Here is a 72,089-nt window from a genome sequence, read left to right as displayed (position 1 = left end):
TACAATTGAGTACTCAGGGTTTTATTTTGCCCTGTTGTAGGTGACAGGTGGAGGCTAGAGCTGATCTTTGTGTGTGGATTCCTTCTGGTGGGCTCAGAGAGAATTTTCTTTATGCTACGATCATAGTTTTCATTTATAACTCTCACTAAATGTTTTCTAAATAAAAGTTTTATAACCTGTTGTCATAGTTTCTATAACAATGCTTCATCATGTCATGAGTAGATATTTATTTCACTGTAACTCTATTCACATGTTTATATTTCGATGTTATAACAATAAATATTATACTCTGATGTTGTATTAAAAGTGATGTAAGAAATGGTTAAGAATGATGTAAGCTTTATTCTCTCTTTTATGATCCTGATGGAAAAATATGGATTTTTGGGTTCTCCCTTGGGGTGTAACCGACGGAACCGAGTAATTTAGAGTTCTCCCTTGAGTGCTTAGTGTCTAATGGAAGACGAGCACTCCTAGAGGCATTAGATTAGGCGGTTTTGCCACAGCACGTAATTTATTCTAAATGAAATGTGTTTGGATTTGTGTATAAAATAGATGGACAACCTAGTGAACATATATCATTGAGGCACCATGGAACGAGATCGCTATGGATATATTGAGTTTATTAACATGCAAAGCGTGTCTGTGTTATTCAATGAGAAGCCTTTATTTAGTGATTTGGTTGCAAGGGCTCAGGAGGAGCTACATTGCCATGATGATGATGGCATCGTAGTTGAGGGTGTACTTCATCTAGGTTTCCCTCCTAACATACTTAGAAAGATGATCCCAATTGGGTGTGCAGACCAGTGGAAGAACCATGTGAGATCGGCTATGAAGTGCCAGTTCCAAAGTATGGACGTGGTTGTGCGTCGGGTGTTAGTTGATCCCATCCCTCATGGGTTTTCCCGACCAATGGGTCAGCAGGCACACTTCGACCCTTTAGTCCCGGAACCTGATATAGATGTGGAGGTTGCACCTATGGTTCTCGATGCTCAATCTGCCCTAAATGAGCTAGTTGGAGATGCTTGTCGGACTCATGATGTTATGCCAGATCCTCCTCATGAGATCCCTTTGACATAGAATCATCCGAGTAAGTGTCTTATCCGCATGGTTATTGGGAGCTTACCCCCTTTCTTACATCCATTTTTTCATTCTTTGCTCATTTTTCTACTTATGTTGCAGGAGACATTCCTAACAATGTGGATGTTCCCCCTGCTGCTGCGCAAGTGCACTGTGGAGATGGATTCCATGGCTCTAATAGTGTTGAAATTATGAATGGCTCGAAGCCATATGAGATGGCAAGGGCTCTTGATTCTAATGATGATCGCCCTGTTGGAGAGCTGATAGAAAGTGATATTGAGATACTGAGGCATATCTTTCCTGGTCGCCGTGATCCAAGAGTTAACGAGTTCAGCGATCTTGCTCATTCCGATCAGGCATGTGCAGAAAGATATGATGATGAGCTCCTAGAAGCTCCTGAGACCGTCCCTAACATGGTAATTGAAAAGGGTAGGGTATTCAAGGACCTCCCTGCATTGAATAGGTGGTTGCATAAGGAACGCTGTAACAAGGAATGCTGCCCATAGAGGGTTTGCACAAGGAAGCAAAAGGTCACTGGAAAATGGAAGATCGCAAAAGTTGTCATGCCACACAATTGTGCTGACCATGTGCTGACACTGAAGCATCAGTAGTTGACATCTACCCTGATTGCCAAGCGGTTGATCGGAATATTACAGGGAGAACCCAACATGAAGGTTATGACGATTGTCAGGACCATTGAGGCATTGTATGGAGGTTATGTGATAACTTATGGTAAAACTTAGAGGGCTAAGCAGCGAGCGTGAAAGATGATATATGGGGACTGGGAGAATGGGTATGAGCAGCTGCCAGTACTTTTCAATGCAATCAAAGCGGTGAATCCAAGCATGCATTATGAGTACATCCCAAAATCAAATGCATGGAAGAATGGGAGGTAGATATTCTTTCGTGTTTTCTGGTGCTTCCCTCAGTGTGTCGAGGCCTTTAGGCACTGTCGTCCATATTGCACCTGCCCTAATCACAAGAACAAGAGGCCTCCGCCGTCACCCCCCGCCACCACCACCACCAACAATGGGATGCTACTGTGGAGAAGGTGCAACACAATTTGCTACGTGGCCACACTATTAGGACGACCCTATTTTATTCACATGGCACATCCATGTGTTTATTGTTTGGTTTAAATACCTAAGGCATGTTATGTTTAGTCGAAGAAACTATGTACCCTTATTTGGTACATATTCCCACATGCCATTTCGTGTGCTTGTTGTTCGCTTCACTTACCTAAGGCATGCTAGATTTAGTTCAGGACCTCTGTACCATAGTTCGGTACATGTTCTCACATGTCATTTCATGTGTTATGTGTGTTGAATTATATAATGCCCTACTTCGTTAGGTTTTGTTTGTAGCACGTGATCATATTTCACTACATCCACAATATTAAACTGAATATTATGACCACAAATAATAAAAACAGCTACATAATGAAAAGTCCAATACTACGAGACATTAAACAATATAATAATACTAGAAGTACGTGCCGACAAACTAAATAACGCAGTACATGACCTAAGCATGCCCATACTTAAAGTGCATTACATGACAACACAATGAAAAGTCCAACAGTAGACAACATTGTTCATGAATAAACCATAGAACTAGCAATTAATGGAGACTACTGAGTGTAACGATGCCACTTTTCCTTTCTCAAGGCATCGAGATTCTCCTCTATCGCTGCTTTCGTTTGGCGTGCACGCTTAAGCTTCTTCTCTCTCTCATCCCTGTATGCAGCAACATGCCTCCTTTCCTCCTCTTCCTTGTGCTTCTTTTCTACAGCCTCATCTCTGCGTTTCTTCTTCATCATCTCCTTGTGCTCAGCCTCCCACCGTAACAGTTTTTACATCCATTTCTTGTCTTCAGACTCGATCTCAGTGTCGATCCACTGCTCAAAATCACAGAGCTATGGAGGGTCTGTAACAAATGCAATTGTTATAAAACAAAAAAATCATGCAAGATGTCATATGACACAAAATAATTATTACACAACATCAATTCCTCACCATCTTGTTAATGCAGCGCTGACGAAGTGTAGGCTCAAACGCAAAATTGGAACACATCCAATACCTCTGCCTATGCGTGTCCTCTTCATCGGACTTGGCTACCTTGCAAAGATTGCCGCAAAAGCACATGAGCACTAGAACACCACTAGACAAAGGCAATGGGCTCAAGGCATTTTCGGTCATCTGGCCATAACTACAATTTAGCCATTTTCGTTCTAAGAACCGAAAGCAATTAACATTAAACCCAACACCTAGGGTTTCCCATTTAATCCACAACAATGAACCCATAACATAACAACGTGCGCTGAGGTTACCTTGGTTTGCTAGGTTTTCACGCCTTGGCATCCTACAGTTGTATAATATAAATATTAAAATTGCATGAAACCCTAAGTAATGATGATTCTTAAGTTGAAAAATCCGACTAATATATACCGAATCGTTGTAAAAAAAACTAGGAGGCAGCGAGGATACCTTGCTCTCGAAGATCTACGGATCAAATCAAAGTTTCCAAGGTCCAATATGCTGATTTGTGAGGTAAGGCAAAGTGGGGAGAGAAAAAACCCGAGAGAAGGAGAAAGAAGAGGAAGAAGGCTCGGGCAGGAAGGTTGGATGCCGGGTTAAAACACCACCTCGGCGCCATAGATCTTGGCGCCGATTACGGCACCAAGCTCGGCGCAAATAACCTCGGCGCCGTGCTGCCTGCCAGGTCAGCGTCCTCGTCGCCAACGTGTCCCCAACCTAGGCGCCAAACCCTTTGGCGCCGAGACTTGTAAGCTCGGCGCCACCAACGATGGCGCCGATCTAAGGGTTCAGATTTTAAAAGCATACCTCCAGGGACATATTTGTGAAAAACTTTCAAAAAAAGGACCAAAAAATAAAAAAGGGTGCATGCGGTGTGCTCGCATGCACGCTCTCGCCATCCCGCCGCCATTATCCACCCATATCCATCCCTTCCTTGTTCCATCTACCGCGCCCATGCGATTCACCGTCGTTCTACCACACATGTACTACTATTTACTGTAGCATTCTATTAATTACTGGATACATGCTTGTGTGTTGCACCGGATTTAAATTTTTTTGAATTTATAATCTCAGTAGTCAGACGTTGACGCGTGACCTCCGAAGATCTCGTGTTGGATGTAGACACGTGGCTCCAGTCTTCGTGCCGGAACGCGGTAGGACATGCAGGTATGATCGCTGAGTAGAGCATGATTCAATTCGTATCAACGCGGACACGTGACAGGCATCAAGATTTGGTATCACCAGATAGATGATGACTTTAGAATTTTTAAAATTACTATATTATTTATATTTATATTATTATTATTTATTTATTATTATTATTACTATTTATTATTATTATTTCAGTAGTCAGACGTGGACGCGTGAGCTCCGAAGACATCGCATCGGATGCGGACACGTGGTTCCAGTCTTTGAACCGGAAAGAGTAGAGCATGATTCGACGCGGACACGTGAGCAACATCAAGATTTGATATCCCCAGGTAGATAATGGCTTTAGAGTCTTTTAGGTGTAGAGCGGACACGTGAGCAGGCATCAAGATTTTGTATTAGTTGGTAGATGATCGACTTTAGAGTCTTTTAAGGCGCAGAAGAGTTAAAGGAGAGGTAATATTAGGCGGTACGGTGCAACCGTGAATTAGTTAATTAATTATCAAAATTGATTAGTTAATATTTAAGCACATGCATCAGATATTTTCGGGTTGTAATATATGCTACACGCACTAGTAGAGAACAGACCTTTGATCCTCGGCCAAAATGGGCTCTAGTCCCGGAATTTTTTGCCCCCGGGACTAGAAATACCTTTATTCCCGGTTGGTGGCTCCAACCGGGACTAAAGGCCCCTGCCCAACGGCTACTGCGCCAGACAGAGGTGGCAGGGACCTTTAGTCCCGGTTGGAGCCACCAACCGGGACTAAAGGTATACTTTTACTCCCGGTTGGTGGCTCCAACCGGGAGTAAAGGTCTACTCCCGGGCCGTGGCTGCGCCCGGGGTTGGAAAGTTACCTTTAGTCCCGGTTGGATCTATCAACTGGGACTAAAGGTTCTCCCTTTATAAATCGGCCGTCTCCTCCTTCCTCCCCGAGCCCGAGCTCAGCACATTTTGAAGCTCACTGCAGTAGTGTTCTTGCTTCCTCCCTCCCTCCATTGTTCCTCCATCCATTCTTCGATTCCTCCGTCGATTCTTCAGTTGTAAAGGTTACCAATCTCATACTCTCATTTTTTACCATTTTCTTATGCCATTTTATTCACTATATATATTTATGGTTCTTTATTGTGGTTTTTTTTTCATTTGTAAGCAATTTGAGCTCAAAATCACTTTAAGCTTGCATATTTACATGAAAGAAGGTTAAAGTATATATAAATATAAAGTTAGAAAATAGTTAGAAAATTATAGCAAATCCTTACTAGTTGAACTTGCGGACCGTGTTCAGGTTGGCGAGGATGTTCTCTGCCGAGCGGTAACGGACGTCAAGGAGGAGCTTTGATTCTACGAGGGAGAGCGATAACGGTCGTGGAAGACCGTGTTCCCTTCCTCGTAGAATCGGAGCTCTTCCTTGACCAAGTACGGTGCCGTCCGGTGGAGAAATCCTCGCCGAGCTGATCACGTAAGCAAGGTCAACTAGTACGGATGGTTATTTATTCACATGTCCCGATATCGTCGTAGTAGTCTGTCAATCACCGTACCTAAACGTAGTATATATAAATAAAAACTTAGAAAATAGTTAGAAAATTATAGAAAATCCGTACTAGTTGAACTTGCGGACCGTGTTCAGCTCGGCAAGCATGTTCTCTGTCGAGCGGTAACGGACATCAAGGAGGAGCTTTGATTCTACGAGGGAGAGCGACAACGGTCGTGGGAGACCGTGTTCCCTTCCTCATAGAATCGGAGCTCTTCCTTGACCAAGTACGGTGCTGTCCGGTGGAGAAATGCTCGCCGAGATGATCACGTAAGCAAGGTCAACTAGTACGGATGGTTATTTATTCACACGTCCCGATATCGTTGTAGTAGTCTATTATGTGTGTACATTCCCATTCTTCTGTTAATTTGCGGAAATATCATATGAATTACTTACCTGCCGCAGTAAAAGACGAGAACACAATGACCATTAAAAATATCATTGTTTAGAGATCTAGATAATTTTATAGTTTGTTAATTTTATTTGTTTATAAAAGAAGAAATTTATAGTGTATTAAAAAATGAGTATAGAGAGTAGATGGCAACTGTTTCCGGATCCTCGGCCTCTCATGGGTTTCCAAAGCGACTTAGGCCGGGCCTTCCTCTCATTCCATGCGGCAAGTGTCGTGATGAGATGAAGATTGTGATGGAGTACCGAGTGAAGAAGGAGGGTCCCAACAAGGATCGTATCTTCTACAAGTGTCTGGATCGCAATGTGAGTTATTTTATCGTATTTAATGATTATGGTTAGTTTATACCTATTTTCATGATGGTTGTGATTAAAGTTCTAGTTTTTTGTTTTAATTTCAGTGGGATGGCAGTGGACGATGTTCAGGCTTCTACTGGGAGGAAGAGTATGTTGAACTCGTGCAAAAATATCTTGCACAACAGGTAGATACGGCGGCTAATGAGGCAGTGATCCAGCCGAAGAAGCCCAAAGATGTTGCACAATCGGGGGATCTGTCTGTTTTAGTTGAGATTGGTCGCGAAATCCTTGTGCTCCTGAAATGTATTTTAGCTTTAGTTCTTTTAGTGGTAGTTGGGATTGTCTACATTGTAGCGATGCTTTCATAAATTTGTATCTTTTGTGGTGGCACGCATGTTGTATAAATAATTAATTATGATCTAGGTTTTAATATGATATTTATGTCATGTAATGCAGATGAGCCGTCATTGGATGTATAATGCTGATCGCCGCTCACAAGAGTTCATTGACGGCGTGCATTCTTTATTACGTGCGGCCGAGACAAACAAACGCGACGGTTTCATGTGCTGCCCATGTGCCATATGTAAGAATACGGTGGAATATCCTTGCTCAAGGACTCTTCATTCACACTTGTTCAAGTCGGGTTTCATGCCAAACTATATTTGTTGGACAAAGCACGGAGAAACCGGTGTTGTAATGGAAGAAGATGAAGAAGAACAATGGGACGACAATGATATTATTCCTGATGGTGCGTGCTTCAATGATACTGCAATGGGAGAAGCTGAAGAAGAGGTAGCCGCAGAAGATGAGCCGGCTGATGATCTTTGTCAGGTCATTCGTGATGCACAAAGAGAATGTGAAAGTGAAAAGGAGAAGATCAAGTTCGAGCGGATGCTAGAAGATCACAAGAAATTGTTGTACCCAACTTGTGATGTAGGGCAGAAAAAGTTGGGAACCACACTAGAATTGCTGCAATGGAAGGCAAAGAATGGTGTATCTGACAAGAGATTTGGAGAGTTACTAAAAATCCAAAAGAAGATGCTTCCGAAGTACAATGAATTGCCCGCCACTACCTACGAAGCAAAACAAGTTGTCTGTCCTATGGGGCTAGAAATAGAGAAGATACATGCATGTCCTAATGACTGCATCAGAGCCAGGAATCAACATTAGCCAATCTGTTTAGTTGAAAAGCAGCTGCGCTTCCACGGAGATACCAAATCAAGGGGACACAGGACTGCGCTTCCCTGTGGATGACGTCACTGAACCTTGTACAACGTGTGAGCTACACATTCCGAAGGAGAATTCCACAATCAAGGTGGCTATCGGTCTTGTTAATCCTATCGACCGAACCAAGACACCAAGGATTCATGGGAATATAATCCAAGAAGGATATGCCACCATCTCGGTAGATAAAGCTGAAAAAGGTTTTAGTGATTTGCCTCTTGACATTCCTGGAGGTGATGGCGAGAAGACTCTAGGAGAAGCGGAGAAGACATTCATTCTATGGCGCAAGCGCTACATCATCATTCCAGGGATGTCGGCTCCACCTCCTTCTGAACTACCTCACCATAGGTACGTGCGGATGAAAACACTACATCATTAATTTGTATTGGCTTAAATAATTAACAATCTGCTCATAATAATATGTCATTCCTTTTTTTGTAGCAGATCCTCCCCCAACCTAAATCCAATTGTTCAATCGCCAGATCATCATAGTGCTCTGTACGATGACATTGTGTTGGAAGACGAGGCTGCATCCACACCCTCTCCAAGGAGGTCTCCAACGCCGCAGCCGCCACCTCCAAGGAGGTCTCCAACGCCGCTGCCAACACCTCCAAGGAGGTCTCCAACGCCGCTGCCAACACCTCCAAGGAGGTCTCCAACGCCTCCCCCGCCCCCGCCTACCAAGAAGCCTAGCAAGAGGCCAGCCCCTCAAACGAAGAACCAGTCCCCGCCTGCAAAGAAAGCCACCGTGAAACCAAGGGCTATTCCCAAAATAATATCTGAAGAGAAGGAAGAAGGAACTGATGCATATAAAAAAGACATGTCTAGATTCTATGACAAACTTAAAATAAATCAAGAAGCAAGGAGAAACCTAGAGAAACCGTACTTCTTCGTAGCTCCGGATATTTTAAGAAAAAGGTGACTTCTTACCAGCATCAACAGCGGGAATCTCGTAAGCCGTCCAAATCAACGTTATCAGACTATGACCGCACTCTCACCAAGTCAATTGAGGCGGCACAGAAAAAGAAGCGGGCAGGGAAAGGAGTTGCCCAACTCGGACAACAAGCGCACCAATCAATCCCCCCGCTAGTTGTTGGTAATGAATATGGTTCGAATTTAGGATTAATGCATCAGGCAAACATACCTCCGGATGTCGATTTGGATCACCTTGGTGAATTTCTTGATGAGACTGGTCTCGACCTTTACCAGATGTTTGGTGATGGAAACATTGAGAGTGCGGCGGAGGTTGATATTTGAAAGAAAAAATTTGTACTAGGCCAGAGTCTATACAACCCTCAAGCCTTATCTGATCTGGGGACGCAAATGTACCTGCTAAACAAGTGGTACATGCAGGCGTCTACCAGTGGAGACTTCTGCGTTGGTGTCAGAATTAGAGACGAACATTGGTTCCGTGGCGATGATGTTATGTATGTTGACTTTGCAGAATTTCATCAACTATGCCACCTGATCTCTCTGGACAAAGTTATCATTAGCTGCTATTGCCTGTAAGTAATAATTCTTTCGATCTATTATTAAACTCATCATATGTGTGTATATGCATATAAATTATCCTAACAAGTACTATATATATGCAGATTTACAATGACAGAGCTCAGAAAGGAAGGCTGCAATGAAATTGGTTTTGTTGATCCCCATATAGTATTCAAAGACCCAATTACTCCAATGACTAATTGGAAGTCTGAGTCAGAGAGTAACCTCATGAACTTCTTAGTGAACCAACGCCACAAGAAGGATATACTCTTTCCCTATAACTTCAAGTGAGTGTTAATCATGTCGATCATAGCCTTAATGGCTCATATGTTGATTCTAGTTAATTAATGAGTGTTATGCGTTATATCCTATAAACACATGCAGCAATCACTGGATATTGATGGACATCGATCTGGTGAAAAGTCACTTGATAATCTATGACTCGATGAGAAAACCACAACAAGACTACCAAGATATGATAGATATTATCCAGAGGTAATTTCGGGATCTCTAGCAACTATATATACACACAAACATGATGATTAACTATATCTGATGACGTGGCAAATTTTTTATTGGGCAGTGTTTGAAAAACCTTTATTGAGAAGCAACACATGGAAAAATGCAAAGCGCCACTGAATGTAATCCCATTGAAAGTAAGTCCCCTGAATCGCATCATCTTTATTAATTAAACATATAGCTTTCACCGGATCACCAGATTGGATGGCAAATCTTTTTCTCGTAAAGTGGTGTCTGAGGCAGGAACAGGGGAACAACTACTGTGGTTACTATGTTTGCAAGTTTATCAAGGTGCTCTCCCAAAGAACTCCTACAGAGAGACTCAAAGTACGTTAAAAATACACTATATATTCATTTAATTATTATTATTGATTGTGTTACTATGTCTTTATATATATATATGTACATATATTAATTTATTTTCCTTTAATTCAAACCTGTAGACTCGATGGTTGGAGGAAAAGGTCATACGGCAAGACCAAATCAAAGCAATTCAAGAGTCTATAGCCGGATTTTTTAATGAGCAGGTCATCGATTCCAAGGGCGAGTTCTACTTCGACCCAACACTGCCATTGAAGCCAAGCTAGAGGATGAGAAGAAACTTGTTATGTCACAACAACTATAATGCAATCTTTTGTAATATATGCACATGAAATAATATAATGTAAAATACACATATGCATGCATGCATGTAAATATATATATGATGCATGCATATATATATATATATATATATATATATATATTTCTATGCTTGAATTGTGTGATTTAATACGTTCATTGTGCTTGAACCGAAACATACTATATGCGCGTATAAATGTATAATTAGCAGCGTACAATACGACTTCGAAAACCTATTTTGAAAAGAAAACAAAAAAATGAAAAGAAAAGAAAAAAGAAAAAAACCTTTAGTCCCGGTTCGTATTACCAACCGGGACTAAAGGTGCCGGCCATCGTGGCATGTCAGGAGGCACCTTTAGTCCCGGTTGGTGTTACCCACCGGGACTAAAGGTCCTCCTTTAGTCCCGGTTCCTGACCCGGGACTAAAAGACCCCCCTTTAGTCCCGGATGCTTGCTCCCGGGTGGGGAACCGGGACTAGAGGGGGTTCCCCATCGGGAGTAAAGCTCGGTTCTCTACCAGTGACGCCATTGGTGGCAGATACGATGTTCATTCAGCCCAAGGTACCTGTCGATCGTCTCCCTCTCGCGTCAGAGACGCTCGCAGCACTGATTCCCGTCTATCCCTGTATGAGTACGTCGAAAGCTCTGGGGAACGCACATTTCCCTGTTGAAATAAAAAGCATAGCCAGTAGATGGCCAAAACGCAACAGCCAGCCAACAGGCGTGCTCCCTTACTCTAAAAAAAAATAGAATTTTAGTTTTGAATCTAGACACGACGTGTTTTTAAATTCAGCTAGGATTATGCTTTTTTTTTCCAGAGGGAGTACATGTACTACTGCTACTCACATCACATGCCCACCTATTAACTTCTTATTTATTCTGCGTGTATGCAACAGTATCGCTGCACTGTTGCTTAGTCATGGGTAACCCTGACAGAATTGAAGATCATGGGATACCACATCGATCGATCGAATCTCTTCTTTTTTTTCGTAAAAAAAACATGTTCCAGAAAATTGACTCCGGATCGATCGTCGACCATTAACTCTGACCATTATTCATAAAAAAACTACTATTTTGTGAGCAGTGGCATGCATGGTCGCATGACGTTGTCATTGACACATGGCCTTTGGCTTCCCAACGAGACAGCATGCACCTTGGCTTGATGGTTATGTGGTTTATAAGTCGGCAGATGTTGTTTTGTTATGAGAGAAAAACACTATATCATGGCTGATACGATCAAGCGAATATTTTCATAGTCTGCTGCCTGCGTGCCTGTTGCGTCGAGCTTCGAGCCTTGTTTACATCTGTAAAGTTTTAGGTATTATATTAGATGTTATATGGGGTGTCGTATGGATGTTTAGATACTAATAAAAAATGAATTACAGAATCTGTCGATAAACCACGATACGAATTTATTAAGTCTAATTAATCCGTCATTAGCATATGTGTTACTGTAGCACTTTATTATCAAATTATGAACTAATTAGACTTAAAAGATTTATCTCATAAATTAGTCGCAAACTGTGCAATTAGTTATTTTTTAGTCTATATTTAATACTTCATGTATGTATCCAACATGTGATGTGACATGGTATGAAGTTTTGGAGGTGCTAACTAAACAAGGGCTCACTCTTGCATGCTATAGTAGATAGATTAATACAACCTCGATGGCAGTGGCAGGCAATCATTCATGGCCTACCAACCCTAACCCGAACCCTACCTAGCGCAGCAATGCAGGATCGATCCAAGCAGCGTGGGCCATCGAAAAATTTCCCGTTTGTCAGAATGCGAAGCCACTAGATCGGTCGATCGATCCATCGATCATGGCTGACACCAGCTGATTAATCTCCGGGGCCCACATGGTTTTATATCAGTTGTACTCCCATCTTGCATTGCATGGCGTTGCATTTCTGCCTCTCAGCTCTGAACGAAGTCCGAACTGAAGTACCTGAACTGAACTTATCTGAAGCCTGAAGTCTGAACCAACCAACCAGGCGGTGGGACACGGACACGGACACGGGCAGGCGGGGGGCAGCGGCTGCTGGTGCTGGGTGGTGGTGGAGTACTTTCCTCTCCCGGCTCTGCGATCTTCGCCGCCGCCGGTGGTAACTGCGGCCTCTGCCAGTGGCTGCACGCGCGCGCTGGCCGCTGGGGTCTGGGTGAGTGGGTGTGCGTGCGTGCATTGATCGATGCGGCGGAGCACTGGCTGGTGCTTCAGGCTTCACAAGAGTAAAGGACTGCCCTGCCCTGCCCTGCTCAATATTTTCCCTCCAGCTCCAGGCTTATTTAGTTTTTACAGCATGGATTCAGCATTTCCTACAGCTCCAGGCTTACTGTATTTAGTTTTTACTGCATGCATTCAGCATTTCCTCCAGCTCCAGGCTTATTTTACTTTTACAGCATGCATTCAGCATTTCCTTACAGCATGCATTCAGTATTTCCTCCAGCTCCAGGCTTATTTAGTTTTTACTGCATCTGCTGCATCCACACTACTGGTAGTGAGGACTATATGCGCACGCGTGTTCAGTTACAATTCAGAAGAGGGAGGAGGAACAAGGAAAGGGACTTTTTATTACAGAGCAGGGACTTCATTTGCTGCAGAGGCTTGGGGGAGGACAAGAGCACAGCTGATGGGTTTCGTTCGTTCGTCTGCAAGTACAAGGACAAGGAGGCTGGCATGGATATATACTTGTCGCAATGATACGGAAATGGACGAGCCAACCATCCATCGAGCCTGAAATTAATCAGTTGCTTTTGCGATCATTGCCATTTGCCACGGCGGCGGTGCGCATGATGACAAGCATTAATAAATTAACTAATTTCAGTAGCAAAAGCCAACAGCACTGCCATATAGAGCATAATATATATAGTGTTATCTAGAGTTCAGCTATCTATCAGGGCATACATCAGACCTCTTGCCGATCGATTGCTTAATTCACTCGTGCAATGTACTGCAAGTCCTTCAATGTTCAGCTCATTCAATTCAACATCTTCGTCTCCGACCATTGCATGCATCTTTCGTATGCATGGTAGATGAACAGCTAGCCACGACACCTGATGATCCAGGTCCATTTAGCTGATTCAGGAGAGAGAAAGAAAATGAAAAAAGTGAACATATAGACATATAGTGCACATATGCACGAGCTGAATCTGGTGGTGACGACCAGATCGAAGAGCGCTGAGAAAGATCCGGTGAGCCTTATTATTACAGCATGCATTGCATTTGCATATTGCATACTGCATACACGCATGCACAGTCGGGTAGTTATCAAGAGGTTGGGTAGGATACGTACTCCTCTCGCTAATTATTATAAAGAAAAGAAACAGGACAAGGGGGGAAAAAAGCAAGGATGTTGGGTAGGATACTGATGAAAAGGATTGGAGCTGTTGCTGCTGCGGTTGGAGCAAATATACGGGACATCTATCTCTGGAACCTGTATATGTACACATGTTGTACATATAAAAATGGTATGCCCAGCTGCAAAGGCGGGACGACAAGTACGCCTACATGTACGCACGCACGCATGCGCGTGACACCTTTCAGCCGTGAACAGCTTTGCATTCAGGGAACGGTGGCCATCAATTTGGGCACCAAACTAAGATAGCCACGGGCAAGGGGCAATCGACATCGTCACAGCTTTTAATCTACACTGTAGGTATGTAGCATGCGTGTGTGTGTTAGTGCACATGCATAATATACATACATGCATCATATCTGTTGTTAGTCGTTAGGTCATGAAAAGGCCCGTCCGGCCGGGCAGATGCAATTGCATGCAATGCCGCTGGCAAGTGGCTACTGGCTTCTTGTCGTTGTACTTGCAGCTGCTCACGGGCACAGCGGCCTCCGGATTCGATCGATGGGCTGTATGCTCGCGCGCGCGCGACTGTGACAGGATTTCAAGTTCTCAACTCCCAGTCGACGTCCTCATCATCAGCACCAACTGCATTATGCACCGCCTGTATCTCTTTTTTTTTTATCACAACATGCACCGCCGGTATCTGTATATACTGCATACATGCAGTTCCTGCGTGCATGTTGCAGCCGTGCAGTGGTTAACTTGACTGCTGCTTGCATGGTTTACTACTACCAGTACTTAAATTCACGATCGAGAAGAAACCACCGCTGAGCGCTGAGCATGTGTGCCTAGCCTGTAATTTGAGTTCTTTTTAGTTTTCTCCGGCCGGCCGCGGTACATGCACCCCGCACTGCAACTGCAATGGAAATGGCTGTCCATGCCGTGCCATTACCATTAATAGCACTAGCAGTAGCAGGCACAACCACAAGCACTGACGAGCGAGCTGAGCTGAGCTACAAGATGGACATGGACACGCCCCGCCAGTATGGCGCGGCGGTGGTGGACAGCGCGCCGCCCATCAGCACGCGCAGACAAACGCATCTGGTCGGCCCGCCGGGGCCGACCGGCCGAGCACAGACCGCAGAGCCAAGAACGCATGCAGGTGAAGGTGAAGGTGCAGGTGCAAGTGCAATGGCGGGCGGCGCCGCGTGCAGTGCTCTGCTCTGCTCTGCTGCGTATACTTATCAGGGCGGCGTCGCCGGGTAGGTAGGAACTGAATGGCCCAACCGGCGACAAGTCGCCGTAGGGTGCAGCTTCATGCAGATCCCGTGGGGTTTCATTTGCGGGCCCGATACTCCAAGTGGACGACACCTCCTAGTCGGCTAGAGTCCACCCAGCCTTTAGCCCAAAACACCGACGGGTTCCTGTTTCCCCGCCGCCCGGCCCATAATCACGCGGGGCAATCAGCAACCTCCTCCAGGCCACATTGGAAACCCATCAGACTTGGATTTTGCAGCCCACTTCCCTCCATTTTGCACAGGAGAGATCCACGAGTCATGAGTTTAGCAGCCATGTTCCCACGAGAGAACGGCAACGTGGAATGAGAACGGGAATTTGGGATGTTATTTTATAACGTGAGAACCGAAACGTGAAAAACATGGGAACGCGGAACGTGGCTATGTTCGTGTTTCCAGGCTGCTAAGGTCATGCATTCTGGACGTCGACATAGCTAGTGACGACCCCACCACCATCATCCACCCCCCCCCCCCCCCCCCCCCCCCCCCTAGACTACCACCATCACGCCGAGTCCTTGCTCTAGTCCGTGCAACTCAAGGAGAATGTCCTTAACGAAACTACCTTTAAAAGAATTCTGATATCTGACATCGAACCAATACTTCTTATTTCTTTTAACCTCTACTCCACATGCCTTTCAAAATAGAACTTTGCGCCTACAAATTCTTTGAATTCAACCTTCTCTCTCATTTTTTCTTCTCTTTTCTTTTTCTACAACAAGCTTTCCCCTTATCCTTATCTTCAGTCACTAATTGGATCACTAACCGACTCGTCTTTGTTCATTCTTGGGTCTTGGCCGACACCACAGGTTTCATCCTCCTGCGCGCACAGTACACAGGATGCATCCTGCTGTATCCCATGGCGCTTGCGTCTCTCGCCAGTCCAGAGGCGACCATGTAGGCCAATCCAGAAGAAGAACTTCACCTTTGGAGGCGCGTGTGCTTGGCCCCGATCAGCAGCGTCCTTCCAAAGAAGAACGATCTGTACGCCGAGGAAGCCGAGTACTTCCCATCGCCTGTCCGCCGATCCACGTTGTGGTCGCGTCTTCTGGTCAGCATCGGCGTCGCGCACTCTAATCCACATCCGCAGGAGCGCGAGGCGTCACCGTAGCGGCTGCTACAGTCCATCGTGGCATCGTCTCTGTGTTTCCTCATCGTTCCAGCCAATGATGGAGATCGTTCCTAATCTCGCCTGATCAAAGGACGGCACGACGTGAAGGCGAACAGAGACAGCCCCCATTGTGTTGCGTCCATCCGGAAGGACGTCGCTTCATCGAGGCTTCACGCCCAGACAGGTAGGCCTCTGGTTACATGCCCACCACCTGTTTGTTTTATGTCACTCGTTGCTGCTGCCGGTCTGACTGTTGATGAATCGTGTTAGTGTGTGCTAGCAATCCCTGCCTTTGTTTGTGCTATACGAATGGTTTGTTTAATGTATCAGCTTGTGAGATATCGTAGTTCTGATCCTCTCAGAACCTCAAGGGCGCACGAACAAGGAACAAAGATGAATTCAGACTTGCGTTGCCTAATAATTTTGTTGTCTTATATAAATTCAGAGTTGCATTGACTAATAATTTTGTTGTCTTATATAATTAAAAGAAAATTGGGTTTTCTACTTTTCTTGGTTCGGTGAAGGATCAAAGAAGCAAGAACATATTACAACCTTCACTCATGATCTTGCAAGAAAAGGCTCAAGACCATCTCTATGCTTTAACATAGTTTAGTCGTCGTGCCAGTCTATTAGTCTTTTTTTGTTCTTTGTTCTTGATGTATCTTGGGTTTGGGCAACATGCAAGATATCTTTGGGTTGGGCACCACTAATTTTGTCAACATGCAAGATATCTTAGGTTTGGGTAGCACTAATTTTAGTAGCCGCTTGAGCAAAGTTGTACCAGGCCGGGACAACAATACTTTCAGATGTCACACGAGTCATTCTGGTCATAATCGTTCCAGTGGAATAAAGAACTGTAGCAAGTTCAAATATGCTAGGAAGTCTTTCATGCTGTTTTAAGAAGATTCCAGCGGGATACATGTTTATTTCAGTTTACAGTGCAGTAGTCTCTGGGAAACATAATAATCTGCTATGAGTGAGCATAATCGTTCCAAACGTGCTGCGATGATCTTTCCGTTCATGTGTTGATTGATCATTAAAAAATGTCCATGTGTTTTCTTTTTCGTCTCAACTCTTGTGTGTTTTAACACTATCAGTTATTTGTATTGTCAAATGTTTGCTGTTGTGGCCACATTATTTGGCCGCCAGCCCACCACTTCACAACTCCATGCTCCTTTCAGTATTTTTCTCTGCTATTTACCACTTTCAAATATAGGATTTTGATGTAGTAGCAACACTTCTAAATATTTCTTATATCGAGATGTTGGCTTCCTTTGCATGATTCATCTTTGATTTCTAAAACTATAATGTAGCATAGAAAGGTTTAAGAGGGAAAGCTGCAGCAAGGACCCGAGAGAGCAGCATGTTCCTTTTCTAAAACTATAATGGAGCATAGAAAGGTTTAAGAGCAGAATGCTTCATCGATTGCTTGGAATTTTAGTGGTTTTGTTTTTATTTGCTTTTATTCCTTTTCTTGCCATTCGTATATAGGCAAGGAGTCAAGGGCCTCCCACCTTCTACCACCTCAAGAGTTACCTTCAGGTACGTACCTGCATGATCCAATATCAAGGTTGAAACACAACGCCAGAAATTTCGTCCAGGGAAGGAGTTTAGTTACCATACATGTTAGATACAGACTATTGTGCAGCTTGTAAATGTAATAAATTGTGTCAATTTATCGCTGGCGAGATAAATTGTGAGTTCAATGCTTAGGAAGGTGAAGGTGGCTGAGACGGTTTCCTTCTGTCTCAGCTTTGTTGCTCCTACCTGTCCTACACCGTCAAGAATTTTCTCCCTTCAGTTGTCTTAAACATGTCATGGACGATTGTGCTTAATGTATTTTCAATTATTTTTTTGAGTTTTGTTATATATGGTGTCATGCTTTATTGTACTGCTTTAGTTTAATGGTTTGCTCTTGTTATAACGTATGGGCATAAACCTTGGCAGCTGAAAAGGAATGATATGTCTTGGCTCCAATTTGGTTTAGGTCTCAAGGAGGACTAAATCATTTATGCTTCATGAAACCTCATGTAATATTAATGATTGGCTAGAAACGGAATGTTGTGAACATCAAACTTAAAGTAGCATTTTTGTTGAAATAGTATAACACACATTAGGACAATATTTTTTGGCAAAATAAAACACATGTTTGATCAACGCACGATGAGAAGAATTTTGTCCCGTTGCATCGCACGGGCATAATCCTAGTGAGTGAAACGTGCGGATTCAATATTAGATATCGAAACTTCTGATATCTTTGGAAGAGACTAAGGCCCCGTTCGCTTGGCTAAAATTGGCTGAAAAACAAACCAAAGCTGAATTGTTGTGAGAGAAAAACAATGTTCCAGCTAAAAAAAAAGAAGCCGAACAAGCCGACTTTTAAGGTAAGCCGAACGGGGCCTTAGTCTCTTCCAAACAGCGAACAAAAAATCCCCATGCTAGCGATAAACACCAGCCGATAGCTCCTAACCAGCACAAGGAAAATTCGCCAAGTGGTGGTATCTCCCTCTTGGGCTAGAGGGTAATTCTATCACCCAAGAAAATCCCCTCCGGTAGTTTTATTCCCATGGTTTATTAGCCTAGGCTTGCGAACTAGGTTTTCATAGGGATCACCTCTATACCCTTTGGCGCCACTTGTACCACGGCTTCACCATTGACTTTTAGTAAAGCAATACTAAAAGGTGCAAATGAAACTGGCTTGTCGTCAGGCTTGAGGAGCACCAAGAAACCATTTGAAAAAAAATGAGCTAGTTGTCAGAAGACAAAAAGGTGTTCTAATGGTTTCTTTCTATAACTAAAAGAAATTGCCAAACGTTTTGCGTAGAAGCTCAAGCTCCACATAAAAAGCTGCTTAAATTGACGAGCCAGACGTAAGGCCACTTATAAATAAGCTAGAGCCTAAGACCAGACAATTATTTTAGTAGATGAAACCTTATTTTGATCTGTGATTTTAATTATAGTCCTAGCCTCCGTTGATGAAAGCAAGCTCTCAAAACACTATTAAAGCACTTAACTAGACACTGGACCTATTAGAAGCACGATTTTAAACAGAGTGCTAAGCTATTTAGTGGCAACCCCCTCAAGAAGCTATACAAAAGTTATAGCAGGATATAGAGGAAGCTATTTGGCATTCAACACTTTTATAGAGATATGAAAGTTCTTAAGCAATTATGCATAAAAAATAGAGATAATCATGGGAAAAGGCTATAGTTGAGAAGGAGAGACGGATGGAAAGGGCAGCAACCCGATGTCATGCGCACATGATAGAGTAGCTGTGGTGGATCAGAAGAGTCGGCCAAGAGAAAAGGAGCTAGGTAACCGTGGGAATTCAGAGTGGAACATAAGAGAGAGGCCTAGAGGATGGCATAGGGGCAAAAGCCCAATTCTGGACGAGGCCACCTACTAAAAAACCAGTTGCAGGAGCACCAGTTCAGTTTCTATGGTTGGCACGCATGAAGGGCGACGAAACCCTTACTGCCTTTTTAGCCGCGGACGATAAAATAAATAAAACACACTTGATTTCTAGAGCATGGAATTAGTGACACGATTTTATATAACTACAATCCCCCCACAAGCCCAAATCCATTGAACCAACAGGCTAGAGCAACAACTCCATCATATCCACTTTTCTCTTTCTCTAAAAATTTGCTATAGAGGATTGATTGAAAAAACATAATTCGTGGTCTTAGAGGAAGGTTATTGTTAGCGGTCACTAGCGATCAAATCCGACCGCCAAATACAGTCCAAAACAGGAGAAATAAACAATATTTTGACACATATGCCTTTACTATTGACATAGTTCTACTTGTATTGGAGAAATATGTTTTGCAGGACTCATATTCGAATACAAGTGGAAAACAAAAAAAAGGCGCAAAACAGAAAACGTAAAGCAGAAATGCGCAAAGGGAATAAATGGAAAAGCCCACCTACACGCCAAATTTGGGCCGGGCACCGGCGTGGGAGCCATCCAGGCCCAGCCAAAAACCCACCAGAGCAAGACGGTGGCGAACTGGCCGGCCCAGGGTGCGGCCGCCGCCTGGCCCCACCTCGCTCTAGCGGTTCTTTAATGCCATGCAGAGGCGGTTCAGCAAGGTTTCCTAATTTATCTCTCGCCAAACCGACCTCAAGCATGTATAAGTAGGGGGTTGTGCTCACCATTCAACACACACCAACATTTGAAGCCTCTACCTCACTACCCTACTCTTGTACTCTTTTAGCTTTTTGTAGTAGTTTGTGAGCAAGGCAAGAGCTATCAAGGAGGGCTTGGCTCCTTGGAAGAAAGGATCCTTGGTATGAATAATACAATGAGTTCTTCCATAGTCATGCTCTCATACTTACAATATAGCAATGCATATGAACTAGATTATAGTTCTCATGTTATAATCATGATATATAAACTAGCATATAGTTTGTGTGTTATGATATTAACATGTAGAACTTTATGCTTAATCATTCATATAACTTATATGAGTAAAATTAGAGCTAAGTTGAGGTGGTAGTTTATCGTGCCTTCGGGTGTGCCCAAGTTCTTTACCTGTCGATCCGTAGGGTCAGGGACCCTGTGAAATTTGGGTAGTTTCTGTGTACGCAAGCATGGTGCTTGGGTATGGAGAAACAGGTGGATACATTTCCTACTCTCCGGTTGAGGGGTAGGCGACAAGTGGTGACAGTCCTGTCCGTCCCGCATAATCCTCCACGTTCGGGGTAGGGTGTAGGAGTCTAAATTGTCACATGAGGTTGCTTTCAGACCAGTACTCAGTGGCCTCACGACCCAACTCAAGCCTAGCTCTAGCTCTAACCATGTAATTTGTATGATCATCACTTGTTCTTTGCACGGCTATATTAGAACATGTTGGCTCCACGTAGCAATATTCTTTTATTCTTTGTTTTTCTTTTATCCTTGAGGTTGGCTCAAATGTGTGTCCACTATCCTTGAAATACCATTTTTACCCCTGTCATGACTATGGTCCACTATGCAAATATGTAATCTTATTCATATCCATGCTAGACTCTTGTATCTTGCCCTCCTTTGGGAAAATATAAATAACGACACTCTGAATACTTTCGGGTGAAATGCTACAACGATACATCCATACGCTTGCGGATATTTTCTGTAATCATTAAGAACTATCGTAGTTGGTGTTTCTTGGCAGCGTCGCTAAGGTTAACTCAATCTTAGTGATGGTGTTAAGAAATACCAACAGACATTTCTGGCGCCGTTGCCGAGGATGGACTTAAAACCTCCACGCTTGGTGATTGCGCTAAGAAATGCCAATAAGCATTTCTGGCGCCGTTGCCGGAGAGGGCATAGGTTAAAGAATCTAGTAGGACATGATCATGAGCACACGCATGTAATGGTAGCCATAGTTTATGTAGGCTAATTCTGCTTGTTTTTTCCTGTTGTGGATGAAAACAGGATAGTAGATGAGTGGTTTCAACCTGCCGGATAACTACACAGAGAATCCGGAGGCGCTCCTAAGGAAGAACAGGTCCCATACCGCTTCTTCCTCCACTACTCCACCGGCAAGTGAACCAGTCACCCCCGCACCATCCGCCACTACCGCTATGGCCAAGACACTCCGCGACTACTGCACCCCCGTTGTTGCCAACGTGCCCGTTGGACCCGCTATCAACACGGGAGGTGATAACTTTGAGCTGTGCACTGGCCTAATCACGATGGTGCAGGCAAACCAATTCTGTAGTTTGCCAAGCGAGGACACAAGTGCACACTTGCAACACTTCCTGGAGCTATGCGACACCATGGTTATCAAAAACGTTTCTCCAGCAAGCATCAGGCTCCGTCTGTTTCCCTTCTCCCTTATGGGAAAGGCAAAACAATGGTTCTATAAGGAGAAGGAATCTGTCAATACGTGGGACAAATGTTCCGCTGTGTTCCTCACGAAAATTTTCCCCATGGGCAAAACCAATGCCCTGAGGTGGAAGATTTTAAACTTCCAGCAAACTTCACTGGAATCCATCCCCAAGGTGTGGGAGAGACTGCAGGATTACATCCAAGGCTGCCCACACCACGGAATGAGAAATTGGCTCGTGCTCCAGAACTTCTATGAGGGGCTTACATCCATGTAGAAGGGGCACGTGGATGCTGCTGCTGGAGGAGTGTTCCTTTTCCTGACCATCGATGGAGCTATGGCTCTCATTGAGAAAATGGTGGCCAATCAAAGTTGGGGAAGGAACACAAACAACAAAAAGCCATGCATATCGTGAAGGTGGCGGATATGCTTGCCCCAAAAATGGATCTATTGCTAAAAAGAGTTGACGAGCGTGCCGCTGACAAGGAGGCAATGAAGGGCACCGTCAAGGCCATGGACTCGCAAATGACTTGCGAAGTCTGTGGAGAGGTCGAACACTCGTGGAATGACTGCCCCGAGACCCGTGAAGAAGCATCGTACATCAACAACGGGTTCCGACAAGGTAAAAATAATAGAACAATCAATCCCGCCCACAAGGAGGTAATAATTTCAATTCAAATCAACCCTCCTTGAAAGACCTAGTTTTAGGTCAAGCAAAAATTAATGAAAATCTTACTAAAAAGCTTATGTATAATGATAAAATGTTTGAAAATATTAATTTAAAACTTGAAAATTTATCCTCCTCAGTGAAAAACCAACTAAGTTTTAATAAAATGAACGAAACACAAATTGCTCAAATTGCTGCCGCTATACCTGTCAACCATTCGGGAAAAATCCCGAGGCAACCCGAGAATTCCCCCGAATTTATTCATGCAGCTGCAGAGCAATAAAGGAGGAGAAGTCTTGCCGATGAACTATAAGCGTCGAGCCCTTGCCGAAGGTAAATCAGTAGTTATCTTTTAAAAAAATCAAAAATTCAAATTTTCAAAATTTTTAAAATTTAAAATTTAAAATTTGCTTAAAAATAAACTCTTCAGAAAAATAAAATAGAAATTATTTTCCTGATACTATAGATTTTTCTGTTATCATTTCTCATTTTTAAAATATTTATGAAAATTCAAAATATAATAAAAGTTTTGTGGAAAAATCAAATTCGGGAACAAATTTTTGAAATAGAGGAGAGCACCAACGGTCGAAAGTTTGAAATGGCCGTTGGGAGCTACTGGCCAAAGGGGGGCAGCAGCGGGCCCACATCTGGTGTGGGCGCACCAGGGGTGCAGCCGCACCCTGCCCGGTGCCTCTGGAGCTGCTGCTGCTCCAACGGCTCCTAGCTGTTGCCTCCTCCCCCTCTCGGTCGGTGCTTCGCGCTATAAGTAGGAGAGCTCGGGCTGAGGCTCCCCACATCCTCATACTCTCCATTTTTCACTCCCTCTCACTCTCACTTGCTCCACCACTTGCAAAAAAAATTTCCACAAAGCTCAAGTGCAAGGAAACTCTGTAGAAAAATCCTACTTTCATCACCACCAAGCCAAGCTCGTGGGTTGGTCGATTTGTTTTCAGTAACGTAACCCCATTTGTGAGTTTATGTTGTTGTCTTTTTTGCCATGGGCAAGTTCAGGAGGAAGCTCACCGGCTCTTTCAAGAAGGCTGTGGGAGCGAGCTCAAGTCGCTCCCACGGAAGCTCAAGCGCGCGCTACACCGAACCCGAAGAGAGCCCGATGTATGAAGACGAAGAAACGGTGCCAACATAAGAACAAGAACAAGAGCAAGACCAATCGATGGGAGAAGGCGACGATGATCCACACCTTGATTTGGAGGGAGCCTAGGAGATGCAAGCGCACAACCTCATCAAGAATCGCAAGTTCGTCCACACGCCGGCATATGACCCCAACCTTCTCCAAAAGATAGGTATTGACACCGAATTTGCCACCATCTGGAAAGCTGTTGGATGAGAGAACGTTGCTTCCGTCGACGAGCTTGGTTCTCGCCTCTTAACAATTCAATTCTTATGCTCTTTGCAAGAAGTTGAGGGTGGGATTACTTTTCATCTTTTTCAGAAAGAATACTATCTTACTTGGAGAAATCTCAGCTCTCACTTAGGCTTTAGTATAAAATGCTCAATTGACTTAGATCATGCTCTTAAAGGTTTTAATCGGTATGAATTTTGGAGAATGATTTCTAGTCAAAACGTAGTTGGCAAGTTTCAACCTCAAAATATGAATATTCATCATCCTACTTTGAGATTCATGCATCATTAGATTGCCATGACTTTGTTTGCTAGGTAAGACATAAGATTTGTTTATCATGCTGAATTGCAAATTCTCTATGCCATGCTTAAAAAGACTAAAATTGCTCCTGTAAAAGAAATGTTTAAACATTGGTCAGAAACATTCAAGGCCTCTACATCTATCCCTTGCACATCCTTTGTGACTCGTATTGCTGCTAATATTGGTGCATTGGATGGACAAGATGTGACATACATCTCTACTCCATGCATTGATATTGATGAGCACTACTTGATGCAAAGGCATCATTTGAAGTATGATGATACAGGGAACCTTGTATTTTTCTTTTCGAGATATACAAATGAGGTTCTGCTCCCTAACCCGGGACTCTCATTGTATAAATCCCCGTCACTTAACTTCACTCTTGTCGAACAAGAGGAAGCGCGCAGGAGTTCTGTTTCTCACATGGCAACAAGGAGAAGGGCTAGAAACGAAGCTAGCAGCTCTCAACAGCTACCACCGACACCGACACCAACACCGCTTGTACCTTAGGCATACCATGCGGAGTGGTTCTCAGCCATGCAGACACCTGGGTTTACCCTCGGTACCAGCCTGGCTATGGACACACCTCGCAACCACACGAGGCCGGTGGATCGAGATGGCATGAGGCCGATGACACGGCATGGGTGCATCACTCGTCTGACACCGAGGGGCTACCACCACCCGTGCATCCACGACAGTCTACTTTGGACCGTCAGGAGTTGGACGGCATCAACACTCGCCTCGGAGGATTGGAAATCCGCACAGGTGAAATTCAAAACACACTTAACACTCATGTGCAGGATACGAGACAGTGGCACCTACAGCAGCAGCAACAGTTCGTGGACATCAACGTGCTGCTGAGACAACAACAGGAAGCACAGGCGGTCTATTGGCGGTCCATGGGATACTATCCCGGACCATAGCCCTAGAGCTAGCCTGGGGTCCTCCTCCGCAGAGGTAATTTGTATCTTTTATTTTTCATATTTTTATTTTTTTGCATCTCATTTTCTGCATTTATTTATTTATTAGCATTTTAAAAAATCTAAAAATTCAAAAATACCAAAAAATAAAATATGATAAAAATACTAAAAATATGAATTTCACTCTCATATGTGTTTTATGAATGTTTAGTTTCTCCTATGTTGAAATAATGAATAGTTGCTTTGTCTATAATTTATCTGTGTCTAGGCTGTAACTTAGTATTCCCCAAGATTTAAGTTTATTGGCTAAAAATATCTTATCCTAAAAACTTGAAAACTTATGGAATTGCAAATGCATGCTCCTTTTCTAAGTTATTGCAAGTTATGATATGGTACAAATAGAATTTGTTATGACTTTGTTCTAAGAGAAACTTGACATCTGGAGATTTTACTTTCAAAAACGCTAAAATCAAAAGTTCCTCAATGGTTATGAATACATACCAAGGCCATATGACATGATATACATTCAAAACCTTAGTCAGATGCTACTTGTTTGAGCATTGAGCTTTGTCAAATTGTTGTGACCCTTGTTGAGATTCTCGTCATGCACCCATGATTATGACATGCGTACACCCACAAATAAAACTATTGAATCTTACACTGAGAGTTACGTAAAAACATGCTTTTTCCATCCACCAAATAATTACTCTATTCGTTTATCATGTGTCTCTCTCTCAAAAATTCCATATGCCAAAAGAATAGTATGGGCTATGTAAAAAAGAGAAAAAGAAGGAAAAGAAAAATATCCATGCCAAAAGGCATGAGACAAAACAATGCATGTCAAAGAGCATGAAAAAATAAAAAAAAGAAATAAAGATAGCCCATACTTTCAAATAAAAGCCATTCATCTAAAAGAGAGAGATTCATGATCCAAAGGAGTACCAAAAATATTTAGAATCAGTAAGTTATAAAAATTCCACACACTTGCACGTCTTGATCAAAGTGTATGACTTGCATCTCCTTGAGGTCTGGTTTTTGACTTAGCAAAATATGTGATGCAAGTATGCCCCACTTTTCATACCACCCAAAACTCCACTCAAAGCCTTTAGTGGCAGGATATGAAAAAAGAAGGCAAAATACCAAATGCCTTGGTGAGGTTTCATACACATTGAGCGATCGAGAAAATCATTTGAGGAAATTACATTTATTTTGCAAAATTCATAAAACCTCCGGATTGATGGTTGATCAAGGAATGAATAATTGGTGATTCTGTTATAACCATTCTATCTTGCAACCGCCCAATGTAACACCCTAGGTGTTTGCCACCAGTTAAGCAATGGGTTTGAGCTAAAACATGGTATATTAAGTGATGATGAAGATGTCAAGGTCAAACCTATAGAAACGAGCCCCAACCTAAACTTGGATATTGCACCTTTTGCTCGCCTATAGACCCCTTTTCAAGATATATGTTTGGCTAGTGTTATTGGAATATCTCCATGTGTCTCACATCAATACCCATCTATATTGATCCATGGAAAAGTTTCGTGAAGTTTGGAATCAAAAAGTCACATGAAATGATAAGTTATATCCTTATTGGAATGACTTTGCTAAGTGCTTGAATTACACTATTAAGTGAATGAGAACATGAGATGTCAACCAAACCTTGCAACCTTGCCAAAATGGCTCTAGATGAACTCTACAACAAAAGTCATGAAAGATTCATGTTGGGCAAATGCCAAGAAAATGCTCCAATGGATCAAAAAGGATAATTTAAGCTTCATCGTGATCCTACTTTGGTCAAAGTAGAACAGCAGGTTCTATACCAGTTTTGAGGTTGGACCTTAAATGAAAGTTGTAGTCCATATCATGTAGAACAAACTTTGTTTTTGGACTAAGAGCTAGATCATCTTGGAAGCAAGTCAAATCGAGGTCACAAGATCAAATTTGCTGCCAATTTCAGCACTTAGAAATATTCTAAGTCTAGAATTTCGCTAAGCAACGACGTTGGCATTCCGCGTTCTCCGAAATTCGTTAAGCAACTTGAGTTGGTCCAAAAATAAAAGTTGAAGGTTATATTATGGAGAAGAGCCTGCAAAAAGTTGCACTGAGTTTGACCAAGTTTTGACCTCTGAAGGTGAGTTCCCGTAACCGTTATCACCATGTTGACACTGTCATTTTGAGGCTTAATTACCCGCTGTTACAGAGCTCAAATGATCAGGCACCTTAAATGAGAAACGTAGAGTAGGCCGAGGTGAGCAAACTTCATTTTTGGCCCACTGTCTGATTCGGCCCGGATGCGGCCCAAATCTGCTCCCACCTTGCCCACCGCGACGCTCACCACGTGTTTGACGCTTTGCCGACGTGGTCGCCGTGCATGGACACCGCGCACCCCCGCCGCTGCCGCGTGCCCGGCCTCGCTGTCGCACCCCTGCTGCTTCAACCGAGCGCCTTAGCTGCCCTAGTCCCCATTCTCCTCTCCACTCTCCCTCCCTGGTGTTTTTCCTTCGCGCTCACGCACGCCAGAGCACGGTCGCCATGGGCGCCGCCGCTGTGCTCGCCGCCGCAGCCGTTCTCGCCACTCCTAGCTTTTTCACTCCCCACGAGCATCACCCTCAGCTTCGCCGCCATCTCCTTCACGCCGTGCTCGTGCTCGCTGTCGCAACCCGCCACCCTAGCCGTGGAAGCTCCGGCCGCCGCCGCCACAGCCGGTGCCCACGTGTGGCCAAGCCGCCGTGGGCCACCTTGGGCTAAGCCGAGCAGCCCCGCGGGTGCGCAAGGGCCCCCTGTTGCTCCCCCACTACTCGTCGCCATCAATTGCCACCTCTCCGGCCGGATTCCGCGAGCCCCGACGACCTCCCGGTTCAAAATCCCGTCAGGGACCTCCTACAAAAATTCGACGAAAGTCAGGGTTCTAACTGCGAAGTCAGTGACTCAGATGAATAGTGCCATAAGGACTGGTTTGTAATTATTTTGCAGGAACTTTGGAAATTCATAGTAAATCGTAGAAAATTCATAAAATAGTAAATGAGGACTTTTTGGAATCCTTGTGAAATTGTCTATGCAGTGGATCTATAATATGACATGTTTTAGTTTAAATATTTTGCAGTAAAAATAGATTTGTGCAGTAAGGTTGTAATGCTAGTTGAATTTGTTATTTTTCATAACTATAGATCTAGGGCTCCAAATGAAGTGAAATTTTTGTGGCATGCTACTCATGTGATAGTTGATGTGTGGTAAAAATTTCATGAGTATTGGATGAAGTATGAGTGAGTTATTGGTTTATCTTGCTCTCACATGAATTCTTGCTTTAGCAACTTGTCTTTTTCATAGAGGTTGCTATACATATCCAAATGGAGTGAAATTTGTACAGTAGACTATTGAGAGGATATGTGAGCCACTGTAATTTTTGTAGAAGTTATTGTGCACTTTTGGTATATGTTCATTAAGTCACCTTGTTATCTAAAATAAATTAAGAAATGCATTAAAAGAATTTATTTGGTCATGGACACTAGGTTTTCTGGTGTTCTTTAGTCATGTGTGACATGTTGGTAAAGTTGGTTTTGCCCAATTATGTATTTGCAACATAAGTTAATAATTATTTTCTTGCCGATGTGGTTTATGGACAGATCTGGGAACTTAGCAAAGTTCTTCATGATAATGTGCTTTGTTGTGAAACTTGTTTATACAAAAGTTGTAGATAATTCATGTATCTAGCTTCTATTAAAATTTGGTGTCATTTGGCCAAGTAGTTTAAGAGTTACAGCTGTTTAAAGTTGGGTTTCAGAAATGGCTGTTTTCTGTCAATTGTAGACCAGTTTCTGTAAATAGATATATTTGACTTAGTTAACTTGAGAATCATGCTAAGATGATTAAATATGAATTGTAGAAAATTGCATAAGCTTTCCATAATGTCTTCTTGCAAGTCATTTGGATTTGTGTAACTCCAGTTATAGCTAAATCTTGTAGCTGCTGTTTGCATGTCTAGAAATTGGCAGATTCCAATTATAGTGTTTGCTTGTATATTGTTAAGTGTGACTTATGCCTTGAATGATGACTGAGTTAGAGCACCTGAGATCTTGGGAAACTTGTGTCATGCTTGGTGTTGTCGTCTTCTTTGCCATCTTAACATAATAGATGGTGTGATGTTTAAGTTAAGCATCGCAAAGTACTTAAGTGTGTTAGTGTAAACTATGCTTGTCTTGCTTGCTATTTTGTGATGTGTCTCAGGGTACTATTCCTCATATTTATGCACTTGCATATTGCATCTCATCTAGGTACGCTAGATGAACCACATGAAGGACGTGATGTTGGAGCCAAACCCGAAGACGGTGTTTGATGAATCTGTCCCGAAGATGGAAGGACTAAGCGAGTGCTAGGACCTGAGATGTCACCAGGATGGTGCAAGTTAACTGAACTGACTTGTGTCGGATCCTAGGCAAGCCCCGGAGCATTATAAGTCTCCTAATTTATAAAAGCAATTCTTTCTATATGAGTTATATATTGTTACATTAAGTTGTAGGAGTTGATTGAAACCGTTGATGCATTTATTACTATCCTTGCCTACCTTATTACCTTTTTACCCTGTTAGGTCAGGATCGAATAACTGTTTAGCCTTGCTTAGACCGGTAGCGATCGGTGATATCCGGTCACCTACATTTATAGGTGGTTACTGGAAGAATTTAGCTATGGAAAGAATGATATCCTGGAATTAACCATGCGTGATGGATAATTGGAGACCGGACGGAAAAAGTTGGAGGCAACCAGACAGGGTTCTGGGGTGCTGTTAGTTTCCGTCTATGTCGATTAAGGACCGACCGTTGTTGGGCCTCGAGTCATATTGAACGCATGCCTTACATTTAGCTGGCCGGATAAAGTACCTTCCGACCGCGAAGCTGGGAGATTTTTCGGGCCGAGTAGATTGCCCGCAACGCACTGTGCCGGAGCAGGTGTGGTAGGACACGGGGGCGAGATGATAAGACCAAAGTGCAGTCGGTCAGCCCCCGGGTACATGTGGTTCCTGGCAAACTCGAGATTCCTGGAAAGTTGACTCGGTGATCAATATCTCACTTTAGCGGGTGAGTGAGGTTTGTGTAAGGAATAAATCACCAGCTGGTTAGGAATCGATTCGAATCGCCATCGCTCCTGGATGTGAGCACTTGACTCGAGTTACTTCATCGTAGTAATTATTATGGAACAATGATGGTTATCTGGATGGTATGGGATATGCTAAATCTAAATTGATAACTGGATGTTATTGGTTAATCAAGTGATTGCTATAGTACAGGTGCTTACCTAGATGGATAGGTCATAATAAAGATGATGCAAAGTACTTAAAATGGTTTCTTCATGATAGCTTATGCTTTTCGCAAATAAGTCAGCTAGCCCACTAAAGAAAACCTTGCATAATCCTTGGTGTCACTTTATTTCTGGTTTACGATGGGTAAGTCTGGCTGAGTACATTTGAGTACTCAGGGTTTATCCCACCTTGTTGCAGGTGATGTTCTCGACCTGTTGATGATGGTGGCTAACCACCGGTGGGCTCGGTGATTCTATACTTACTTCTCATCTATATGCTTTTGTCGGATGATGTCACTAAGCTAGCAATATATTTGGAACTTATATTAATGTAATCATTTGAAAGCTATGTTGTTTCCACTAAGCAGTTTTGAAACCCCAAACTTGTACTATTATTTGTTAACCCCTTTGTAATATTATTTCCGCTGCAACCCGATGTATGTGATGTGTATTTGCTTAATCACGCGATCTTGGTTGTGATGTTGATTTATCGAGGTCTTTCGAGACACTCGGTGGACTACCGAGTTTATATGAGTGAAAGTATGGGTGTGTCAACGTGTTAGCGGGGACAACCGTACTTGATCTTGTATAAATTGGGCGGTTCTGTCACACCCAAGAACTTGGAAAAGCTATACGCCCCATAGGGATCAAAGGTAAAGGGTAGATAAAAATGCCAACTTACTTGAATTGGTGAAGAATACTTTGTTATAGGCATGGCACTTATGAAATATATTCAGCATAGTAGCAACTCCTGATCAAAAACCAAGTACTTCGCTATTTGATCGGGATGAGCAAAGGTTAAGCTTGGGGGATTTATTGGCGGTCACTCACGATCAAATCCGACCGCCAAATATAGTCCAAAACGGGAGAAATAAACAATCTTTTGACACATATGCCTTTACTGTTGACCTAGTTCCACTTGTATTGGAGAAATATATTTTGTAGGACTCATATTCGAATACAAGTGGAAAACAAAACAAAAGGCGCAAAACAGAAAAGCGTAAAGCAGAAATGCGCAAAGGGAATAAATGGAAAAGCCCACCTACACGCCAAATTTGGGCCGGGCACCGGCGTGGGAGCCATTTAGGCCCAGCCAAGAACCCACCAGAGCAAGGCGGTGGCGAACGGGCCGGCCCAGGGTGCGCCCGCACCGCCCCTAGCACTGCTTGGACCCACCTCGCTCTGGCGGTTCATTAATGCCATGCAGAGGCGGTTCAGCATGGTTTCCTAATTTATCTCCCGCCAAACCGACCTCAAGCATATATAAGTAGGGGGTAGTGCTCACCATTCAACACAAACCAACATTTGGAGCCCTACCTCACTCCCTACTCTTGTACTCTTTTAGCTTTTAGTAGTAGTTTGTGAGCAAGGCAAGAGCTATCAAGGAGGGCTTGGCTCCTTGGAAGAAAGGATCCTTGGTATGAATAATACAATGAGTTCTTCCATAGTCATGCTCTCATACTTACAATATAGCAATGCATATGAACTAGATTATAGTTCTCATGTTATAATCATGATATATGAACTAGCATATAGTTTATGTGTTATGATATTAACATGTAGAACTTTGTGCTTAATCATTCATATAACTTATATGAGTAAAATTAGAGCTAAGTTGAGGTGGCGGTTCATCGTGCCTTCGGGTATGCCCAAGTTCTTTACCTGTCGATCCGTAGGGTTAGGGACACTGTGGAATTTGGGTAGTTTCTGTGTATGCAAGCATGGTGCTTGGGTATGGAGAAACAGGTGGATACATTTCCTACTCTTCGGTTGAGGGGTAGGCGGCAGGTGGTGACGCCATGTCCGTCCCTCGTAATCCTCCACGTTCGGGTAGGATGTAGGAGTCTAAATTATCACATGAGGTTGCTGTCAGACAAGTACTCAGTGGCCTCACGACCCAACTCATGCCTAGCTCTAGCTCTAACCATGTAATTTGTATGATCATCACTTGTTCTTTGCATGGCTATATTAGAACATGTCGGCTCCATGTGGCGATATTCTTTTATTCTTTGTTTTCCTTTTGTCCTTGAGGTTGGCTCAAATGTGTGTCCACTATCCTTGAAATATCGTTTTTACCCCTGTCATGACTATGGTCCACTATGCAAGTATGTAATGTTATTCATATCCATGCTAGACTCTTATACCTCGCCCTCCTTTGGGAAAATATAAATAACGATACCGTGAATACTTTCGGGTGAAATGCTACAATGATACATCTGTGCGCTTGCGGATATTTTCTGTAATCGTTAAGAACTATCGTAGTTGGTGTTTCTTGGCAGCGTCGCTAAGGTTAACTCAATCTTAGTGATGTTGTTAAGAAATATCAACAGTCATTTCTGACGGCGTTGCCGAGGATGGACTTAAAACCTCCACACTTGGTGATTGCGCTAAGAAATGCCAACAAGCATTTCTGACTCCATTGCCGGGGAGGGTATAGGTTAAAGAATCTAGTAGGACATGATCATGAGCACACGTATGTAATGGTAGCCATAGTTTATGCAGGCTAATTCTTCTTGTTTTTTCTGTTGTGGATGAAAACAGGATAGTGGATGAGTGGTTTCGACTGGCCGGATAACTACACACAGAATCCGGAGGCGCTCCTAAGGAAGAACAGGTCCCGTACCGCTTCTTCCTCCACTACTCCGCTGGTAAGTGAACCAGTCACCCCCGCACCATCCACCACTACCGCTATGGCCAAGACACTCCGCGACTACTCCACCCCCGTTGTTGCCAACGTGCCCATTGGACCCGCTGTCAACACGGGAGTTGGTAACTTTGAGCTGTGCACTGGCCTAATCCCGATGGTGCAGGCAAACCAATTCTGTGGTTTGCCATGCGAGGACGCAAGTGCACACTTGCAACACTTCCTGGAGCTATGCGACACCATCGTTATCAAAGACGTCGCACCAGCAAGCATCAGGCTCCGTCTGTTTCCCTTCTCCCTTGCGGGGAAGGCGAAACAATGGTTCTATAAGGAGAAGGAATCTGTCAATACGTGGGACAAATGTTCCGCGGCGTTCCTCGTGAATTTTTTTTTCCATGGGCAAAACCAATGTCATGAGGGGGAAGATTTCAAACTTCCAGCAAACTTCACTGGAATCCATCCCCGAGGCGTGGGAGAGGCTGCAGGATTACATCCAAGGTTGCCCACACCATGGACCGGAAAATTGACTCGTGCTCCAGAACTTCTACGAGGGGCCTACGTCCATGTCGAAGTGTCGAAGGGGCACGTGGATGCCGCTGATGGAGTAGCGTTCAGACCGACCCTAGCCATCGGTACGGTGATCATGGCGGCTCGATCGTCGTCGTGCTCTAGCTACCTCCATCATGCATGTCACCTTGCTCAGCTCGCTGCATGCATGCAAGTATACTGTATCGCAAGGTCAGTAGAGCGCCTACTCCTGTACTGGTAGCTGCAGGGTACGTAGTACGAGGTTACCCTCGGTGACGGTGATGCCTTATATTAAAAAAAAAAACTCTGTATGATGAATGAATGGTAGCTTGGCGGCGCCATTACTCACACGTGCTGCGTAGGAGTACGTTGGGCGAGACGAGAGAGGGACCGGCCGCCGGCCGGCCGGCCGGTGGTTGGCGGAGTTGGGGTTGGATCGGCGTCACCGTGTACCACCTGCCACGCAGCTAATTCCACCCACATAGATCCAATCCGCCCGGCCGGCCTGCGCTCTCAGTGCCTCCAATTGCTCCATCCATCTGCATGCATGTGCTCTGCTAGCTGCTAGGTAAGCCACCCCTGCCCTACATGCTCCATGCTTGTCCGTACATAATAAGCCACACGTGGCCTTGGGCCTTGGCAGACGACTATTACGCAGTCTGTATATAGATGCATAATTAAACCGGTGGACGTGTACGCGTATATTCAAAGAATTGTATTCACTCCGTCCTAAAAAAAATAGTAGACCTAAACATCACTAGAGTGATTTAAGGTCTCCTCTTGCTCAATTTTTTCTACACAATCTAGCTAAGAATGTCACATGGTCGGGCAGGGAGGCAGAGGCAGCGGGGAGAGCAGCCCGTTGGGATCACGGCCGCACGAAGGAATGAAGAAGAAAAGGTGGAGAGAGATTTGATGTAGTCCCTCTATTTTATATCTAAGGGCTAAAAAATGTCATGGAGTGATGGTTATCGTTGGATCACTTAGTTGTTGCCTAGAAATTAAAAACAAAATGGACATCTAATTTTTTCAGAAGTCAAACCAATCTTAAATTTGACTAAATATATACAAAAAGTATTAACATTTATGATAGCAAATAGAAATCATTAGATTAATTATATAATATATTTTTATGATAATAAACTTATTTAGAGATATAAATATTAATAATATTCTGTATAATTTTATTAGTCAAACTTGAAAGGAGAGACGAAGAATCAAAGAGAGAGAAAGGAGAGAGGGGTCACAGAAATGTGTTAGGTTTTTCGAGGACGTTGGTGGAGGCTTGGAGGGGGCGATGTTTATATACTCGATCTGTCCCAAATAGAAGTTGTTCTCGTTTTTCGAGAAATCAATTTTTTTAAAAGTTTGGCCAATTTATATATGAAAAATATTGATTTTTATAATACATAATTAGTACCATTAAATAGATCATTGAATATACTTTCATAATAAATTTATTTGAAGTTACAAATGTTGCACGTATTTTCTATAAATCTGATCAAAGTTGAGAAAATTTGACCAGTGTGTATCCCGTAACAACTTTCTTTCTTGAACAGAGGAGTACGCTGCTCCTCAATGGCTATATCCAACGATCACGGAGCGGTTGTTGGGCATCCGACGGTCGACACTCAAATGGGTTGGGTCGGCATAGTGTCTTGACCAACATTAGTGCACTACGGGCTAGGGTGTTAGTGCAAGAACTATCCGATGTATCGGGCCAAGTCAACGATAGCACTAAGGTCGTCAGAGCGGGTTGTGCTAGCAGTGCTGTGATTTTTCAGCCTGTTCGTTTCGGCTTATACGATCGTGGATTATAAGCCGTAACGGTATTTTTCTCTCACATCAAATCAGTCAGTAGTCAGTAATACTTTTAACTTATAATTCACGATCATTTCAGCCGAAACGAACACGCTAAGAATCATTTCTAGGACAGCTGATTGGGCCTATCCATTTGTGCATCAATGTGAGTGACTGCATATATAATTTTTCTCGAATACGCAAAAGGTTCGCGCATCCTTATATTAAGTATGAGATAGTTTTTACACGGCGCGTCATTAGCAGCGCGCCAAGGAGGACAAGAATGATTACGGTTGAGCATAGCCTCCCTAGCAAGGTATCCTTGGATGACTTACTCACGAACTAGACAACTTAGCTTGTGCGCAGACACCTATGCGTCCTTGGCACCGCGTCTCCGCGACCGCACCGGCCGCTAAGTGTCGGGGAAGAGTTCCCTCATAGCCTCATAGCCGCGACTACATATATAATAATAGGCTACATATGTACAATACTCTCTCCGTCCATGAAAGGATACAATTCTTGTTTTTCGAGAAGTTAAACAGTTTAAACTTTGACTAAATTTATATAAAAAGGTGCAAACATTTATGATAGAAAGTAAGTACCATTAGAATAGGTATATAATATATTTTTATAATAAATTTATTTAAAGAAAAAAATACTAATAATATTTGCTATAAACTTTGTCAAACTTGAGCTTTTTTGACTGGTACATATCCCATAATTTCATTCTTTCACGGATGGAGGTAGAATGTTGCAATGCTAGTGAATAGTCAGCTGCTACTGCTCTGTTTGCTGGCTTGTTTGCTTGTGTGAATTACTGTAGTATACACCGAGATGATCAAACAGCTACTCAGCTAGTTATACGAGTATTTTTTTTAAAAAAAAAGTGGTGAACAGATCATAGCTTGCTTGTGTGGCCAAATAATATCACGCCGTGGAAGCAATCAGTTAGTTAATTTGTCTGTTTCTGTACGTACGTAACGTGTACATGGACGGCAGTTGGCTCTAATCTGGTGCCCACTGATGGCGTGTTGGACCCATGTTAAGCTAGCTAGCTAGCCGGCCTATCCATCCATTTACAATAATTTCGATCAGCTTCAGTTGATCTGTCTCTGATACTCTTCTTCTATTGCCATAATATAATATAAGCTGGGTAGGGAATGACTTGGGCAGCGACGCAAACATCGTCGCAAAAACACGCTTTAGATGAGAAGGGCATGCATGCATTTGACCATATAATATAGTAGTAGTATACAGTATGCTGCAATTAAGCTGCTGATGAGAGCCGGCGATCAGGAGAAACCGAGAAAGGGGAAAGCTTCGCCGCGCCGGCCGGACGCGCAAAGCCTGGATCCTGAAACAAGCTACTACATCTAAAACAGCTGCATGGTCTCTGATCATTGCTTATATACGTCTGTCTTTCGTAGATTAAAGTCGTTGCAGTGATAATACAAATTAAAACTAGGGCATGTTTGGATCCTTGAATTGAATTTATTTTAATAATTACAATTTAGACATAGATTAATTAAGCTAATATAGTTATATAGGAAATATATCTGTATATTTATTGTTAGGCATACAATGATATACTTATATGTTATATTTCTATTGTAGGGAAGTGAGTTAAAGAGTATGCTATAAGTTGGAGAGTAGAATTATAGTATAGTGATCTATAGAATCAATTTCCATCTCCCACCTTATGAATTTGAGATAGGCTTAGGGGCTGTTTGGTTCCTGCAGAAACTCCTAAAATTCTTGTCGCATCGAATATTTAGACACATGCATAGAGTATTAAATATAGACTAATAACGAAACTAATTGCATAACTTACGACTAATTTGTGAGACGGATCTTTTAAGCCTAATTAGTCTATAATTTGACAACGTGGTGCTACAGTAAACATACATTAGTGACAGATTAATTAGGTTTGAAAATTTTGTCTCGGAAATTAACCTCCATCTATGTAATTGATTTTGTAATTAATCTATATTTAATGTTCCTTATTAGTATCTAAACATTCGATATGATATAAATTTTAGGAGCGACTAAAGAACCAAACACCTCCTTATTTGTGAGCTTAGGGAAGTTACTTAATATCAAATTTCAAACCAAATAGCCATAATCCATTAAGTAGATTTCAATTCCTCCCGAACGAAGGGATCCAAATGGCTCTTTATAGAATTCATAATACAAATAAAAAAAAGAATTAGAATGACTTGGATATTCCTCAAAAGTACCAGTGACTGTGACAAACAGTGCTACAGTTTCACCGTGGAAAAAATAAAATAAAATGCTATAATGAAGTCTTTCTTTTTGTGAGGTGGAGGGAGCATGTCATGCTAATCTTCCCCCGTTACTGTAGATGCATACACGTGACAGCACCGTCCCGGTACGAGTTGCACGCAAAACAAAGCAACTGACAAGACGACACCAAAGTTTCCTTTCAGCAAACGCATTTTATCCCGTTCAGTTAGCTGATTTGTGAAGAAATACTACTAACTAATTTATATAAGAGAAAAATATTATTCTGACTAAAAATTTATGATGGTATACGGGCAAACGAACACACTGTTTGCTACCCGTCTCAAACTGTCTCGCACAGACGCACAGTCCTACGAGCAGCCAGCAGCTAGCAACACTGCCCAGCAGTAGTACTCCGTACCTCGCCATCCCCCACTATTCGTCTCTTCGCTCGGCTTAAAAGCCAATGTTTTTTTTTTCATGAACGTACGTTATTTTTCTTTCGTAATAAATCAGTCAACAATATTTTTAATTATAATTTATCAACAAAAACGAACAGATCAAAAAAAAAATTCAAACAAACAATAAAAAAGCCATCGAGGTGCGCGCTGGCGCCGCGGTGGAGGCGGGAACGACCCTGCCGTTACCCGCCAAATTTTTACCCGAGCAGACGGCAGAGACCAGTGAGGCCGGCGGCGGGCCCCGCGGCGTCAGCCAGCCTGATCGATCGGCGCAGCGAGACTGCGACTGCGAGAGATAGGGAGATCCCGTGTACGCGGGCGGTGGGGGCGTAGCGTAGCGGCGCCCGCGCAGTCCAATCGGCCGGCGCCACAGTCTAACGGCCGGCGCCGGGCTCGGAGAGCCGCACCCAGGAGCATACCAGCCTCGCGGTCCTGGGCCCGGATGACACGTGGGGTCCGGAGGGTCGGGAGACATGCCTGTCAGGGCGTGCTGTGAGGGGGTGTAGAGGAGAATGGGTAGCCTGCGTGCGAGATGGCCCCCGGGCGCAGGGACAGTGCAGCGAGCAACAGCTTCCGTGTTTAATTCTGACGGGGATGTGTTTATGCGTGTACACCCTCCGAAAGTCGAGATATTTTTTTTGGTCGACCAAGCTTGCATTTGAACGCCTCTCTCTCTCGTGTCCCGCGGGATTCAGGATTTAGTCAAACGAAATTTACAACTTTAAATTATAATAATTCTCAACACATGCTGCAGTCTATGGGCACGCCTTTCTTTTTTTGGCCATTTTTGTTCATCAAGTTTTGCAGTATACTCCCTCCATTCTAAAATAAATATTTTTTCAAGGTTTAAAATTTATCCTAAAATAAATAACACTCTACACAAACATGGAGCACCGACTCCTAACGCGGAAGCTACTCATAGGTGCATGCAAATGATAAGTACCAAATTCGCGAGTTATCTTTCAAGAAAGGAAAAGAGATGAAGATACATGCCTTTTTTTTTGCCAACGTCCTTAGTCTGTCTAAAATTTTATAGAAACTTATTATTTGTTATGGGACGGGCGGAGTATTTTCTTTGGAAGCCAAGAGTAAGTGTTTATCTAGTTGATGCCTAACTTAGCCATGGCTAAGGATAGACAAAGTGTGCAACAATAAAAAATATATGGCCAACAAAATGAGTCTATGATAGACGGTGCGCAACATTTATATCAAAGTTTGGCATCAAAATAAGTCTATGATATGTGGGGCATATGTCTAAGCAAGTTTGACACGTCATAGTTGTGGCATGAACCAAACATACGTCTAAGGATATACAAAGTGCGCAACATTTATATCAAATTTTGGCATCAAAATGAGTCTATGATATGTGGGGCATATGTCTAAGCAAGTTTGACACATCGTAGTTGTGGCATGAACCAAACATACGTCTAAAAAACCACATCATGCCTATGGCAGACAGGTTCTGATTGTGAACCAATCATGTTCTAATCCTATATGTAATACCATTAATTATTGTTATGGTTTCATAGAGGCACCAATAAATCTAGAGGGCTTAGGTGGGAGGAGGGGCATAAGCCCCTAACGACTCTATGGCTATACACATCTCTACCTAGAGAGGGCTCTCCTCCTATGGATTAATGTGCGTTACTTTATCTTGCATCTTTTTTCTAGGCATTTAATTATGTTGTTACTTATGTTTTAGTTTTGTTGACAACTAAACCATGATGAGTTGTTGCCACAATAAATAAAACTAAGACGAAGAATGATGTAGGTTCTCTACCACCACTTGTAGTATTTCCACATGAAAAAAACACCTATGATAGCTACCAAGAATGTACTCACAACATGATTGTAACATCCGCAACTGTGGGATTTCCAATCATGGCCTGAACCATAGACCTTGCAAAAAAGTCCCCCGTTGTGTGTTTTATAGTGGTCGTGGACTCTTTGGTACAGTTACTAACAATAATGTGTATGTTGTATATAGTTTAGGATTCTTTTTTTTTACCTGTGCAATGCCTTCGAGACGTTTGGTCTCACCACTAGTCCATCATCTAAAATCACTTAGGCCAGGTCCGTTTTGTCCCAAATCCATTGGGATTGAGGGGATTAAATCGCCTACAAGTAAAAATCTTCCTCAATTCCTGTGGATTTAAGATAAAACGAATGGGGCCTTAAGGTGTTCTTTGAGTTCTACCACGACTTTTTGTATGAAAAAAACCTAATTTCATCGTTCAAAGTGAAATTTCGAGATGAAGCCAAACCCAAAGTGCAAGGGTGACCTGGAATTTTCCCTTCCCCGTTTCTATAATTAATAACAAGACCTCGAATCTCATGCTATTTGTCCACTCCAGAAATTGTACAAAAAGGCCCCCCAAACCAAAAGGACACCCTTGCACAATCCAAATTTACAAATAAGACCCTCCCCTCTCGAAGCGTGCCTCCTCCTGCCGTCCTGCGACTGCGGAGTGGCCGTTGTTGCTTCCCTTCCACTCCCACGGTTCCACCCCGCCACCGTTTCCCCCCTTCCTCCTCCGCCACCACAGTGCCACACCGCTCCTAACCCTAATCCGCGCGAGCCAAACCCTAGCCGCAAGATCCGCTCGCCGCATGCGTCTCCCTTCCCGGCGCCGGCGCCGGCTGAGCTGAGCAGGACAGGCAGCTCCGTTCAACGCCGCGGGCGGCGGGCGCCGTTGCAGTTAAAGCCGGCGCCATGGGCTGCGTCTGCGGCCGCCCCTCCGCCTTCGACGACGGACAGTGCCGCGCGACGCCTCCGCCGGCCGCGAAGCTCTCGGCGGCGGTGAGGAGGGAGGAGGAGGCGCGGAAGCAGCAGCTGCAGCTTCAGCAGCATGCGAGGGCAGGGAGCGGGAGGGAGGAGGCGCTGGAGAGGAGACGGGCGATGATGGCGATGGCGGCGGCGTGCCAGGTGAGGAGCCCGGTGCCGAGGACGGTTGAGGCGGAGCAGGTGGCCGTGGGGTGGCCGCCGTGGCTCGTCGCCGTCGCCCCGGAGGCCGTGCGTGGATGGGTGCCGCGCCGCGCCGAGTCGTTCGAGAAGCTCGACAAGGTAGGACCTTCTTCGTTGCTTCGCCCCTGCTACTTTGTTATCTTCGCATTTTGCTCTCGCTTTTCGCCTGTGCCGGAATCTCAGAACAGTAATAATCTGTGAAATTATGCTGTAAATTTTGAGTCTTTTTTGTGATTTCTATTGCTAGATGAGAAGATAAGTTGAGGTACTGCTCTCTGTGAACAGATGGGGAGCAGTAAAATTGCGCGGTAAATGAGGAAATGTTACGTTTTACATGGAATATATTTCCAGCGACGCGGAAACAATTTGATATCGCGAGATCTTTTCATTTCTTGGATTCGTTTTTGTCTGTCTGGCGATGGCAGCTGGGGACGATAGGAAATAGTAACATTCCGTTATCAGTGAGGGATGCCTTTTGTGTTGGATGCGAGAATGCCGTGGCATTTCCTTTCTTGTGGACATTTTTGTTAGTTTCAGTGGACCGTGGAACCTATGAATAGTGTAGGCATTGCTAGCAAGCTTTTGGTAAGAATGCGCCAAAAGTTTGGTCTTTTACCAGGAATGAAATTAAACTGTAAGACTACTGCTCTTCGTATTTCTTCTGCTTTTTTCCTGCAAATGTTGTTTAATTATAAATAATAAAATATTCTGCTGAGAGCAGCAAAGACTGTTCATCTCTGCTAAATTTCTGGAAATAAGGCGGTAATATAACAAAGAGTAGTGTTCTGTTTACCCTGTTCTGGATGGATACTTTAGGTCTAGACATTGGACTGTGAAAGGCAGGAACTGATATTTGGCTTAAATACTTCAAACCATTTCTAGAATTTAGGTTTGGACCGAGTTGTTGAGATCATGTGCTCAGATGTGTTCATGAGTGTTGCCAGGGGTAGCTCTGATGAAATTAATTCACTGTGAAGATCGGCACATGTAACTTTTATTGCCTTGGAAATTATTTTCAATAACTGTTCTTTTGTTTATTCAGATTGGTCATGGTACATACAGTAATGTTTACAGAGCTCGTGATCTTGAAAAGCAGAAGATTGTTGCTTTGAAGAAAGTGCGCTTTGATAATTTGGAACCTGAGAGCGTGAAATTTATGGCAAGGGAAATCCTCATTTTGCGTCGACTTGATCATCCAAATGTTATCAAGCTAGAGGGTCTAGTAACGTCAAGGATGTCCTGCAGCTTATATCTTGTTTTTGAGTACATGGAGCATGATCTAGCTGGACTAGCTTCTTTCTCTGGAGTAAAATTTACCGAGTCTCAGGTATGTAGTCATATTGTTGTGGTCCTTAGTGTATTCACCTGTCAATATTCCTGCTACTATCTTAGTCTCAGAGAGATAAAGAACTCGGCAACATTGCTTGGTACAGTGGTAGTTAGTAACATTTTGGAAATGAAGTGAGAACTAGCTATTTGTATGAGCTATGGTCAGTACATACTGACAATAAGCATCACTAGATGAAGTGTTCCATGTATACCAGTCTCATTAAAATAAAAGAGTTGGCAACACTATCTGGTAGCCGGTATAGCATTTTTGAAATGAAGTGAACTAGCTATTTGTATGATCTATGGTCAGAACATGCTGACGATAAGGACCACTGTTGTCCAGGTAAAGTGTTACATGCAACAGCTCCTCCGTGGTCTTGAGCATTGCCACAGTCGTCACATTCTGCACCGTGACATTAAGGGTTCAAATCTCTTGATTGATAACCGAGGCATATTGAAGATAGCAGATTTTGGATTAGCAAGCTTCTTTGATCCTGAACAACGGCATCCTTTGACTAGTCGTGTTGTCACGCTATGGTATAGGCCACCAGAGCTCTTGCTCGGTGCCACCAATTATGGTGTTTCTGTAGACCTCTGGAGTTCTGGCTGCATTCTTGCCGAGCTATATGCTGGCAAGCCTATCATGCCTGGTAGAACAGAGGTATGCTAACAAGCTCCCCTCACACTAAGTGAATGCTGTAAGAGAATATCTTCAGTAGTTATATTTGTTTACAAAACTAAGTTGTTAAAGCTTCTCCACTGTTTCTAGGTTGAGCAGTTGCATAAAATATTTAAACTCTGTGGTTCACCGTCAGAGGATTATTGGAGGAAATCTAAGCTTCCCCATGCCACCATTTTCAAACCACAACACCCGTATGCAAGGCGTGTACCAGAAACATTTAAAGAGTTCCCTGCTCCTGCTCTGGCATTAGTAGATGTTCTCCTCTCAGTAGACCCAGCAGATCGTGGAACTGCGTCTTCTGCATTGCAAAGTGAGGTATACCAATTCCCTCTTAAACCTTTCTCCAGCAACACAAGACATTTATTTTGTGTTTTCAAACAGGCCATTCTTTTTTATGAGACGTGCTGTTTCAATACTCATTTTGTTTGCACCATTTGAAATATTCTAAAATTTGAATTTTCAACATGGCGGAATGAACTTATCTTGTGTTTACCAGTCTATACTCGATAGTCTGGCAATCAGGAAGTAGTGGGTAGCACCATACATTTCTATGGTCATGCTTTTAATCATATTGGAATAGCCAGTTTTATCCTTGTATTATCAAGTAATATGCCCAAAAGTGACACTTATCATTTCTTTTCTATTTCATTCCTCCTGCCTTAAATAATTAGCTATGAACCTATTGTTGTGTCTGTAGTTTTTTACAACAAAGCCATATGCTTGCAATCCTTCAAGCTTGCCTAGGTATCCCCCAAGCAAAGAGTTTGATGCAAAACGTCGGGAGGAGGAAGCTCGAAGGTAAGCACAACCAACTTGCTGTTCGCATTTTATCATCAACCAAAGACAATTCTTAATGAGGCATTGATCTTTATTGTTTCCTGTCGGAAAATTACATAAGCACTTCACTAGGTCATGGAGCACAAAACTTATCTTTGTCGACCTGTCAAACTTATATGAACATTATTATATTTTTCACAAGCACATGAACATATACTACCTCCATTTCACAAGATCCATCGTTCACGATACCTTTCTACACCTTTTGCCATTTGTACCCATGCTGTGATAGTTGGAAAATTGAGTTACTAGAGTGAGTCATGTAACAGGGGCAGCAATTGTTACTTTTTTTCTTGATGTTACATCTTGTCGTTCTCTGTGCCCCAAGGGACAGCTGTGAAGCAGAGTGATTAGGTAGATCTGCCAATCCTCACATTCTTTTATATACTCCCTCCGTCCCACAAAGGATGCAATTCTAGAACAGTGCTATGTTCAAGTATGTCAAGTTTGACTAAATTTATATAAAAAGTTACTACTATTTATCGTACTAAATAGGTACCATTAGATTCATCGTGAAACATACTTTCATAATATACTTATTTGGCATCGTAATCATCAATATTTTTATCTATATATTTGATCAAACTTTAGGCACTTTAACCGAGAATGTACCTAGAACTGCATTCTTTTTGGGACGGAGGTATTATTACGCAACATTCCATCCATGGATGGTGCTTCCCCTACAGCTACACAGGATTAACATTTATCTCTCATTTTTCTCATGTATAATTAGCACGTCCTGTTTTCTAGACCTGCACGACTTGTTTCATTTTTTTCCTATTTCCTTTAGTCTGTTGCCTGCTTCCATCTTTTTCTATTTAAATTTTAACACTTACGTGAAAGGCAACCAGCTTGCTGTCATACTGCAGTGCCTGCATTTCTTTTGTACTGAATCATAGCCATTAACTTTTTAGGCAAGGTGTTACTGGAGGAAAGCAACATAAACATGACCCCGAAAGGAGAACTAGAGAATCAAGAGCAGTCCCTGCCCCTGATGCAAATGCAGAATTAGTGTCATCATTGCAGGTAATTCTCCACTTGTTGACACTTTCCTGAATAGTCCTTTTTTATCTTTAGCTTGGAGATGCATATGCACTTGTCTTGTCACTTCAAATCCATAAGTAACCTGTATTGCCTGCTGCATGAATGTCTTTGATTTCAGAAAAGGCAAGCCCAAGCTAATACCAGGAGCAGGAGTGAGATGTTCAATCCCTGCAAAGAAGACTCCGCGTCTGGATTCCGAATAGAACCACCCCGGCCAACTCCTGTTACTGAGTCTTCTGAAGACCCACAACGTGCCTACCCAACCAGGATCTTCCATTCTGGTCCTTTAGTTAATCAGAGCCGAGCCATCAAAGGCTGTAGGTGGCAAAAATGGTGAACTTCAGGTCCCTGGTGTTACGAATCACCCTGTGGTTGTGTCAACAAGATCAGGTCTCCGAACGGACGATAGCAGCAGGACAATGGTTGCTCAAGCTGAAGCATTTGCTCATGGGCGGAGGCTTGTCGGAGTCCATCAACTGAGCATTTCAGTGACAGTGGGAAGTACGATCAAGTGTTCCCGAAGAAGGATGACAGGAACATCAGGGCTTGATGGAGCTATTGTAAGTAATGTCCTGCCTGAAATGCAAAAGGATGGAAAGCTTGATTGTCCTGTTTCAACCATGGTTATTGCATTGTTCATTCAGAACTGTAGTTTAACATGCATCGCGAAGCTCAAATTGTAGGTTAACAAACCCAGTTATTAGGTCAATGAAACATGAAAAAGGGGTTTAAATGGAAACCAACCTCATTTATTCTGCTTCAAGTTCATTATTAGTACTTTTGGAAGAAAAAACTGACCATTTTATGGCTTGACATAACAGGGCTACGGATCGAAAGGCAACAAGATCCACCATTCTGGGCCCCTGACCTGCCCTTCAGGCAATGTCGACGAGATGCTGAAGGAGAACGACCGGCAAATCCAAGAAGTCTTCCGGCGAACCCGGGTGGAGAAGTCGAGAGCGAGGAGGGACCATGGACATCACCAGGACGGCATAAGACCCGGCGATTTCGGCGCCATCCCTGTCTTCCCTTCCAGCCGCTCCAGCTATCAGGCCATGCAGCAGTGAGGCGCTCGAACAAGAGTTGGAACCTTCGAGTTGCTTGGTCCCGTGCTGTTTTCGGGGGGATATAGACCACACCGCTATGCTATGCTATGTACAGGGAGGATGAAAGCAACACCCGTGTAGTGGGCATGTGTATTGGAGAGAGACTGAAGGAAAGAGGGGAGGTGATTTGTTTATTGGCGGCGGTTCTGAGTGTCTCGGTGACCAAAGTCATGTATCGTCAGGTGGATTCGAAATGTTTGCTGCAACTGCAATGCGATGGTAGGTGTATCTCAGGTCGCCAAATCTTAAACTGAAAACCCAATGTATGTATGAGTCAAAATTGGCCACCAAGAGCTTTTTCACTGTGACGATGCCACCAAATCTCTCAAAAGCCGTGCTGAGACTTGGGAGCTTTGTTGAATCAGTTGTTATTCTTGTAACCTTGTTGGCGTGGATGGAACAAGTCTTGGCTTGGTAACTTTGTGGTAGGTACATATGCTGATCTTTTCCATGAGATGCTCAGTGATTGGGACGAAGGGCCTCGTGGCATGCTATGTTGCAAGCTGCAAGGTTTCCAGTAGAATATGGATATGGATTTTGTTGCCTGCTCCTGCATCTCCCGGCCTCTGGAATCGACTGCTCCTACGAGGCTACAGGAAGTTGTCTGTCGGCATCACCAAGTCCACCTAAACAATCGGCACGAGCTCGGGCGACCGTGACCTGACAACGACGGAAACCCCCGTCCTGGGCCGTCTTGCCGTGCACGAGCCGGACTTGTGTGTACGCACGCTACGCTATGGCTGAAGCCTCCAGCCCCGACGACCACTCGACGCCGGCCCGCAGCCTCCGCCTCGGGCCTCGGCGTCGCAGGGGTTGCGTCAGCCAGCGCGACGGGCGGCGATCAAGCGACGCCGGCCATGTCTCTTCCACTTGCAGAGCAGAGTTTCAATTCGTCGCTCGACCCCACCCGGCCGCCGGACCACGAACCGGCGGACGCCATGCTGATGCACACGTCCCTCCCCGCGAAAATGCTTAGCGCGCAAGGGTCAGAGACGATCGTGGCCGGGTCCTGGGCTGCGAGGCTTCAGCGTACAAGGGTCAGAGGAGACGAAGACGCGCGTGGACGAAGGCAACAAGCCGTGTAGTGCAGAGGTCAGCCTGCTCGTTTTTTCCTCACTTTCCACTGGCGGGAACGGCGACCCGTGGACGCATGTCCACAAAACCTAGCAGGGGACGACGAAGGACGGATGCACACCGACCGAGTTCAGTCACGTGCGTCTCCCCGTAGTACAGGATGCTGTAAACTATGACGTGATTCACTGAAATTTGACTTATGCTGATTTGTTGCGAGAGAAAAATACTATTCGTTTGCTAAAAAATATTGCTGAACTAGTTCAAGCAAACAAAGACCTAACTTTTTTCTGTCTCTAGTTTTATGCATTTGGAAAGCAGAAAACCGAAAGAGAGTTTAAGTGCCCCGCAAATTATACCTACGTGAGTGAAAAGCAGCGTCCTTTTAAAAAATAGCTTCAGATTCCACCCGTTTGGTTGATATTATGTTTTTTTGTGATACAAACACTTTTCAAGAAGCTCAAACAAATACATCTTAAATTTAGATTTCCTATTATCTTTCAGTTACATATTATAATAACCGCTAAATAACTAAATTGCGAAATGTTTCTTCTTCCTTCGTCGCCCACGACCATCTTATGGGGATCCAATGGATCAGACTCATTCTCTCCCATGCATGCATGCACAAAGAGTAGCATGTCCAAGCACGGCCCGAGTCCGATTCCGAAATGAATTGGAGTACAAAGTGTTTCTATGGTTCACCACTTTCTCCCATGTGTATACGAGTTAAGTGTTCAAGCATGGTGCAGAGTTCGATTCTAAGACAAATTCGAACGCACGACACGATCATTGATAAAATCTCTAAACCTTCGGTACCCATATGAGCTAAAGCAGCACATGTCGAGACACAGTATGAAGTTCGATTCCCAGACAAATTGAAACACATGATATGATTGGTAAATAAATCTCTAAGTCACAAGTTGTCCAAATAACCATGCAACAAACTAAATGTTCAGTTGCAACTCACGGGTAGATTTACTAGTTAATATTACTAGCAAACAAGCCCATATGTTGCAATGAGATTTACAATTTGTCACGCGGTGCTCATGCCAATAATAATGAGCTAGCTATTTTTGTTGTATTAGATTAGGCTTTGTCCAACCTTAAATGAAACAGTAAATTCTAGAGCAATAAAGGATTAATCCCATATGGAAAATTAATATGAGATCGACTAAAACTTAAACATATGGTTATTGTATGCACCTGTTTTATTTTTTTTCAAAATGATGGAAGACTAGCCATACATCTGCATACATGTCATGACGTGAAGGGGCTCAGGTGATCAAGCTATGCCATAAGTCGTGTGCCACCGATGAAAGTTTTGTAGCTCCAAACTCAACTCCGTTCGGCTGGCTGAATTTTGACTGAAACTGGCTGAAAACACTGTTCTGGCTGAATTATTGTGAGAGGAAAACATTGTTTCGGCTGAAAAAGAAGCCGAACAAGCCGGATATGGGGTAAGCCGAACGGGGCCTAAGGCGATGAGTGAAGGGCAAGTGATGGGTGAGTGGATTTTGTGAGAAACGGGAGAAAGAAATTTTGGCTCTTTAATACTAGACTAGGAAATGTGTCCCTGTATTGCAACGGAACCCAATATGTATGGGAATCAGATTTCGTATCATCATTAGATGCATGCAATTTGTTCTAACTCGTATGAGTGCGGATCATGAGTCCGGATCAATACGAGATATGTAGGGGGCGACCCAATACATATTGGAAGTCAAACTCTGGATTCAATGTCGCTAGACGCAAGTCGTTCTAACTCGTATGTGTATGGGTTATGCGTCCGAGTCACGAACAAGACACGGAGTGCCCGGGTAGCTAGGGGAATTGAAGTAGACGAAAAAATGGATGGAGAGAAATTTTGCCTCTTTAATATAGAAAATTATGGATTATAGATTATATAGGTTATAGATGTAGATTATAGATAATAAATTATAGATTATAGATATTGATATTGATATAGATTAGCACCCGAACCTTATAGGTTAGCAACTAGTATTTGGAAATTGGTCGTGGATCAGGATCGAGACCTAGCTTAGCTATAGGCGTATAGATGATTGGTATGTCGCTAGCAGTAGAAGGAAACACGATAAACCAACTCCATGCATGGATCGCCCAGGTACACACGATTACACAAACACACCGCGGTGGCCTGGATGGCATGGCAATCCGCCGCCGCAGCCGAGAACCCGAGACAGGTGACTAGCGGGGCAGACACGTCCCTTGTGAGGCACTCAGATCTGTGTCAGGCATAGGATAAGCAGTGCCCTAAAAAAAGAAAGGCATAGGCATAGAATAAGCAGCGCCCTACAAAAAAGAAAGGCATAGACTAAACAGAGGGAGGAAATTAAAAGGCTGTTCAGTTTCTTGGCACACCAATAATGACAACTAACAAATATATTCCATCATCGTTGATGTCAAGAGAGGCACAAGGCAAAGCAAATCTTTAATACGCCTCACACAATAGGTAATCTAATCTGCCTGTTTATTCATTAACCATTATTTTTATCTTTGTTCTGGTGTCACAACCAAGGGACTGAAACTGAATTCGCAATGATATACTAGTATGTATAGATGTCGATGATGCTGACAGATGCAACAAGAATAATGTGTGCCTGCGTTGAAAAAAGGGAACGCAGGGTACGGTACGGCGTGCGTGGCCGGTGTGCATGCATGGCATCGGCATCGCGGCCGGGCTGGGTTGCGCTGCGTACGGGAGAGATGGAGCACGAAAGGGACGGGGCGTGACCGGAGGGTCGCCGGGGACGTTACGAGCTCGCCGCGTTGCCGGGGGCGTTGGCCACTTTGCCATTTGTTTATCCTCTCCCGTCCCATACAGAGGCCTACGCCTACCTATATATCGCGTGTTTGCCCTCGCGACATCCCTGCAACCAGCAACCGTTTCTCCGAGAAACCTGCTCGCCTCTCCACGCCATATCTATCATCGTCGTCCTCCTCCTCCTCCTCCTCGCTCCTAGACTGGATCAAATCCTGGCACATCTGTCTCTCTCTCTCTCTCTCTAGGTCAAGTTGATGAGCGATTCAGACTTCAGAGTAATTGCCTGCATCTATCTGTTGTTCTCTGTCAATCTCCAGGTCAGTGGGTAGGTGCCCGGGCTGTTCATCCGTTGAAGCGGTCTCGGATTTGTCTACTGGTCAACAGGAAGGCAGTAGTATTCCGATCGCAATTGCTGTGTGTGGTGTGTTAAATACGCGGCCGGTCTTGCCTGCAAAGGTCTTTGGGGTTGCATCAGCGTCGTCGTCGTCGTCGTTTGATCCATCATCCTAATCTCTTTTCATTTGTTTGCCAGCACGTAACCAGCTCTCTTCTCGACCCATCCAAATCCCTTGCAGACCCAAAAAAAAAATCCAAATCTCTTGCTCCCTGCCCGGCGGCCCCAAGAATTCGATCTCCAGTTGCCATTGGTTGTGTCGTGGTCACCCTCGTCCGATCCCTACGACGATTGTATAAAGCTGCCAAGCTCATCATTGGTGTTCGTCAATCGCCGGTAAGCACCATCGTCATCATCCAGGGCGCCCGGGCGTGAGACACGCAGCCGCAGCGGCGGCCGTAGGCGCTGTAGTGTCCGTCCATCGACCCAACAACAGATCGATCGCGCGCGATCGGTAGCTGTTGGTGGCGCCTTGCACCGAGCGGCGGCAGATCGTCGTTGGGCGCCATGCACGCCAACAACGGCCGCGGCGACCAGCACTCGCCGAGGTCGGCCAAGTCGGCTTCCCCGCGCGGTGGTGGCGGGGCCGTGGGCGGGGGTGACCATCATTACTCCCCGTCCGCCAAGACCCCTCGCGGCGGCGGCGCAGGAGCGGCGTCGCCGACGAAGCTGCTGCCGAGCAGCGCGGCGTGGTTGGTGGACAGCCGGTGGGCGCTCTCGGCCGCGCTGAGCCTGCTGCTGTTCCTGGCCGTCGCGCTCGCCACGACGTCGTCCTCCTCGTCCTACCTCTCCTCGTCGTCGTCCTTCTTCTCCTTCCTGCCCGCCACCCGCGCCGCCGACTTCGTGGAGGGAGAGCGTGCCGCCACCGCTGAGCCGGCGGCCAACGACACGCCGACGCCGCCGCCCGGCGCCGGCTTGCCGCGGCTGGCGTACCTCATCTCCGGGTCCAAGGGCGACCTGGACCGGCTGTGGCGCGCGCTGCACGCGCTGTACCACCCGCGCAACCAGTACGTGGTGCACCTGGACCGCGAGGCCCCCGTGGCGGAGCGCCTGGAGCTGGCGGCCCGCGTCGCCAACTCCACCGTCTTCCGCCGCGCCGGCAACGTCCACGTCATCCGCCGCGCCAACATGGTCACCTACCGTGGCCCCACCATGGTGGCCAACACGCTGCACGCCTGCGCCGTCCTCCTCCGCCGCGGCGGCGCCTGGGACTGGTTCATCAACCTCTCCGCCTCCGATTACCCGCTCATGACGCAGGACGGTACGTATATGCATACGTATATATAAATTTTATAATATATATACATATATATAAGCATGTCGTCGCCTCGTCGTCGTCCTCCTCCATGCCCGCGTGATCGAGTACACACACACGGTCAAACGGGTTCACCTACGCTAATGCATTTTGCATTATATTATTTATATATATGTACAAAAGTTTCATTGACGATTTGTTTACCAACGGATTGAATGTTGAATTGACTGATGGCAGACATCCTGCACGTATTCTCGACGGTGCCCAGGAACGTCAACTTCATCGAGCACACGGGTTACTTAGGCTGGAAGGAGTGAGTAGCTCTCTGCATCTGCAGCTCAACTGTTCGATGAAATGCAAAGGTAGCTGAAGCTGACTGCCATGCTTCATACTTGCAGGGGGCAGCGGGCTCGGCCTATGATCGTGGACCCGGGGCTGTACGGCTCCAAGAAGCAGGACCTCTTCTGGGTGACGCCGAAGCGGGGGCTGCCGACGGCGTTCAAGCTCTTCACGGGCTCCGCCTGGGTGGCGCTGACGCGGGACTTCGTGGAGTACACGGTGTGGGGGTGGGACAACCTGCCGCGCACCCTGCTCATGTACTACACCAACTTCGTCTCCTCCCCAGAGGGCTACTTCCAGACGCTGCTCTGCAACGCGCCGCGCTTCGTGCCCACCGTCGCCAACCACGACCTCCACCACATCCAGTGGGACGTGCCGCCGCGCCAGCACCCGCACCCGCTCGCGCTCGTCGACATGCCCGCCATGCTCGCCAGCGGCGCCCCCTTCGCGAGGAAGTTCCCGCGGGACGACCCCGTGCTCGACGCCATCGACGACGGACTCCTCGCGCGCCCGCGCCCCGCCAACGGCACCGCCGGCGAGGTGGCGTTCGTGCCCGGCGGCTGGTGCGGCGCCGACCCCGCGTGCCGGGCCGTGGACAACGACTGGGTGCTCAGGCCTGGGCCCGGAGCCGAGCGCTTCCGGAGGCTCATCGACAGGATCGTCAGGTCCGAGGCCTTTCCCAACAGGCAGTGCAAGTAGTCGACATGCATCATGTGTCATGTGTGTGTGTGTGTACAGGAAAAAAAAACACCAGCCGATTTGTACTCATGTAGTGGACTGGAGATGATCATAGCTCACCTTTCATATAACAAATACACACATAAAAGCAAACATCCTGTTAGTGTCAGTGTCAGCCAATTTCAGAATCAGAAAACATCTTGGCATGTTTGTGTGAGACCAGGTGTGAGACTACTGAATGGCCCATAGCAAGCATTCTCTTCTTCAACTCTGAAATGGTGTACTGCCAGAGAGCAACAATGCTCAGGTTTTGGACCCAGTTTCTGCTGTCTGTCGACAGGTTGTTTGGATGTTAAGGTTTTGAGAAACTCTAGTATCAACAAACTTTAGTTTGAGAAGCAAAGAGACATGCAAAACCATAGTTTTTTTTTTTGAAAAAAATGGAGGCTTAACAGTTTTTAAAACTCCAAAAAAGACTACTGTTTCAGTAATACCATGGTTTCAAAATTATAAAGTTCGTTCAATCCAAACAATTCATGACGCTCCAAAACCAAAGTATTTTTACAAAACTATGGTATTGTTATAAAACTCCAAAAGTACTTTGCATCCAAACAAGGCAAATAAGTATTCATGGTGAATGCTGCAAACTGGACCTAGAATTAACCCAAAGTTTCACCAAAGACAGACTATACAGCAAAACCAATGGATACAAAACCGGTTTCAGAAACACGTCTGAACGCAACAAAAAGAAGAAAAAAACGAAAACAATTAAACTGTCGACATAACATGGCGAAAATACTATGATTTGTGACCTCAAGGATAATGGAGCTTTAGTCAGGCAGCCATCAGATGTTGCTGTCTCAGATATCAGCATCATGGCAATAAGCACGGCAGGGCAGCTGATAATAGAAGGGAAGGGCGCAATAATTGTATTAGCATACGCCCTTTCCCAAAGACAGGCCTCAAGAGTCAACTCTGCATATGCTTTTCCTTTTGCTTTCACCTCAACGAGTGAGGGGCACATGCTATGGTATCATGAGAATAATAACCTGCAGGTAAATTTAACAAGGAGAAAAAAAATGCAAAAGCATAACCATGACAGCTACTGTAAGATCTATATTGCAGATCAGCGGATACACAGCTACGAGCATCCCTAAAACACTGGTTCCTTGAATCAAGGATCCTCAACAGGTCTAAACTACCGAGCATACCCAACCTGACAAAAACTACGGCTGCAACGATGCTATAACTATAAGAGCCTTGGTTACTCAGGTGCTATGCGTCGGTTTCAGTTTCTGAATCCACTGCATGAGCCGCTTCTTGGGGTCCTGGCAGGTGCCACTCTTTGGTGTGTGGGTGCAGCCACCCTGTGAGAGAATGGAGTGGAACTGTTCCAGGACTTTCACAATCTGCCAGAAGTTGGGCCTCTTGTCAGGCTGCAAGGCGCAGCATTGCTCAATCAGGGGTCTGAGGGCCGATGGACATTCTGGAGAAATTGTTGGCCTCAAGTTCTGGGAAAAAAAATCAATCATGTAAGAAATATATTTGCCTCGACAGTCACTGTGCCAAGAAATTCACTTCAGTTGTAATCAAAGCAAGAAAAAAATCATTACCCTGTTGGCTACTGCGTAAGCCACCTGGAAAGGGCTCAGGTTCTCGTAAGGAATTCTACCAGACACCATTTCCCACATGAGCAGTCCGAAGCTGTAGACATCCACCTTTCGGTTGTATGCCTTTTGCTTGATCATCTCAGGTGCCATCCACCTGTAAGTGCCTTCATCCTCCACAAGCACATCACATAAAGTCTCCTCACAGGCAATACCAAAATCAGCAATCTTCACACAGAAGTCCTCGTCAAAGAGAATGTTCTCGGGCTTAATGTCACGGTGAACAATCCCTTGAGAATGTATGTACTCCAAACCACGGGCAATATCGAGAGCAATGGATATGGTTTTCTCAAGAGGGATGGGGTGGTTCTCTGTATTATTTAGGTATGACCTTAATGATCCTCCAGGAAGGAACTCAGTAATAATATAAAAGACTGGTGGGCATTTATAGGCTGCTACAAGCTGCATTAGCAAAAAATTGATCAGAGAAGGGTGGTTGCATTACAAAGCAATCAACACTACATGCAGTTGAAATGCATTATGCGTAATTGGTAAGATCATCTCATTACAAACAATCCATACAAAGACAAACATATATTGATAAATACTCTGAGCAGTTGAGTACACTAACACAGCAGTTCCAGTGTTCCTAAGAGTGGGAACACCAGCTTAATTTGTTTCTAAAAATAGTGGGGGCAACTTCACAAGCCATAATCAGTAGCACTAATTTAAACTGATCTCAATAAAATGGTTATAAGAGTGTAATGTAAAATCCGCACATGCACTTGTATATAACCATTTAGCAGGAGACATAAGACTAAAGACACAATGCAGTGATTGACAAAACTAATCACATTCTTGTTAACTGTTACCTTGATCACATTCTTGTGGTACAGGTGAGACAATGAATTGATCTCACTGTTATACTGCTTCTCAAGCTTTGCAGCCATCTTCCCATTGTCGTCGTCATCAGGTTGGCGGATAAATTTAATTGCAACTGGCTTATCATCATAGAACCCCTTGTACAACCGGCTATACGCTCCACTAGCAAACCTGTGCCCAACGAGCAGCTTGGATGGAACAAGGGTCCAATCAACTGTCGTCTGCACCGCCTGGTTCATTCTAATCATCTGTGCCCTTCGATCATCAGCAGCGTTCACTGCACTAACCCTCCTTCCACCACTGTATTTCCTTGTCCAAGCATTATCCTTTTGAGACTTGTGCTTACCAGATACCACTGGAGTTGAGCACCAATCAGGACTTTGACCCATATCAGAGACCTGCCTACCAAATGATTTGCCATATATACTCTTTTCAGATCCTCTTCGCTGTGGAGGAGGGCTTGCAAACCTCTGGCTGCTAGACTTTGCTTCCTTGAACACTCCAGAAGGCAAAATACTAGGAAGGGGGGACTTTGATCTTGGTTTGGGCCGAGGTCCATAAGCCTTTTGTGGACCATTGCCTTGATTTGAGGGTGCCTTGTTCAAGTAACTTAGGAGCATCATTGAACTCGGGCTCTTGACCAGGCTCCTTGCTTTTGGAGTCTTGCAACTCTCTGAGTTCATCGGGGGGCTTGAAGGAATCTCCAGGCTCGCCCTCTTGGGCTTGTTGACCTTGTCCCTATCAAGCTGAAGCGGGGATCGGACTAGCGGCAAGCTAGCGCAGTACTTGAATGCAGTTCCTGTATCTTCATCATCCCGATCAACGGGCATCGATACAGACTTCTTCATATTGATAAATTTCTGCAGTTTCCGCTCAACATCCTTGCTAAGCGGAGCAAAAGGTAGCACCACATCTTTGCTAACCGGAGCGACAGCTACTCTTCGAGGATCGACTCTAGTGTAGACAGTATGGGAGAACTTGGTCCTAAGCCATGAGTTCTGCTCCTCCATAACGGCAAATAAGGAAGCTAAGAAGCACTGACTCGAGTGATCAGATTCCAACTTTGGAAGTTTGGATCCATAGAAACCACATGTTGAATTGGAACTTTGAGGAGGAAAAAAGGAGTCTGCTAGCTCGAAACACCAACAGAAGCCCGCAAACCAGGAATCGCATCAGCCCCGCTTCCTTGGTCCATCTGCAGTCGAATTCTTGCAGCAAGTTGTGAATCAGGCTGATAATCTACAGAGGTGTAGAGCTTGCCCAATACAGAGGAATGGATCCTGGAACTTGAAGAGCTTGGTGGAGGATCCAGTAGTCACCATACAGGCTTCCCAATAATCCTAAAATACAGCAACAGGGAGGCAAAATTGTAAACTGAACCGGTTGAGCAACGGCCACTATTATATTGGCAATTATTGCACTAGAAAAAAGGCTAGTTCAACCATAGCAAGTATCCAATACAAGATTCAAATAATAGACATCAATAATTCAAAATTACGGGCTTTTGACTCCTTCTCGTGTCATTGGGGGTCCCGAAAAACAGGTGTGAAACGGGGTGCAGACGCGTTGAACCATGAGAAACTGCAACAGTATGAGGATGACCGGACCAAGCACGACGACGTCTGAGAACACTGTTGAATTACGCCAGACTGCGTACATAGATCTATCGTTGTCAAGTCTATCCGTGACTTTTCATGGGACGCCATATCAAACAGTGAGCAATTTTAGCAGTAAATGCACAAACGAAGAACATCTTCTTATCCATCCAATTCAGAGATCAAGACTTTTATTTCTTTCCATAAGAAAAAAAAAGTCTCTAAAAGCCACCTTCAATGTAAAATCGACAGGCAAATCGAAAATATTTCAATCAAATCCATCGAAAAGAGGAAAAATAATACTTGCGCCGATCGAAAGCATGAACGAAACGCAAACCTCGAACGGAGTTGCGCATCAATGGCATCGAAAACCGAGGAGTGTAAACGCGGTTGCCCCAAGGAAAACCAATCCGGAGCACAAAGGTGGAAACTTTCACGACAGCCAAGCAACAACAAGATCGCGAAGGAACGATGAATCCTCGTCCAAAAGACTTGCCTTTTGAGAAGGAAATCGATCAAAACCTACCCCTAAGAACTAAGCTGGTATGAAGAGCACTAAACACCTGGAACAGTCATGGAAGAAGAACCCCCACACCAAAAGAAAAATCTCGCGTGCTGGCAGCACCAAAATCGGAGCTGCGAGAAACTAACTAACCTTCCAGAGATCGCGGCGGGCGGATGAAGCGCGCGGAAAACCGGATCAAAATGCCGGGCTCCCACCGCTCTTCCCGCTCCAGGTAGGCGCGGCCAGGAGCAGGAGAAGCGGATCGAGGAGGAGCCGGGGGGTATCAAGAGCGCATTGAGGGCGCGCACCAGAAAAAGGGCCCGTGCGTGGTACCGCGCACCCTGTAAACGCGGCCTCGTGCCGGTGGGCTGGGACACGTACGCCGCTCCCCGCACCGCCGTACGGGCTGCCTGTTGCTGCTCTCCCCTCTCTCCTCTCTCCTCTCTCCTCTCTCTCTTCCACCGATCTGCAACGGACGCAATGGAGAGGGGCTTTGTTGAGAATGTAGCGAAGCGCAGGGGGGCTCGTATCGTATCCGAAGCGGAAGAAGACGACGACGAGGAGATTACGGCAGGGCGGGGGCGGCGCAGGCTGCAGAATTCGAGGGCGCTGCGGGTTTGTTTTCTTCTCTTGCTGGGCCCTTCTGCGCAAATACGGATACGTTTTGGGCCTGTTTGGAAATACTCCTACTACGGAAAGGTAGGAAGCGAGGGCATTGATGTAAATGCAGAAAATGTAGAGGGTGCAGTGAGATTTCAGAGGAGGAGGAGTCAATGGCTGAATGGAATGGAAAACTGGCTGCAGGGGCAGCCAAGAGATGTTGCTTTTTTTGTGTGGTGGAGTGTGGGGCAGGGCAGGGCTGGGGTGAGAGGGACTGCAGAATTGGAGAATGTCAAGCTTTTCATCACATAGAGAAAAAAAAAGTGGCTAGGGTTTTTTTTTACTCGTGACCTCTCCTTTTCCACATTCTTTGCATCCATTATTGGTGCTTAGGTAGGGATCCACCATCAGTCTGTTCATTTGTTGATTTCAGTCATGGCTTATTAGTCAATCAATATTGTTTTTCTCTCACAATAAACCAGCACCGGCCGAATTTATCAGCACAGAAACCAACTAGCGAACAGACCGCATGGCTAGGATTTAGTACACCATGCTTTGTGTTGTTGTCTCTTCTCACACTTTGTACTAATTCATTTCATCCACTCAAGCATCAGTCCGGTTCGGCTGGTAGAATTTTGACGAAAAACACTGTTCTAGCTGAATTGTTGTGAGAGAAAAACACTGTTTCGACTGAAAAAAGAAGTCGAACAAGCCGAATATGGGATAAGCCGAACGGGGCCTTTGTTTTGGTTGGGGTTTTCTTTTAGAACTGAAACCATTAGATTTTTTTTTACAATATGCCCAAGTGCCAGTATTTTATATACCCGTGTTTATGTTGACACGCCAGTAATCTCTATCTGTTGCTCGAGAGCTTTTTTTTTTCTCTAAACATAATAAATAGGGTTTATATGAAAGTATTTGTTTAGAGAAACACGCCGGTATTTTTTTCCCTATTTATTTGTTTATATGAAACACGCCAGTATTTTATAAAGGAACTCACGACATGTGTTTATATGAAAAAGAAGCTCGATGGATGTCACTAGGATAGTAGCGGGCAACTGTACATGACAAATTTGTATAAGAATCACGGACTCTCTACAGTAGAAAAAGGCTTTATCACATTTAATTTTACACGGTGTTCGATGCATATCTTCCACCACTATTTTAGTATTTTTTATTATGTATTTTAAAGTACCCTACAATTATAATTTTAGTACAAAAATTTTAATAGAATTTTACACATATAACCTATTGAGATCTGTTTTTATTAAACTTTTTGCTATGAATGATATGTCTTCTTCTTTATGACAAAGAGAGTATTACCATATTAGATTAAAGAAGTTAGCGGATCAATTTGGCATGATAAAAAAAGGTGACTGAAATATAGAGAATCACAGTGAGAGCTTGCACAAACAACCTTTGCTCACACACGCAGACTTTTCTACCCAGGTCTGGTTTAGATCGAGGTTAGGAATCAGTATTTGGCACTGTAGCACTTTCGTTTGTATTTGACAATTATTGTCCAATCATGATCTAACTAGGTTCAAAAGATTCGTCTCGTAATTTACAATCAAATTATGTAATTAGTTATTTTTTTATCTACATTTAATACTCCATACATGTATCTAAAAATTTAATGTGATAGAGAGAGAGTGAAAAAACTTACAATCTAAACGAGGCCCTAATGAGAAGACAAACAGCAACTACGTACACGATTCCGCGATCGCGTACGGGTGCCATTCAAGAGAGAATACTCAAATCCTTTTTCCTTTCGTAGCCTGCAATGTTCATGTATTTTATCAACTATACTACAACTGCTACTGTAAAAAACACATGGCTACGGAGAATATTGTTGTACTACTTTGACTCAATCCCAATCGCATCTCATCAGGCTCTAATTAATTGCTCAATCACATGCTTAATTTTAGGGATCCCAAAACTGCTGGGACACCGGAGTCGGAGGTGCATCAGCTCAGGTTCAGCAGCCCCAGAGATTCGCGCTGCACCGTTCACACCACAAGGTCCATGCCACTGAAGATCCCAGCTCGTTCGTTTGACTTTGGCTTTCCCCTATCAGCCCAGACATTTTTCTATGGCCTGCCCGGCCTTGTCTCACCTCAAATGAGGAGGAGAACAAAGAGGCAACCACTGCTGCTGTCTGTTTATGTTTGCTGCTCAGAGGAGTACGCGTCCGTGTGTGCCTCCATCCCAATGGCCACTAGGCAGAGTGGCAGACAGTGCCAAAAGGCTGATAGATCCTGAAGAATTGACAGTTTTCGGAAATGGACAATTGACAGTTTCAGAGGATGAAAATCTTGTGGCAAGTGAGATGCTACTGCCATTTGAGGATCGGAAGCGTCAAGCCACGTGCGCTTCTCTTATAATCCATACTTTTCAACTTGTTTTTTTTCAGCCGGAACATTATTTTTTTCTCACAACAAATCAGCCGGAATAATGTTTCAACTTGTTTTTTCAGCGAAGCGAAAGGGGCCAAAGATGACCAGAAACGAGGAACGGAGCTCCTCTCGGTTTTTGGTCTTCGAAATTTCCGGCCACCCCTCGAAGTTACTTGTCAGGGACCAATACTAGGGTACCCGAAGAGAAGGAGCTAATAACCATCAACGGTTGATTCATCCGAGCGTTCAAGGGCGTGACTACACCTCTTGCTGGGTTCCGCCTCGTCGGACCACCGAGGGCAGGGGCTCCGCCTCGTCCGACCCCCAAGGGTTGGCTCCGCCTCAGTGGACCCTAAGGCCGTGGGCTCCGCCTCGTCTGACCCCCTAGGGTCGGCTCCACCTCAGCTGACTCCCAAGGGCTGACTCCGTTTCGTCCGACCCCCGAAGGTTGGCTCTGCCTCGCCCGACGTGTGAGGGCCAGCTCCGCCTCGCCCGACGTCCGAGGGCTGTCTCCGCTTCGACTAGCTCCCAGGGGTAGGCTCCGCCTCGGTCGACCCCTGAGGGCTAGCTCCGCCTCGCCCGATCCCTCGAACATGGTTCTTAACAGAAGCTCACGTCGCCACCAACCACTACGGGCCAGAAGGTACCACTCAAGGCTAAACTTCTGGAATCCTACAGGGAGCGGTCACATCTCAGCATGACCCATCCCCACGATATGTCATTCCAGGGAATTCACATCGCCCACAGTGATGGACGCGTGGTCACTGTGTTGCCAACTCCTTGCCTGACCACCATCCAACGTCAGTCAAACCGGCGTCAGTTGATCGGCACTGTACCGCTGGCCCCCCGCATGGCTTTCTGTCAGGGGACCCTCTAGCCATTCCGTCCGCTCGGATGGGACAAAAGACAAGAATGGCGCACGACGCCCGCACATAAGCTGCAGCGGCCAACAGGACCCCGGTACGACGCCGCTGCCACCATGATCTATAGGGTCAGCGGGACCCACGTGAATAGGAGGACAGTGCACCCACGGAAGCCTTATTTCTCTTTTTCCTCCTCCCTTCGGTGGTAAACCCTGGCTTCCCCTTGACCTATAAAAGGGAAAGCGGGACATCCTACTAAGGGGGGCGATTCATCAGACAAACATACCGCATCACACCAGAGACTTGGGAGCTACCTCCCTTTCTTGCCAGTTTGTAAACCCTCTACTACAAACTCAGTGCTAGTAACACGAGCAGCTCAAAACCGGATATAGGGACATTCGGCCCGAACTAGTACAATCCTTGTGTCCTCTTAGCACACCATCCGGGTCAGACGCGCAATATAGAAATTTATTGGCCGGTGCTTACTCAAAACATCGATAGTTGTCGCGCCAGGTAGGGGCCTTTTGTGCGTTCTGACATTAACACCAGGCCTCAGATAGCTAATCGCAACGTGAGCTAGGTCTCGGGCGTACACGTGCGTTTCGGGGACCTAGACTTCATCATTACGACGGAGGGAGAGTTGGTGCGGTCTTCCGCTGCCATACAACCTCTCATCTTCACTGGCCTCGACGCAATCGTCGAGGTGCCTGAGAAGCTGTAGCTACCTACAACGGAGGTTCACGCCCTCGGAAGCAACCAGCCCCTTAGCCTTGACTACGGAAGGCCACACACCGTGGGTTCGGTGCACGAGCGTCTCGAGCTCCACCGCAACGAGCGTGACACCCCTGACACTCGTAGACATGAAGCACCCTCAGAACAACCCAATGAGGGTGTATAGGTCCATCAGGCCCAATAGGGTGGTGGGCAGCACACCACGGTTCTAGTACATGAGCGTCTTGGCCTCCACCACGATGCTTGCGACACCCTCGATGCCCGCAGATGTGCCTACGGCGATGCCAAGGAAGGGGTAGCCATGGCTACCATCCACATTGTGGCGGACGCTATAACAGCGGTGAGGACCAAAGCCCAAGCCCCGACTTGATGAGACCTCATGCCTTTGGCCGACATGCCCTCAAGGGAAAGACAAAGCAGGACGAGGACGCCAACGAAGGCGCCTCTAAGCCTCCCAACAAAAGGAAGAGCAAGTGGCGGTGCAGGAGCTCGCTAGTGGCCAACGCCGACCACACGGGGGGGGGGGGGCGGAAGCCCACGAAGGGCACCCCGAGCCACTTCGAGAAGCTGCTTGAAGGGCCATGCCCGAACCATGCCTTCCCCATCAAGTACCTCTACAAGGACTACGTTCTCTTGAAGCGATTCTTGTCTAGAAGCTCTAATAAGGGGGAGCATAGGATGGAGCCTAGCTAGACGAGGCACGCGACATCGCCCTTCTTCGCTCGGCCAAGTACGCAAGGACCACCACAAGCTCTCCCCGTCGTAGGAAGGACCGCGCGTCATCACAGAGATGCTTCGGCCAGGCGCCTACGAGCACAAAACCATCAATGACGAGGTCTTCATCAATCGCCGGGAACATTAAGCAGCTATGTCACTTTTACCCTTAATGAACGCATATTTTCTCTTATTATTATTAGTTTCACTATCGAGCTCTCTGATCTTTTGTGACACCCTACCCTAGCAAATGCGCGGAGGATCAGGGCCTCACTCGGGAACTAATAAGGACATATCTATCCGGTAGATAATCTCTACGTCCGACCCTTTCTTGTCAATTAATACCCAAAAGTGAAAGTTTGCGGAAATAAACCCTGAGTAAAACTGGTTCGGACCGTGAGAAACCTACGCCCAGCGGCTACGGCGCCTTGGCTCACCTAGTAGTAATCAGAGTTTCTTTTCTGCACACCCTGGGCTTTTTTGGCCTTAGCCACGGAAAGGGCCGATACACTTTAAAAATCTACCATCCTAGCAAACATTCTCAGTGCTCGACCCTGATTTCACGTTAAAACCTAGGAGCTAGGTTTATGGGAATAGGTTCTGAGTATAACTGGGCGAGCTTTCGGGAAACCTATGCCCCAGCGACTACGGACGTCCCTGCTCACCATCATGATCAGAACTGGCTCACCCGCATCCCGAGCTTTATGTGGCCTTAACAACAAAAAGAGTTGGAATGCACTAAACTTTTTATACAAAAAGAGGAGAACTAAAAAGTTGTTTGCTATAGCGAAATTTAAGAGCTTGTCCATTTGTTACAAGTTCCCCTACCTGGTTTATCTACCTAAACTAAATTCTCATGCGGGATGTTCTCATCCTCTATTTCCGTAGGAAAACCTTGTCCCAGCTGGTAATGCAAGTCAATTGGAATGGCTTGACCGATGCCTATGAAACGGGTAGGGAGTAGTAGGAATGCCCCATGCGGGTCGTGCTGACCCTATCACGAACAATGGAACCAGATCCCGCTCAATCATATCCGGTAAGAGCTTCCTAAACCCATCACTCTTATCATTAAGATAAAACATGTGCCTAGGTCAATCGAAACGGCTCCAGGAAGCTACCGGAAGATGAGCGTATGCCTATCCAAATCTTCCCCCCGAAGGATCCACCGAGCGATGGTTCACCCTCAAAGGCTACCGGCCACCGTAGGTAAGTGGGATACGAAGCTAGAAACGCTCCTACAGCCCATTAAAGCCTAGGGGTTCAAAGGCTAGCCCACCAGTGGGTTCACAACCGCTCCAAGGCACCCTAGAGTGAGGAAAGGTTAAGGATGGGCCCACTAGCGGCCAATACCTAAGGCGCATGAAGCGCCATGGGCATCCCGACCCTCGTTTTGAGTCTTGGATGATGCAAGGTCTATGGTTTTTCCCTAAAAGAAAGGCATCGAGCCCTAGACCGGTCGAATGGATCCGAGAACTATATGGATTAGCCACCAAGAATCTAGAGTCAGTCACCAGTTGACCTCGAACTGGGCCCTCGTAAAGAGGATGCCAAGGCTCCACTCGAACAAGCCCATTAACAACTCACCGAGCACCGTGCTCCATCCAATGAGGAAAGCATGGCATGGCTCAATCCCTTTGTTCTAGTGAATGGATGCATGAGGGACGATGACTGCAAGATGAACTGACCCCCTAGCTGGACCCCTGCTATGCGCAGGGGCTCAGGGGCTCAACATCGCAAAGAGACCAAATACGTCGTCGCAAACAAATGATGAGTCACCTCCAACTATGGAAATCGAGGGTAGGGTAACGCATGAAATACGACCAACCCCTATCGAGCCTCATAAGGCTCGGGGGCTCGAGCCGTCGGACCCTAAATCGGGAGACCGGGGTTTGAAGGCCAACCCATGAAAGGTCTGAGGCTGCCTCACGTCAAACAAGAGCCAGGGGAGAAAATGGAGATGAGCCCCAATGGCATTCGCCCGACCCACCTAGAAGCGGACATGGTCATCTCAACCTTCTCATTCAATCCTAGTTCCCCGTCGAGCCCATAGAATCCCCATTGAGGGGGCATCTATTGGAAGGCAGGTTAAGGAGTAGTGAAACACACATGAAGGCTCTATCAAGCCCATCGCGAACAACAAACCTAGATTCCACTCAAACATACCCATTAGTGAGTTCACCGAACGGATCACCTGGGCCATCAATCCAAGTAACGTTAGTTCAACCCCCATGGTTGTGGAAACCACGGATGGGGCAACAATCACAAAGTCAAGCCTGACCCTTGATCGAACCCCCGCTACATGAGGGGGCTCGACGAAAGTTGGACTCGCTAAGGAGACCGAATGCGCGGGTCACAGAACGATAGCTCGAATCCTAGGGAGGGAGTATGTATGAAAACAAGAGACGATTTCTCCTACTAATCCCGTTATCCTCTCTGCGATCTTTAGTGACACTTGACCCTAGCAATGGCAAGGGGTCGGATCTTACTCGAGGGCTGATAAGGGTATAAATACACCCTTTCTAAAATAGTCACCGCGCCCAACCTCTTCCTCATGATAAATCTAGTGGCAAGGTCTACGGAAACAAGCGATTGAGCATCGCTGGTTGGACTACGAGAAACCTACGCCCCTATGGCCACGACACTCTTACTCACCAGCAAGATTAGAGTTTCCCTCCTACACCTCACGCCCCGTGGTTTTTAGCAAACGGAAGGGTCGAAGCACACGGACCCCTTTCTACACATAAAAGGGAGAAAAACTAACTTAGACAAATAAAACAAAATGATAAGTTTGTGCGATAGTGCAGAAGGGTCAGAGTTTGTCTGCTAGTTACATGAATGATTACACGACCTATCTGACTAACTAACCCCTCCGGGGTAGAACTATGTCTTCTATTTTGTTGCTAGGTCCCACAAAAGAGGAGCCACTGCCGCCCTCTATCTCATCCAGCGCGTCAGTGTAGCTAGGCGCGAAGCTGAGGCTCATCGTCTCCAGGTCGATGTTGTCCCCATAATGAGAATGAGCAATCATGAAGGATTGATGGACCCTGATGCAAAGGGCGTCCCTCTTGAGCTGGCTCACCCGTGCCATGATTTTGATGGCATGGGTCGCAAGCGAACTGGTCCCCTTTAACCACACCACCTCTAGGTCATCACAGACCACTCTGAGGGCGGCGCTCTGGATACCAAGCTCGTCACTCTCCGCCTAAAGGTTCCTCCTTGCCTCAGTGAGCTCTGTGGCCAGCCCAATAGAGACGCCCTCAGCCTCCAGCCTTTGGGTTGTCGTAGTTTTGAGCTCGGCCTAGAGGGAGCTGATCCTCTGCTATGCCTCGTCGTGCTCTCGGATGGCCTAGTCACGCTCCTCGTGGGCCGTGCCACACTCCGAGCGGAGCCTCCCCATGGTTCAGAGTAGCTCATCTTGCTCCTTGTGTAGCCGGGCGACCGCCTCGACATCTAGACTCATCCTCCGCTCTAGGTCTGTGAGTTTCTCCTCGGCTACTAGCTTCAGCTCCCGCTCCTTCTCAGCCTAGATCAGAAGGTCAAGGATCCATTAGCGGGTCTCGGCGTCCCTCTAAAGTAGCTCATCTTGCTCCCTCCTGACTCTAGTGGCCTCCTCGTCATTTTGCCGTGCCCTCACCAATAGGGCCTCAAACGCCCTCTCAGTCTCCTCCTCATGCTGATGGGCCTCGGCCTCCAGCAGTCGGAGACTGTCTGCCTCCTCGGTAAGGGGAGTCAGCTCGACCACCCTCTATTGGGTGGCAATGAGCTGGGCAGTCACATCCCCATGTAGTCATGCCTCTTTGACAAGGCGGTCATAGTTCTCCTTGTGCTCATGAAGGAACCAAGATTTATCACAGCTACGAGCGATAAGGGACTAAAAAAAGATGATGATCAGAACACAAAAATACATAAAGAAAGAAGAAGGCGAGAGCCAAGATCAAGTGAATACCCGACCAATGGGAACGATGACTTCACATAGGGTGCTCCTAGCATGGTTCAAGGCTTCTAGCATGGCCGCAATCCCCTCATTGAGACTCTCTCGCTCCATGCTCTCAGCGGCATCATCGAGGGTGAAGAATGACGATGTCGGGTCCTATGGATTTGTCCACTGAAGCAGGGGCTCATCCCATATGGGCAAGTGCCTGCCCCCTGATGTTAGGGCCATGGATGATTCCCTGCTGGTCCTCTCTGCCACCACCTTGATGTCTGAGGACCCCTTGGCCGCATCCCCCTCCATATGGCCCACGTCGGATGCTGTCACTTGGGCCACCGGTGGTGCGGGTCATGCCACTGCCTCAGGCACCACCACGGCTACATCCGGCTATGCCCCACGTGTCATAGCCGCTGCCACCTCCGCCTGCTTCAGTGGGGCCTTGACCAGTGATGGTGCACCAGCCACGGTTGGTGCCACAAGCATGGCCGACAGCTCCGTCTGCCCCATCGTCGACAGCGGTATCACCTTCGTTGCCAACTGCTTAGCAATCTCTGAGGGCATCCCTTGAGCCTCAGCGCCTGCTTGTCCCACCGAGGGCACGGGCGCCATCGTGGGCGGCATGTGACTGGCCGGCGAGGCAGTCGCACTAGCGTCGCTCCCGCCTAAAATGGGTGTGGTGCCAACCGACAGCTGCCACCCCACTAAAAGGGCAACGCCCTTCTATGACGCCAGCACCAAAGGATTACGCCGCTTCACGATGCTGCAAAGAAAGAAAAGCATAAGTCATGATGAAAACAGAGAAGAATAGAGAAAAACAAAGGAGTTGGTGACTTACATTGGCGCTGTTAGATGACGAATACGTTTGGGGGGCGAACCCCTAGACCCCTACTCCGGCTCCACTCGAACAAGCCCATTAACAACTCACCGAGCACCGTGCTCCATCCAATGAGGAAAGCATGGCATGGCTCAATCCCTTTGTTCTAGTGAATGGATGCATGAGGGACGATGACTGCAAGATGAACTGACCCCCTAGCTGGACCCCTGCTATGCGCAGGGGCTCAGGGGCTCAACATCGCAAAGAGACCAAATACGTCGTCGCAAACAAATGATGAGTCACCTCCAACTATGGAAATCGAGGGTAGGGTAACGCATGAAATACGACCAACCCCTATCGAGCCTCATAAGGCTCGGGGGCTCGAGCCGTCGGACCCTAAATCGGGAGACCGGGGTTTGAAGGCCAACCCATGAAAGGTCTGAGGCTGCCTCACGTCAAACAAGAGCCAGGGGAGAAAATGGAGATGAGCCCCAATGGCATTCGCCCGACCCACCTAGAAGCGGACATGGTCATCTCAACCTTCTCATTCAATCCTAGTTCCCCGTCGAGCCCATAGAATCCCCATTGAGGGGGCATCTATTGGAAGGCAGGTTAAGGAGTAGTGAAACACACATGAAGGCTCTATCAAGCCCATCGCGAACAACAAACCTAGATTCCACTCAAACATACCCATTAGTGAGTTCACCGAACGGATCACCTGGGCCATCAATCCAAGTAATGTTAGTTCAACCCCCATGGTTGTGGAAACCATAGATGGGGCAACAATCATAAAGTCAAGCTGACCCTTGATCGAACCCCCGCTACATGAGGGGGCTCGACGAAAGTTGGACTCGCAAGGAGACCGAATGCGCGGTCACAGAACAATAGCTCGAATCCTAGGGAGGGAGTATGTATGAAAACAAGAGACGATTTCTCCTACTAATCCCGTTATCCTCTCTGCGATCTTTAGTGACACTTGACCCTAGCAATGGCAAGGGGTCGGATCTTACTCGAGGGCTGATAAGGGTATAAATACACCCTTTCTAAAATAGTCACCGCGCCCAACCTCTTCCTCATGATAAATCTAGTGGCAAGGTCTACGGAAACAAGCGATTGAGCATCGCTGGTTGGACTATGAGAAACCTACGCCCCTATGGCCACGACACTCTTACTCACCAGCAAGATTAGAGTTTCCCTCCTACACCTCACGCCCCGTGGTTTTTAGCAAACGGAAGGGTCAGAACACATGAACCCCTTTCCATACATAAAAGGGAGGAAAAACGAACTTAGTCAAACAAAACAAAATGATAAGTTTGTGTGATAATACAGAAGGGACATAATTTGTCTGCTTGTTACATGAACGATTACTCGACCTATCTAACTAACTAACCCCTCCGAGGTAGAACTGTGTCTTCCATTTTATCCGCCAGGTCCCATGAAAGAGGAGCCACCGCCACCTCTATATCATCCAGCTAGGCGTTAGTGTAGCTAGGCGCAAAGCCAAGGCTCATTGTCTCTAGGTCGATGTTGTCCCCATAATGAGAATGAGCGATCTCGAGCTGGTACACCAGCGCCATGATCTCGATGGCACGGGCCGTAAGTGAACTGGTCCCCTTCGACCGCACCACCTCTAGGTCATCATAGACCACTCTAAGGGCAACGCTCAGGATACTAAGCTCGTCGCTCTCCGCCTGAAGGTTCCTCCTCGCCTCAGCGAGCTCCATGGCTAGCCTGATAGAGACGCCCTCAGCCTCCAGCCTTTGGGTTGTCGTAGTTTTGAGCTCGGCCTAGAGGGAGCTGATCCTCTGCTATGCCTCGTCGTGCTCTCGGATGGCCTAGTCACGCTCCTCGTGGGCCGTGCCACACTCCGAGCGGAGCCTCCCCATGGTTCAGAGTAGCTCATCTTGCTCCTTGTGTAGCCGGGCGACCGCCTCGACATCTAGACTCATCCTCCGCTCTAGGTCTGTGAGTTTCTCCTCGGCTACTAGCTTCAGCTCCCGCTCCTTCTCAGCCTAGATCAGAAGGTCAAGGATCCATTAGCGGGTCTCGGCGTCCCTCTAAAGTAGCTCATCTTGCTCCCTCCTGACTCTAGTGGCCTCCTCGTCATTTTGCCGTGCCCTCACCAATAGGGCCTCAAACGCCCTCTCAGTCTCCTCCTCATGCTGATGGGCCTCGGCCTCCAGCAGTCGGAGACTGTCTGCCTCCTCGGTAAGGGGAGTCAGCTCGACCACCCTCTATTGGGTGGCAATGAGCTGGGCAGTCACATCCCCATGTAGTCATGCCTCTTCGACAAGGCGGTCATAGTTCTCCTTCTGCTAGTGAAGGAACCGAGATTTCTCCTGGCTGTGAGCGATAAGGGACTAAAAAAAGGTGATGATCAGAACACAAAAATACATGAAGAAAGAAGAAGGCAAGAGGCAAGATCAAATGAATACCCAGCCAGTGGGAATGATGACTTCATGTAGGGTGCTCCTAGCATGGTTCAAGGCTTCCAGCACGGCCGCAATCCCCTCATTGAGACTCTCCCACTCCATGCTCTCAGCGGCATCATCGAGGGTGAAGAATGACGGCATCGGGTCCTACGAATTCGTCCACCGAAGTAGGGGCTCATCTCGCGTGGGTGAGTCCCTGCCCCCTGATGTCAGGGCCACGGACGATTCCCCACCGGTCCTCTCTGCCACCACCTCAATGTCCGGGGACCCCTCGGCCACATCCCCCTTCGTCTGGCCCACGTCGAATGCTATCACTTGGGCCACCGGTGGCGCGGGTCATGCCACTACCTTAGGCACTACCATGGCTGCATCTGGCTATGCCTCGCATGTCATAGCCATTGCCACCTCTGTCTGCTTCAGTGGGGCCTCGACCAACAACAGTGCACCAGCCGCGGTCGGCGCCACAAGCACGGCCGATAGCTCTGTCTGCCCCATCATCGACAACGGTATCACCTCCGTCGCCAACTGCTTAGCAATCTCTGAGGGCGTCCCTCAAGCCCTAGTGCTCGCTTGTCCCACCGAGGGCATGAGGGCCATCATGGGCAGCGTGTGATAGGCCGGCGAGGTAGTCGCTCTAGCATCGCACCCGCCCAAAATGGGCGCGGCGCCAACCGATAGCTACCGCCCCACTAGAAGGGCGACGCCCTTCTATGATGCCAGCACCAAAGGATTACGTCGCTTCATGATGCTACAAAGAAAGAAAAGCATAAGTCACGATGAAAACAGAGAAGAACAGAGAAAAACAAAGGAGCTGGTGACTTACATTGGTGCTGTTGGATGACGGATACATTTTAGGGGGCAAACCCCTAGACCCCTGCTCCACCACATTGGGGCAGGGCCATTTTGAGCCTACCCCCTGCTCCCGGGCAGAGGGACTCGCTCCCCTTGCATCTTGGGGCACGACGGTAGAGCCACCCACCTCTGTGGACACCTTGGGCGCGTCGGCCGATCCACCGACCCCTATTGGTTCTTGGTGCAAGCCAACGGTCTGGCCCGTCTCTGCCAGCCCCACGAACGTGCCCTCCCCTCCATAAATAGGAAGGGCCCCGACTCCTACAAAGGCAAGCGGATACCCATCAGCACATCCTCACTCTTTAGATCATCCCACTCAATGTCGTCGACTACCTCATCATCATCTTCCTCATTGTTTTCGTCGTCAATGTCAGTGTCCTCCCCTCGCTCCCACGTCCACAATTTTTGCTGCCTTTTCTTTCTCTCGTCCTCTTTCGCCTTCCTATGCCGCTCGGCCTCGACGCGATTCACCACCCTCACGGATGGATCCCTCGATAGTGGAGCTTGGAGATCCATAAGGATGAGATCCCTCGGTTGGCCCCCCATCTCAATATTAGTGTCAAGAGGTCAGGAGATCAATTGAAGAGGAGACATGAGGAAAGGAAACTTATGAAGGCAATGTAGCCCGATGCCGGCCGCATCGAAGGGTGCCTCGGCACTGGGTTCACAAAATCAAGAGGGACGCCTGTGTCATCTCGAGAAGGCTCCATCACCCCCTTAATACGCTACACGACTTTGGAGAAGGAGAGCGCTCCCTCAGCCAGCACCGTCCCGATGAGTGACGCCTCAGGTGCCATCACATACAGCGGAAGCACGCGCCACATCAACGGTGCCACCCTCCTCACATGGTAGGCCCTGATTATGCCTGACCCCTTTAGGCCCCTCTCCTTTAGGATGTGGATGGCGGCGAGGTGGTCCCAGATCTTCCTCTTGTCCTTCTCTGGGATACCCCACTTCCATAAATCCGAGGCCTCTTCGATTAGGCACCCGGAGAACTCTAGCAGGGGGCAGCAATGTCGTTCTTGAGATAGAACCAATACGAATGCCACCCTTTGTTGGAGGTCAATAGTCGCATCGATGAGTACTCACCGACCTGGTTGTTTCGAAGGTGGATGCCGACCCATCCCATTAGCATATTCAGCTCCTACTTCTTCTCCCTCTTCTTCTGGAGGGTTACGACAAAGAAGTACCATCACAGATCAAAGTGGGGACGAATGCCTAGGAATCCCTCACACAGGGCAAAGAACACCGCCATGTGCTAGATTCCATTGGGATTAAGGTGTTGTAGCTCAATCTTGTAGTAGTGCAGCAGCCCTCGAAGAAATCCGTGAGCAGGGATAGCAAACCCATGCTCATGGAAGTGCGCGAACGACACCACGTAGCCAGCGGGCGACAATGACACGTCCTCCTCACTAGGCAGCAGCCACTCGTCCGCGGTCCGCACATAGAGAAGACCACGACGGACGAGGCCCTCCATACGCTGGGACATGATGTTAGAGCGACACCATAGATCCATTGGAAGGTAGGAGCGGGTGAACGTGAGCTCGATGATGGCCTAGACGCGGATGCAGGAGGCTTGAACGATTGGTGGCGGAGGTTGCATATGCA

General features: G+C 45.9%; 2 protein-coding genes, 1 non-coding gene and 2 pseudogenes across 4 annotated transcripts; 2 read left to right on the top strand and 3 right to left on the bottom strand.

Moving 5' to 3' along the window:
* Window positions 1–2,625: 2,625 nt before the first annotated feature.
* On the bottom strand, window positions 2,626–3,275 carry LOC136454188 (uncharacterized; annotated as a pseudogene).
* A 30,181-nt stretch (window positions 3,276–33,456) lies between these two features.
* On the bottom strand, window positions 33,457–33,563 carry LOC136455704 (small nucleolar RNA R71). Its single transcript, XR_010759181.1, has one exon. It is a non-coding gene; the product is annotated as a small nucleolar RNA R71 (small nucleolar RNA).
* Window positions 33,564–40,502: 6,939 nt separating this feature from the next.
* On the top strand, window positions 40,503–46,330 carry LOC136449427 (probable serine/threonine-protein kinase At1g54610; annotated as a pseudogene).
* A 3,282-nt stretch (window positions 46,331–49,612) lies between these two features.
* Window positions 49,613–52,775, top strand: LOC136449429 (beta-glucuronosyltransferase GlcAT14B-like). The gene is made up of 3 exons (XM_066449455.1): window positions 49,613–51,547; window positions 51,779–51,854; window positions 51,940–52,775. The coding sequence occupies exons 1-3, from the start codon at window positions 50,794–50,796 to the stop codon at window positions 52,577–52,579; spliced, it is 1,470 nt and encodes a 489-aa protein (XP_066305552.1). The 5' UTR covers window positions 49,613–50,793; the 3' UTR covers window positions 52,580–52,775.
* Window positions 52,776–53,065: 290 nt separating this feature from the next.
* On the bottom strand, window positions 53,066–57,724 carry LOC136449428 (serine/threonine-protein kinase STY13-like). 2 transcript variants are annotated; one of them, XM_066449453.1, is made up of 4 exons: window positions 57,298–57,724; window positions 55,038–56,387; window positions 54,172–54,627; window positions 53,066–54,069 (listed from the first exon to the last, which is right to left on the bottom strand). In XM_066449453.1, the coding sequence occupies exons 2-4, from the start codon at window positions 56,055–56,057 to the stop codon at window positions 53,827–53,829; spliced, it is 1,719 nt and encodes a 572-aa protein (XP_066305550.1). In that variant the 5' UTR covers window positions 56,058–56,387; window positions 57,298–57,724; the 3' UTR covers window positions 53,066–53,826. The 2 variants fall into 2 exon arrangements, with proteins under 2 accessions (XP_066305550.1, XP_066305551.1); XM_066449454.1 differs by lacking the exon at window positions 57,298–57,724 and adding an exon at window positions 56,980–57,240.
* Window positions 57,725–72,089: the final 14,365 nt, after the last annotated feature.

The sequence above is a fragment of the Miscanthus floridulus genome, chromosome 5, assembly GCF_019320115.1.
Source record: "Miscanthus floridulus cultivar M001 chromosome 5, ASM1932011v1, whole genome shotgun sequence".
Taxonomy (NCBI): domain Eukaryota; kingdom Viridiplantae; phylum Streptophyta; class Magnoliopsida; order Poales; family Poaceae; genus Miscanthus; species Miscanthus floridulus.
This window is presented reverse-complemented; position numbering and strand designations above follow the sequence as displayed.

What these genes read in the sequence shown, in the direction of transcription:
- LOC136449429 (XM_066449455.1), top strand. Translation starts at nt 50,794, where the DNA reads ATGCACGCCAACAACGGCCGCGGCGACCAGCACTCGCCGAGGTCGGCC. An exon ending in CCCGCTCATGACGCAGGACG is followed by an intron (nt 51,548 to 51,778) that starts GTACGTATATGC and finishes GACTGATGGCAG; the next exon opens with ACATCCTGCACGTATTCTCG. An exon ending in GGTTACTTAGGCTGGAAGGA is followed by an intron (nt 51,855 to 51,939) that starts GTGAGTAGCTCT and finishes TCATACTTGCAG; the next exon opens with GGGGCAGCGGGCTCGGCCTA.
- LOC136449428 (XM_066449453.1), bottom strand. Translation starts at nt 56,057, where the DNA reads ATGGAGGAGCAGAACTCATGGCTTAGGACCAAGTTCTCCCATACTGTC. An exon ending in ACCACAAGAATGTGATCAAG is followed by an intron (nt 54,628 to 55,037) that starts GTAACAGTTAAC and finishes TTGCTAATGCAG; the next exon opens with CTTGTAGCAGCCTATAAATG. An exon ending in CTTACGCAGTAGCCAACAGG is followed by an intron (nt 54,070 to 54,171) that starts GTAATGATTTTT and finishes TTTTTTTCCCAG; the next exon opens with AACTTGAGGCCAACAATTTC.